We start from the raw sequence: 72,089 nt of genomic DNA, 5'->3' as shown, positions 1-72,089 counted from the left end.
CTAACAAATATAATATTTTCTCAATTAATAAGGTTAAAAAAATTACAATATTGATTGTTATATCATAGTGTAATGTAATTTCAAGTATTACAGTTACTTTTTTCACAACATAAAAAAAAGAGACTGAAAGCGTGCTAGCGTTAGCACACTAGCATTAGCGTGCTAGCAATTTTTTGTATGCATGATGATCCTGGTTTTTCCTATAAATTCATGTCTCAAATGTCTACTCTGTTTACATCGACTACTACTGATGACATGTCGGTTTTTCATGACAACTACTGATGATGTGTTTTGACACCGTTTCAAGGGAAAAGATAACCCTCGAAAAACAAGGGGTAGGGCCAAGGGGTGAAATGGGATTGGGCCTTGTTTTCACCTGAATTATGTGTCATACCTTGCTGGCCACTGGTTTTCCTAACGGTCCGGTCACCTTGGCGGCGACCTTTCCCTGACCCCCAGCACCCTTCGATTTGACAGTGACTTCCTTGTCTTTGCCAACAGTCATCTCTATGGGGACAAACAGAATGCAGAATATTTGAAAACACACCAACACTCCTGATCCAGCTGGAAAAATATGTTTTTTGATGATCAAATTATTCAGTTAGTGAGTCAGACTACTGAGGTATCATGTCAGATGTTTTACTAAAATAATTTTGACTTAGCCTGGGATACTACTTTCTACCAAGATAAATGGACTTCAATACAAACAGGAGAAAATCTATAGGTTGACATAATTCTAACTCTGTATCCCAGACAAAATAAAAAACTTTGCAACAGCAACACCATTCAGCTCGAGTTGTTAGTGTTAAACATGAAATCCTACTACATGTGAAAACTGAAATTATATGGGGTGGAGGAGCAAGAACGTTGACAGGAGAGAACGTACTGTCTCCCAGCCCTGTGATGCTGATCTTGCTGAGGTCCAGTGTTGGTGCCACACCAACATTAAAGGGGCTCTTGGGGATGTGATCTCCCCCGTAGGTCACCGCAACTCCCAGAGGACCCTGGGGCAGGAAGGGGAGCAGAGATACACACATGTAAAAACACAGATTATGAAGTAAGTAATGGTTTACAGAATAAGCATACTACCACATTTTCATGTAGACACCACTTTCAGACTAATGGATCTCGGTCCACAAAAGCTATTTGGCTCTTATCAGTTTTTTTTTCCTGCGCAATACTAACACAGCTTAACACCTATTACGTGCCCATTCACTTACACTGGACATGCACATGCGTAAACAGGAAGCATTTGGTTTTTAGTTGGAGAATTGTAGCAGATTGCTCTAATAACATCTCTTCTCCTACACATGTTATCAGTTGTAAAATTGCAGAAAAAATGTTTGTGTAAGGGGGTCATGTGATACTAGCCTAGACTATTTACATGAGTGTCTGCGCCATTGTTTCCAATCTTCTCTGTTTTAGCAGCTCTAAAACTCCATAGTGTTGTGGACATAGGTGTATCCATAGCAGAGTTGATGAGTTTTCAAACGCCAACGTAGTAATTTGGATGTAGTCTTAGAGAATGGCCATTTAACATTGGACAATGACACGAGTGGAATTGGATAATAAAAGTTTTTTCCACCAATAACAAACTTTTCCTTGAATATGTGTAGAGACACTCAGAGTGAAGCTGGAGAGAGACTCGATGCTCATCACGATGGTTGGTACCTTACCTGCTGCACAGGTGTGTATTTCACAGTTTGTGTGTTGTCGTGGTTGTTGATGATTTCAAAGTCCTTGACAGCTTCTCCCTTTGTCGGGCCGCTAAAGTTGCAGTCCAGGTTCGCCTTTCCTGCGCCTTTAGTGCTCACAGTGAAGTGAGTGGGCTTGTTTAATTCAATCCCTGAGAGAGAGAGGCCATTCATTCAGTTAGTGAGAGTCTGACCCAGCGACTCTAAATAGAAGACATGACAGCTCCCAAAAGTGAAGCCATATGCACCTTGACTGCCCCCTTGTGATTGCCTATAGAATAGATCGTGGACCAAATAAAATAAATCGAAGTTTCTATAAAATCAAATTTCCTCAAAGATTTTTTATGCCATAGATGGTTTGTTCCAGTGTTCATGCTCCTTATGAGCTAAGTTTCAATTTGTTTGTGGCTGTTCCCTGCAGGTTTAAGTGCAAAATTCTGTGCAGGCTCCAGATGATGCCACCAGCACAAAATGACAGAGCCTTTATCTGTGATATTTTCACCTTTGTACGGTGGCAGAAGGTGGTGAAGCACCGTCCATCTTTATACAAAGTCTGTGATCTGAACGCAAAATAAGGTACCAATCGCAGCATTTCTAAAATAATTTCCGCTTCTCACACTCTTCTTTGTTTTAAGAATCCAATGGCAGTAAAATAGTTTTGGTCTCACAGGAAATAAGCTCTTTTGATTTCTTTTGATTTCCTGCAGGTTTGATTACAATAAACAGAAAAACTAGGACGTGATATGAGAATGGATAAAATAAATAACTGATTCAAATAAGTATATGTCACACTCAACAACCTGGTGAACAGGTGTTCTTACCACTGCGGCTGAGTCCTGGTCCCTCTGCCTTGACTTTGCTGGCATCATGAGAAGGATCCACTTTGACCCTGATGGGTGTCATTGGTATAGCCTGGACAACAACATAACAAAAATGCTGCATTCAAACACATATTTACAGATCATTTTATTATTTTATTACAAAATAAATTCTTCAGACCTTTCACATGCACATCCAACCAGAATGCCTGATTGAAACTCACCTGGTCGGCAAACAGAACCATGATGGTGTAGCTGCCTGCTCCAGGGGGAGTATATTTGACTGTGAATGTGTCGTTGTCATTCCGAATGATGTCAAAGTCGATGTCAGCCTCTGCGGGTCCAACCACTCCGGGGGCGCACTTGATTCCTATGCTGATGTCACCTGAGGAGATGAAAGTCATTATAAAACATTCATCATTTCAGCAGATGAACTGAGCCGTACACTGCAGCCATTTTATCACTTTCGTCTAAATTTCTCTATGAGTTAAGCGGAGAACTTTTTTTTCACAAAACCCCTACACAGAGAAAAAAGGTTTCTGCTGCAGTATTTCACTTTTTGGCCACTTGGAGGCAAAGGAACCAGTTACAGCACAGAACAGAACAGATGGTGAATAAAGCTCCATATTCACTCTTCTGTCAGCTCTGCTTTAATCTCTCATTTGCTGTGAGAGGCTCTCCTCTGTAGTGTACAAATGAGTTCTCAGAAAACTGCAGCTGATCATTTCACCCTGGAAAACCAAAACTGAATAGTTGAGCTGTAACACCAGTTATTAAGGATGCTACTGTTTTATGTGGCTTTACCTTGACCAGCCTCTGCGCAGTCCACAGTGAAGTACGTGGGCTCAAAGGCCTTGAGGCCAGTCTTGGCCACACCAGGTCCTGACACCTTCACTTTGTTTGGATGACAGCCTGCTCCAATGTTCATCTGTGGTAACGAAAAACAAATAATTTAGGACAGATAAAGAAACTTTTCGGATCTTATTGATGATCTTAGTGTCAATGCAAGGAAGAACCACTGGGAGTGTGTTTGTGTGTGTGTGTGTGTTAGTGTAAGTGTAGGTGTGTGTGTGTGTGTGTGTGTGTGTGTGTGTGTGTGTGTGTGTGTCTTGTGAGGACATTTTGGCTGGTCCATGGTTGTTTGAGGATTCAGACTTTTTCGGGTTAGAATTACGTTTAGGTTAGGGGCTAGGGAATGCAATATGTCAATGAGTGTCCTCACAACTACAGAGATAAGTGTGTGTGTGTGTGTTTGCGTGCACTCACCCTGAATGGGCTGTCAGGTATGTTGACTCCACCCCAGGAGACCATGACCGTGTGTTTTACGGGCTTACGTGGGGTGTAGGTGCAGTTGTATGTGCCATTGCCATTATCTTTAACCTGGACATCCATAGGAGCACCTTCACCATCCTGTGCATGTGTGGAAAACCAACGTTAACACTGATAAAACACTTACATGGAACAGATCTATATCATCAATGTGTGTAAAATATAAAGACAGATATGTCCAAGAGGAAACAGATTATACTACACATGTAGTACATTTCTTATCATATTCTGATACACACAGAAACTACCTGAGCCACAATCTTCAGAGGAGCTTTTCCTCCCTGCTTGGCATCGACTGTGAACTCTGTGGGCTTTCCTACAGCCAAGCCAGTGCTCTGAAGGCCTGGACCAAAGGCCTTAACCTGGAATAAACACATTCATGGTGCTTTAGAAATAATCTTCTGGATTTTGAGAGCTGTAATAAAAATCATCTAAAAAGAAGAAATTTTAAAACTAATATCAGTAAAAAATTGTCTGTTCAGCAGCAGCATAATAAATATACTGCATATGTCTATGGGCATGTGCCAACCTTGTCAGGGTAGAAGTCTTTGCCTGGTGGGTTGACGATCTCAGCCATGAAGGGAGAGTGCTGGATGTCTTCGTTGTTGCAGAGCACATGCACAGCGTACTCTCCGGACTCTGTGGGCCAGTAGCGCACGTCACAGGATCCATCTCCCTTGTCGTCACATTCAATTTTGGCCTGAGACGGACCTTCCACAGAGAAACCTGCCCAGGGAAAAGAAACAAAAATGGCTTACAAGGGCCTTTCAGCAGGTTAAACACTGGATTTGTACAAATACTTGTGTGTTACCGTGTCATCTCTCCTGCGGAGATACTTACCCAGTGTTCCAACGTTGTCTCCAACAGCTTCAACGACAAAGTCGGCAGATTTGCCAACAACACCGCACTCCAGTCCTGGACCCCAGGCCCTCACCTTCTGCTGGCTGGCCTCCGTACCAATTTTGACCTCAATGGGACTAAACAGAGCAGAGAGCAATGAGCTACAATGACAGATAGACTCCACCTCTGGTATTTGTTAAACATGAGCTAGTGTGTACCTGCGGGGGATGTGCTGTCCTCCCCAGGTGATGGTGATGATGTATGTTCCAGATGTGGTGGGGTAATAATCAAATTCATACACACCATCTCCGAGATCTTTCCTTTTACATGGCTCCTCCAGACCCTCTGTAAACACAGTGATGCACATTGGTATCGCAGGGGTTAATAACTATTTGTATGTGGCTTTAACCTAGATGAAGCGATTCTTTGAAGAAACGTAAAAAGCTAAAAACACAACAATTCATCACTTATTATCTTGACCTTTAGTGTTTTTTAAGAGTTTATCCTGGTCTGAACTAAGGGTCTGCGGACACAGGATGTCATATGTGTAACGATAACAACCCTTTGAAATTCATTCATTAAATATCAGAATTAACACTAAAACCATATCTGTAAACCATGACCCTCTGTATTTGGATCATCTAGCTCATTAAAACTAATGTTTATGAAATTAAGAAGTCCACCGTTGTGTAATTTCACTGGGTCGGATACACTCCGCTTTCTAAATCCATAAAATTTAAATAAGGTAAATACATATATTTGATACCAGAAGCAATATTAAAGGATCAGTGCCAAATAAAATTGATCAGGACATAAGTAATAAACACATTGTGAAGCATAGAGAACTTTGTCTTTTCAAATAAAATGTACATTAAATGTACATTGCTGCTTATATACACATAAACAGTCTATATATGCATTTATATGGATACATATATCCTATCATCCTGTGCCATTGCACCTTATTAAGGTACATTTCTACACAAAACTATATTTCCGTAGTGAAAAATGTATATTAAGTAGATATTCTGTATTTTTATTTAATTAAATTATTTTATTGCCTTTTATTTTATTATTCTTTTTATTGTCTGTTCTGGGCGTGGGATCGATAACATTTAAGTAGTTTTTCATGTTGCCACTAAAGGTCTTTCTGTGCTCCTACATTTTCATCACTGGAGCACATTTGTAGCATTAATGGGAAATTATTAATTCTAAAGTAATTATCTCATTTCGATTTCAAATCTACTTACTGTCTTTGAGGTTTTGCGTTATGGTAAGTTACCTCAGATGGAGAAGATAAAAAAAAGGACACTGATGTGTGCTGTTTAACTCACTCGGGCCCTTGATGGTGACTTTGAGCTCCCCGGTGCCGGCTCCTTTGGTGTAAACCTTAAAGTCTGCAGTCTCCTTCACCCTCAGACCCTTCGGCTGCAGACCACGGCCCTTAGCTTTGCAGAGGCTGGGGTTACATGCTGATGAGAGAAAGGGAGAAACAGCATTACTTAAACATAATGACCACAAGAAAGTTGAGTGGTGGTTTCAGTGGGGAGTGGAGGAATGAGTTGCAGGATGAATGATATGGAACCAAAACTGTATCCATCTGAGTCCAAATGGCACATCCATCAAAGTGAAGGGTTACTGGAAAGCTTTTGGTGCTTTTCAACTGTCCTTCCCACCTTCTGCCTACCCTGCACACCCTTCTGTGCCTCTTATCCATCCATCTTAGTCTGCAGACTGAAATCGTAGACCACAGTGGAGGAAGTGAGCCTTTATCTCCACACAGGAAGTGGAGTATTCTTCTTATCTCATCAAAAGTTTATAAAATGGTAGCTGCTGAGTCACAGCTAGACACCCTGCAGGAAGCAAAGGAAGTCCCGCAGGAACACTGGCTATCCAAAGGGGCACAAGATATTTTCCAGGGAGTGGACTACTTGGCAAAAAGGAAACAATGACATTTTATTGTATTAAATCCTATTTACACATCAACAAGCTTTTGTGTAGGTCTGTATACTTGGCAAAACCTCTAAAACCAAAGTAAATGCATAACAAATTATAATAAGGATTAACTTAAAATGTTAACATGTGCTTACTAATGGTATATTTATATATTTATAATAGATTCATTCTGCATTAACCATGAATATAGGCATTAGTTGTAACTTTAAAGCCTCATTAGAAAATGATAAACTACTTTGATATCATCCATATCCCAGTGTTTCTTTTTTAAGCATTCTGTGCTTTTGTCTGGGCTTGACACACCCAATGCAACTTTCATTTTTGTTTTATCCCTCAGAAAAGCTCAGTTCAAGAAAATATGAACCATGTTGTGCCGAAAGCCATATTTTAAACAATGCTGGTCATGCAATACAAACACAATTCTTTGAGGATTGTGTCATTGTGTAAACTTAATACCACAACTGAGCTGGAAGAACTGAGGCACTTGTTTCCCCTGCAAATACAAACAGAAACAGCTTGATGTTCTTCCATCTAAATGTGAGCATATGTTGGTGAATGTCCTAGTAGATTATTTCCTCATGCTGAAATCTCCTAATAAGGAAACATAGCATGGGGATGATTGAGTCATTTTGAGTTTAGAGCTTTATAGGCAGATAACACACACATAAAAAAAGCAAGTCTACACAGGGAAACGAGTCGCAAGTAAAGACCTGCAATTTCCCCAAAACAGCCATACAGAGCAAAGGATGAGTTGGTGAAAAATCCATAGATGCACGCACGCACACACACACACACACTACACACAGTGGGTACCCAAGAGAGATCCCAGGAAACAGGAAATGACAGCAGAAGGAAGAGGCTGTTCCATAAAGAGGACAGATACCAGCAGGCCTCTATTGAAGAAAAGAAGGGAAGGAGGGAAGGAGGGAGGGGAGGAGAGAGGACACAACATCCAGTAGAGAGGCATGAAGAGAGGGCAAAGCATTAGACACAACTGAAGAAGCAGCAGAGTGAGCAAATATTCACAATCTCATGTTACATTTACCAGGAAAAAATTGAGTAATGACATTGAGTAATGACTGTATCTCTGTCCACACAAGCACAAGCATTTAGGCTCCGTATCAGTTTTAATCAACGTTCATTTTAACACACCAGTAAACGCACCTCGGTCTCAATCATTGTCACAGTCTGCCTCTCATTGACTGTCTTACACTATCGTGGCAGTGCGTAGCTTCTTATCGTTACAGTGAGCACCAGCTCTGTCAGCGGTGGCAAGAACTGATTAAACCAGTCATATTAACTTGCCAGGCCATTAACATAATGTTATGTTTTTTGTATGGTTGCCCCCATTGACTTAATATATCATTAAAAAAAAATTATCTTTCGTGTGGGGCATGTCAATGCTTTTGGGGGCCCCTGTGGCCTCTCCTGGCCACAGGGGCCCCAAGCAGCTGCTTAGTTTGCCTATGCATTGGGTCACCCTTTGGTGTCGAGTGTCTACGTAATAGTTTCCGAATAGCTCAGTTTCAGCCCTTCTAGACTAAAATACCAACCCAGAGATTTAAAACTAAAATGGGGTCAGCAGCAGAGTTAATGCATTTTCAAAGGGTGGATATAGCCTAATACTGTAAAGAATTACATCTGTAACCCTTACCCTCTCCGACATTGACTGTGAAAGGACTTTTGCTGATCTGACCACCAGCGAATGTGACATAGATGGTGTGCGGTCCCTCCTGAGTGGGTTTGTAGGTGCAGCGGTGACTACTGTTGCCCTTGTCCTCGATGGTGCAGGTCGCTGTGTTCTTCTTGCCAGCAGGGTCCATGATCACCACCTCAACCTCGCCAATACCAGCACCTGAGAGAGATGGTGTGCCAATGATTAGACGCAAGAAGAGTCAAAGGTAAATTAGATTGTATGTAAAAAAATGCTAAAAACACACCCACAAAGATGATTCCATTTCTAACCCGATGGTAGTGGAGAAACCATACCTGCCTCACATGGTCCCTGTTATTTACCTGCGGTGTAGACGTCAAAGTAGGTGGCTTTGTTGGCGATGTTTCCTGAGGGCTCTATGCCTGGTCCCTGGGCCGTAGCCTTGCTGGAGTCTCCCTGAGCCATGCCAATCTCCACCTCAAAGGGGCTCTTAGAGATGTGCTGCCCTGCAAACAGCACAGTCACCTACAAAGCAGAAAGGAGAGAGTGAAGATTCCGCTCCCACTAAAAATGTATATTGAAGGGTCTGACTTTAACCACTACAGTGCAAACAGCACAGCCCCTAAAGCCGCTGTTTATATACAGAATGTGATTATTAATGTGAGTCAGTGTGGAAATAGGCCTACACAACAAAAACAATAGTTGGCGATGGAGTTTCTATACCACAGTGTGAGCACTTCAAACCAAATTACATTGCGGTAATGTGGTTACTGTCATAGCCTTGGTGACCATTGTGATCTGATCTCAGTTCCTCGCTCTACATCCAAATTATTACGTTCTTTTGTGATCGCGAAGACCTAATGATGATTATACCAGTTTTGAGTTTATAGATGTTTCTTAGAACAATATTTGTGTTCTGTGCAAGTGGTATAGAGAAAGAGAGGGAGTGGAGTCAGGAGGGATTGAATGAAAAAAAATGAATATGTGTAGCTACGAAGAAAGAATTTATTAATTGAAGTATTATCCTTATGTGGTGATCAGTGTTGATATTGTGTCGGTGGTAACAGACAAATCAACACTGATCACAACATAAGGATAAACTTCAAGCGACACTGAGAAGCTTTAAAAGATGCTTCGTTTATTATGAAATTGAAGCAGGTCAGCGACGTCAGCCGAGTAGTTGCTCCTTCTTTTTGTCTGAGGATGCATTTATGTTCCCACACCATTTCCATAAGGGGTCTGAGTAATCAGACCTCAGGCCGCCTTTGGGTGCGTTCAGAACTGAACTTGACCACTCGTTGATGACAGTATACCATACAGATCAATCACAGTTGCTGCAGAATGCTGTTGTGATGTTTAGTTATATATCTAGGGTTCCCATTAGCCCATAGCGTTAAGTAAATAGCTATGCTGGACCTATGGTGACGATCCAACACTGATGAATAAGTGGGTCTTCAGAGTCATATGACAATCAATTAAGGTCAGTCCTAAGCATTAAATATAATCTTACCTTGTGCATGCCTGTAACTTTAGGGATGTAGTAGATGGAGTAGGTGCGGTTCTTATCACTGTTGCCTGTCACTTTAGCCTGCAGGACAAACAATGATGCCATAAGCAACAAAAAAGAAAGAGGACTGTTTCTCATGAGAACCAAACACAATGAAGCTACCAGTGTCCCACCTCCTCTCTGTGTCCAGCAGGGTCCTCCACGTAAACCAGCACCTCGCCCATTCCTGCACTGATGGTCTCCACAGTGAACACAGCTTTCTTCATCACAACGTTACCAACAGGCTCGACACCTGCAGACGTCAGAGGGGGACGGAGAGTTGGGATATTAAATTTGTCCGGTGAATATATCGTGTGTGATCCTTGACTGACACAGAAGAAGCTGTGGGTGCCTACTTCATTCATGACTTTTAACATCTATGTCAACTTAAAGTCTGAGAGTCCAGAAGAAGCCACAGTAAATGGATGAGCTGAAATTGCATATAATTGCCAGCATCCAACCGCGTGGGTTGTTCTATCATGTATATGTGTGTGTGTGTGTGTGTGTGTGTGTGTGTGTGTGTGTGTTTTTGTGTGTACCTGGACCATAGGCACGGGCCTTTTTGGGGTTGAGTTTTGGTCGGAGAGGTGCACCAGGTTTCAGTTTACCCTTGGGGAACTGGGACAGGTAGGTCATGACTGAATGCTCGTCCACATTGGGGTCAACGATCTCTTCAGGGGTTATCACCTACAAGATATGGCAAAAGAGAAATTATTTCCAGCCTTAAGGGTACTTTTTACCTTATTTGCATAATTGCAAATGAAAAAGAAGGGATGCCACAGATGCACAGTGCTTGAATAGTTGTCATGGAGACATCTACCCACAAAATCTACTGAGTTGAGTTGTGATTTAGTGATCGAACCACAAGGCAACCTCTTCCTCTGCTCAGAAAGTACCTGTGGCAAACTCATTCGCACGAAGCAGCCAGCAGCAGCTCATACAGACAAGCTCATTGTCTGATTTTCACAGCCCACATAAACAGCAGGCACAGGGACAAAGCCAGTTTCATAGCAGAAGCAGAGCTGCAGGCGGAAACAGCGGAGACCACAGACCCAACTGTCAGCACGCTATGCTGTGCCAGCTGCCAGCAATGTGCCAACCATGCCAACACAACACTGTCAAAAATTCACAGGAGCAACACAACCCACAAACCAGCACTAAACACGACGTTTGGTAAAGTCGGTTTAAATACTCCATTATCAAATGGTTAACCTTTTATTCCGAGCAAATATTACAGGGAATGGAAAGTGTTTTAGTTACAGATATTTAAATATTATATTCTCTCTACATGATATCCAAGTTAACCTTGCTTTCGGATCACTTCGTCATCTCCATTGGCAAGGCAAATCGCAGCCTACTGAATATCTCAAGTTTGCTAACACTAGTTAACATTAGCCATAAGCCGTTGGTTATAGAAGTGTAAGTAAGATTTAAGCAGCATTCCCAAGTGTGTTACCCATAACTTTAACTTTATATTTGTACAAAGAATATTATTAATTCTTATATCTAGCCCATCTGTGAAGGTATCTGTTTTACCTGTGGGATGCCCAGCCAGTCGTCGGCCTGCTGCATGGCCTCACGGGCGTTGTCTACTGGCTTGGTCTGATCCCACTGGTCCCAGTCAGGACACAGACCTGCAGGAAAGAAAAGAGCCAGGTTGGGTTCACTACAGGGAGCAGCGGGAAAACAACCTACCATTTAAGTACAATCAAAGCATGACAATATAAAGAGATTTAAAATGATAATGGGAAATTTGTGTTTGAAACTGAGAAAAAGGAAAAACATAACAAATTACAGTTCAGGCAAATCAAAATCACAGTATGATGATAATCAGTTATATTTCTAATCTTGCTTTTTGTCAGGCTAGGTAAAAATGCAGGACATTTAGTAAACGTGAACTTCACTACACACAGAAAATGAGAGGTTCTGTCTAATTATGGGCTCTGTGTTAGCACCAAGGCTGCAGCATTGAAGACCTTCAGCAGATAAAGGGAGAATTCAAAAACAGGTCTAATCTGCATTTGAAGGTGAATCTGCAGTAGTAAGTAGGTGTGAGGCCATGTCTGTGTCCCTGAGGCTCCTTAATACGTCTGCCCTTCAATTTCTCCGCTGCATGTTGTGATAGTCATTGATTATCATACAAACACTTCCTGGTGATGTGTCTGTATCAGCAGTTTAGTTTTTTTCACGAAACTGACCTAAGTGTGTGTGCTGCTACTTTTGCACACTGCAGGGAAGTCTCTGGCTAGAGAGATGTAAGTGCTTTAGTTGGGTCCTTATCTGTTGCTCAAGGCTGATGGTGATCCACAGGTATGCCAAACATCCCGAATATGTAAACAGAAACCTCCTGTTTGCCTCACTTTCCCTCACCTTCATCTCTCCTTGCCTGTCTCTTCTTCTCCTACTTTAACTGGATGGGGGGAGGGGGAGTTCAGTCCTCACCCTCCTGGTCAGCTCTACATCAGCTCTGCCCTCAGCCTTTGCTCCCACACATGAGAATTACCCTCTTATGTTTTCCCTGACCTGACCTCAGATCTGCAGCTGTCTATCACTGGTGTTTGTGGACAAAGAATGTTTTTAGCAATCAATCCTTGGCTGAGTTAAACATATTCTCCACTGAAAAACACAAAACATGTCCCAACCATCCTCTGTAAGACAGAACCACAAGGATGTTCTCTAAAAAACACACACACGCACGCATACACTTACCTGGAGCACAGCTGTCAACTAGGGCCCCCAGGGCCCGTCCAGTCTGCCAGTCTCTGTTGAAGTTGGTGATGGGAAGCTCGGGCAGTTTGTTCTGGATCCATCCCAGCAGCCTCTGCTTAGGTGTCTTCTGCCTGCCGGATTCTGTTTCCTCATCCTCATCCCACATGGGCATGGAGATGGAGTAGTGCAGGATCAAGGTCCAGATCAGACCCAGGATGAGCTTCAGGTTCCCATCCACGATGGCTTTAGAGTCTGGAGCCCAGAGGAAAAATGAGGAGGATTAGATTTATGATACCATGCTGTCTACACAGAAATCTGCCATCCAGATCATCCAGACGTTTTTTTTTTCTTTTATATGCATTTTAAAGGGGAGGTAAGATCAGTTCAAAATGAACACAAAGAAGGTAGATGGCATAGCACTGCATTAGAAACATTTCAGAGGAAGCTCTCTTGTTAGATTTTTTAGCTTCTACGTCTCTTCTCAGAGTCTCAGAAGTGAGAATCTGATGATCTACGCTTTAAACTTCACATTTCCCCCAGGAGGACCTCCGTTATCGGTTATCTAATGTAGATCTTTAAGGAGGAGGAGAATGCATACCCAGAAATCATAGACCATACTTTGGTCTGGAGAGAGAGAAAAGTAGTTTAAGTTGACGTCCAATGTGGTACTTCATGGTCTTTTGTAGAGATTTCAATCTGGATTCAAACCACTTTGTGTGTTAAAAGCTATTTGTCTAAGGCTACATCAATACAACTAAATGTTATTAGTAGTACGAAATGATTTCGGCCATTTTCGCTTCGTATCAGCTTCAATCCACGTCCATATTAAAACACCTGAAAATGCACATCACGTAGCCGCTTATTTAAACTGGGCATGTGTGTGCTGGTTACAACAGGAAGATATGTTGCTCAAATATTAGCTCTCCTACTCATGTAAGTAGAATTTAACTAACAGCTGTTAGCAAGACAAAGGATCAGCTATGCTTGTAAGGGATTATCCAATGCTGGTTCTACACTCGTAGCAAATGTTAGGATCTGTTTTCTTCTGGAGGGGGGTCATGAGATAGGAGCCCGATGAATCAGCGATGGCCACGTTGTGACGCACCCATCCTTCTCACTAATTGTGCTATGGGGAAAGAGTTTGGATAATTATTACATTTAAATAGGTTTATACAGATCTTAACACACCAGTCCATTTTGGAACAGAATGACACAATGGCACATCTAGTTATACGTCTGGTTGGTCTAAATTCCATCTGAGGCATTCGTCAGCGTACAGATAGACCCCACACACTACTGCGGAGGAGAAAGTGATGCAACCAGAAGCTAGCCTGGGCTTGAGGAAGATAAGACACCCAACCCAACATAAACACCACAGCGTGCACACACATGTTGCAATAGGATACATTTTTTATCTTCTTTATTTTTGCATACGAGTGCTGGAGCTGCGGTTGGGGGCTGGCGCTACTGAAAAGGCTGAATATTTAACTGCAGCATTAGGAGGCCCAGAAAGTTCTCTGGCCAAGAGCTGCAGCAAGAGTTTGAGGTTGGGGTCAGAAAGTATGGAGGTCTAAACCATAAAAGGGGGTGATGGAATATATGCACGATCAAGACAACAAGCCAGTCAGTAACACATGCAGTCTTTGTCTCACAACATGATCTGTTCTTTGCCTACATTCAGAAGTACATCTGCCAGTCCCTCTGAATTTGCGTTGTGCTTACATGCTGCCCACCCTGCTCTACATTATATATCAGTTGCTCCCAGTGGAAAAATACACTCTGCATAGTGATAAAATAAAGCAGGTTCAGGTCTGTTTGGATAACCCATCACCATGGGAACTTAGAGAGAACTGGGTCATCTGAATAGCGACAGAGTGGCAACTCAGTCTGTTCAGGAATGATATGGAAAGGGAAAGCAAGAAGCAGAAGATCTGATGTGGAGGAAAAATGGAAAGAAGAAGAGAGGAGGGGAGATGAACCAGAGAGAAATGTTGCCTGAAAACACAGATAAATATGACTGACGGCTATAAATTTACATTTGTACTATTAGGGGGGGAGGACTGGTGTGAACATGTGTATCACAGGTTGGTACTTGCAGCAGGAATGCAGGATCAGGAAAAGTAGGGGTGTGTCACATAGTGAAGTGAGAGCAGGACAGGACCACAACAATAACACGCGTACAGAAAAGGCCACAGTATCAAACTAATGATTACTTTATATATTGATTTGTATCTCTATATGAATATATCACTTATTTTCAAGTTTGAAACAGGACCCCGCCTCGGCCTGTAAAATCTATCGTTACTAGAGTTTGGTGAGCAGTCAGTGCCCACTGACCACAACTCGCCAGTGTGAAGCATCAATTCAGGTTTCAGGCCTTTCATCCTCATCCCGGGTGTTGCTAGGACACATTGGCACACACTGTCTGATAATGCATGCTTACGTGTTGTTCTCTGATTCATGCCTCTCGCACACAAAAGCCACTAAACATGCAAGGAATCTGCAAGCATTCCCGGCAGGCCACAGCGCATTAGCCTGACGGAGAGCCCCATATACGGACACACAATGCCGCAGACTGCCCCTTTGCTGACTCACAACTGCCCCCCTCCACCCATCTAGTGTGTGTGTGTGTGTTTGTGCGTGCTTGTGAGAGAGAGAGACCACAAATAGAGAGTGTGTGCGTGTCTGTTGATGCTCCTTTTGCCCAAAACTCCCATGACTCATCTCTTCGGCTTGCTGGTGCAGCCCCCACCAACCCTACCTCCCACCCCCAACCCCACCCCAGGCAGTGACACTGCTATGACATCATCACAACCCCTGACCCACGGCCTGACCCGGTCCCTCTGGAGGAGGGAGAGGGGGTGGGATAAACGAAGAGCGTCAACGGGAGGGGGAATGGTCCTGTTCAGTATTAAGGTTGTATTGCAACATCTGGAGCAGTTTAGTCCCATGATCTTGTCAGGCTCAGGACAAAACCACACAGCAGGTCTAGATAGAGCTCTCTCTCTTACCTGGTAATCGCTTATGGTGTCTTTATATTTATGCAACGCCTAGACCTCCTTGTTAGTCCGTCGACCATACGTTTTCATAAGGTCCATGTTCAGAACTGTAACTCTTGGTTTGCCGCTTTAGGTTTTTAAAAATGAGGATGTTGAAACTGCATTAAAACTAAAGCATATTGTCAGTTTATCAGGACGCATACATCTACACATCTGTAGTCATCCTGGAAACACTGGGCACAATCACCTGGCAAACTCCTAAGACAATAACACACACACACACGCACACAGGCATGCATGCACACGCACACAACTCCAATATCTGGAAAAGTGGCCTGAGAAAACCTAGTCAGACAGAACACAGTGAGGAAATGTTACACATTCCACTGTGCCCTTATCGCTCAAACACACACACACTCTCTTACACATGTTTAATATAGCAGCATGTACAGTGTCCACCTTACTATAATGTTCCTACTACACAAAGTGTCCCTATAGGACATGAAACATGGGTAAAATATGAAAAAACTGATCAAAGCAGTTGCTTTACAACTGTGACACGAATTCAGTTTGTATCTTCAAACTTCCAAACTATGAAAATCTTTGACCTGGAGCTCTCTTTTTCTTTTCTTTCCCTCCCTCCCTCTTTTAACTCCATGCAACAAACCACACTGGAGCTACTACACTTCCTCCTCTTCCTTTCTACTCCTTCCAGTCATCCTCCCTCCCTCCCTCCCTCAGCTGGAAAAAAAGTTCCTCCTGGTTTTTTAGCCTTAAAAGGGCAGAAGCAAACTGGATCTTGGCCTCCCTCCCATTCGCTGGGCTCTGGTTACAGACAGAGGGAGGAGGGGGTGGAGGAACAAGAAAGAGAGGAGAAGAAGGCAGGGAAAACTGCTGTGTGGGACATTTTTAAAGCCTGCACTGACATGAGAACCCGACTAGGATGGGCTGAGATATGTTCATTTGAATGACGAGACCAGAGAGGCTGAGAGAAAGTGTAGTTTGAGGGGGACAGACGTAGAAAGACAAAAATGAATAACATGAGGGGAGTGGCGAGTGGGGGCAGGCTAAGACAGAGGCTGAGGAGGTGAGAGGAGGACACGGGCACCACATAAAATGATGAACGAGGAGGTTTAATAAATACCATACGGCTGTAATCAACTGTTTGTTTCCTGGAAATATCTTAGAGCTACGATCGACCTTAAGAACAAAGACTGGGTTCCAAATAATTGATAGTTCTTGGTCTGGCAAAGACGATTCAGGTCTGGAAAAGTAGATCCCCTCGAGACGTTTTTCTGGCACTAGAGCCCCAGTCTACTTGTTGGTAAAATCTGGTAACATTATATCAAAAGCCATCTTCCAGTGCACTTCTCTTGGCTTGATACAAAAAACATTTTTATGTTGAAAAGACATTACGAGATAGTGCCATAGGCGTTTATGTGCCACTTATTTCAAAAAATAATTTTAAGATTCAGTGTGTAGAATTTAGTGACATATAGTCACTGTATCATTGCATGTTGCATCTCAACACCCCTTACCTCATCCTACCCTTCCAAACATGAAAGAGAGCCTGTGCTAACCTCCAGTTATCGTAAAAACTCAAAAAGGTGTTTAGTTTGTCTGGAAAAAACATGGCAGTATTTAAATATTTTAATATAAAGGGGTTCATTCTAGGTTAAAGAAAACAACAATTCGTACAATTTATATGAAACACACTAGTTAAAACAGCATATTCAATTGCCAGTAGATCCCTTCACCTAAATCACCTAAGATTGTTGTGAGTACATTAAGAAATTGTTTGCTTTATGGCTGCGTGTTCAGTCTCAACATGAGGCATAGGGTGCAGGGGCAAGTTTCCAACGATGTAATGCAACAACCTGAATACCACGGTGCTGAATGGAAACGTGCACTCTGCTAATCCTCAGTATCCACTTGACCAGTCCCCTTTCGCCTGCCGAACAGGAAGCTATGCTAACAATAATGAGCAAGCAGGAAGTAATCCGTTCTGACCCAACATAGTTGCTAAAGTCTCCTGTTTTCTCACTCTGTGCCCAACATTCCTCTCCGCCCTACGCCACCACAGTCACTCTCACGTCCATTCTGTTCCTGAAAGGAAAGATTACATTCGATGCTGTATGACATCCCAACACAAGCAGCCTCTTTGTAAACAAGCTGCTGTATTTAGATGTCCCAGCGGGAACACATAGGGCGCTCTCGCCTGACGATGCAGTTACTGGAGCCCAGGGAACTGCCTAAGCATTATTGCTGTGCAGTAATTACTTATAATAAAACAGTAATTTGTTTAAACCTGCATTAACTCATGTTTTTGGCACTCTAAACAGTCAACTGTGTCTCAAACTGTTTCTGTCTGCTGCAGAGAGGATTACGTACAATGTGTTTTAAAGGGGTTCTTTAGCTGAAAACAGTTGCTTGATGCTTCTAGAAATAACACTGATATGGTCTAAGTAAGGGGGGTGAACTGAAGGAATAAAGTCGTGGGCTGCGAAACCAAAAGAGAGGTTAAGGCTACATCCTTACCACTACGTTTATATGTAAAAACGGCATTTTAACTAAAACAATTTCTATCTACATGAGTGTTTTGGCTCGGAATCTGTTTAATTTCCAACATGAAAATCTTTCATTTGGGCTAAGACTTGTAGAAAGATAACATGATAAGATTGAGAAATTACAGATTTATCTACATGTCATTTTTTTTTTTTAAATCCTAACTTTGACAGTTCCATATTTCTATCAAGCTTTTTTCACGGTTCTGAACGACAAAGGTTTGGACCAATCATCGTCCTATGAGGGAGGAACTATTGACTGATACAGGCGTGTCTTAGGTGTGAGGACAGGGAGAACAACAACAAAGAGTCTCCTGAAATGGTTAGCGTAGATGCTGCTTTAGCATCAGTTACATCAGAACTGGAGAGAATTGTTTCTTGAAAGAAAGAAGAATAAAGCATGACATTGAAGATTTTTCTTAATGGAAGAGATATTCTCACCCTGACTTGTGACAAAGGATGGGTGTAATGGCCAACAACAAATATCGCAATAGTTTTAGGCTATAATGCGATACACGATATATAGCTCGATATTTTGAAATCTCCTCTAAATCACTTTATAAATTTAAATTCATAAAATTCCACCAGTTGCGTTCAGAAAGAATATGGACTAACTGTCAATCACTGTCCCTGACCATCTTAAACTAGCTGGGACTCTTCACTTTCTTTCTCTCGGTGCTCACGGAGTCTCTTCCCTCCTCCCATGATACAAAACCACGCATGCACGCAGGAGAGTTTTCTGGATGGGCGGGGGGAGAGAGCTGTCTGCTGTAAGAGGGGCATGTGAAGAGAAAAGCAAAACTCAAGGAGACTTTCTTAAAACATTCACATGACAATTTATACTCGATGGTCACGATGTAGTCATTTTATACATCTCACATGGTACAAGCTGCGATACATCGAGTAAATTCAATATATCGCCCACCCCTATGTGTGACGTGACAGATGGTTCATCCTGATGGTTCAGATGGTACTGTGGAAGACTCCATCTGCTGTATCAGGTCAGATATATTGCTATCAATGTTGGTTTGAACTAGACAGTGAGGTAACAGAAAGCCTAGAGTTTGTTTAGGCAAGTGTGCTTAAGGTAATTTAGAAACAGTGTCACCATTAGAGTTTTGTGCTGAATAAGCCGAGCGGTGACGAGAAGAAGGAGGAGGGATTTGACTATAGAATCTCATAATTGAAGTAGATCAGTGAGTTACAATGTGCCTGTTCTAAACTTTTCATACAGAAACATGGGCAACAGAAAATCGTTTCTAAGTGAAGATGACACCTTTCCGAGAGACACACTTGTATGCCACACATGTTCTTTCCAGTTATCCAAGGTATGTCAACGCAGGTCAACAAAGACAGTGAATATTCTACGCCGCCATAGACAAAACTTAAAGCTAAACTAGGTAACTTATTACAGAACAAAAAAATAATTTGTTTATCATATGAATATAAACAAAACACACACTTGCTTGAATTTACTTGCCATGCCTGATGCAAGGAGCTTAAGCAAAGCTACAGAACCCCAAAATATAAATTCCCTGTCATGTAAGAAGAAACATTCTCACATTTATAAACAACCACACACAACCTTGTACTAATAACCTTTACCATTACAATTAAATACCAATCGTAATTTTAAACCTAAACTCAAATCTAAACCCTCAATCAACCCTTTTGAAAAGTGAGGACCAACCAAAATGCCCTCACTTTCCCAAAATGTCCTCAATACTAAAGGTCTTTACTCATCGTGGTCATCACAAAGATATCTGTACACACACATGCAGTCTGGAGGAGCTAGGGCTTCCAATTAGTAGACAGCCCGCGCCACTCCTTGAGCTACAGCTGCCGTCCCAATTGACTATTTATCAAAATAGCCAGTTGTACATTTTCTGTGACTAATAAGCGGTTCATTGAAGCTCTAATAGCCACTATTGGCCAGTGTACAGCCAGAGCCAGGCTTTGTTTTATGGCTTAGAAATTCTTTTTTTTATTGTTACAGGCAAACTATATTATTTTTCCTCTAAAACATATGATAGAAAGCAATAGTTTTTCCAACAGAATAAGAAAAGCTTCTGCAGAACAGGCTCAGAATCAGAATCTCCTCTTTAGTATCAGTAATGTAGAACACATATTATTATTATGTAACAGTATAACAATGAGGAGGCTGGTTGTTACTACACAGGCGTCTGTCTCAACCTTTATGTCTCTGATCCCAGGTAAAGACAGGGGAGCAGCAAGGTACATAGTTACACCACAATTCTGTTCGTTTCCCAGCCTGCCTGTATGGATGACGGGGCAAGTGTGGCATGGTTGCCACCACCTTACTGTTACTGTTTCGACACAGCACTCAGTCAAGTAGACATAAAGAAGTGTTTTGAAGGGCTTGAAAATATGGGTGGGCTGTATTAATCAAGGAGTGAACGTCTGCACAAAGAGCACCACAACCAATTAATTAGATGGTCACTAAGTCTTGATGTGCTTTGTGAGTGTTTAAGTACGCACAGATGCACACACACGTAAGCACAGCTATCCTTATTTACTTTGTATTGACTTCTATTGATTGTGGTCAGCCTAATACAAAACATATCCTTACCCTTAACCATGACTAGTTCACAACTTAACACAGTTCACATATTACCACTTCACTCAACCAGGAACTCAGAAATGCTGTTTTGCCTTAAGAACCGAGCTTTGGTCCCCTTGAGGTCTACTGGTCCTGACAAGGTCAGTGTTTATAATGGAAAGGTTCTAAAGAGGTAATAAAAATGAGTACACCGACACACAAACACACACACACACACACACACAGAGAGAGGATGCCAGGCGAAATCATTGAGCTTGATCGAACATGAGTGTGATGAACACCGGTAATATGCACGTAAGCAATCTCTCCATGTGCACTTCAGGAAAGGCCTCAAATAACTCTATGCTAAAAGATAATTGATAAAAGAAATCATCAAGTATGCAGACACATGCAGACCACATGGTGCCTTTTAGCATTTCGTGACGGTCTACCAGGGTGCCTGGGCCTGTTAATAGGGGCTACCGTCATTGTCTCTCCCAAGGCTCACTCCACTCCCTGCTAGATGGCAGCCTCGTCACTCCTGACTGAATACATAAGAGTTCTCCTCTGGATTCATCAGCAGTCATGTGACTGGTGCCAGGTGATGCGGAGTTTGTCAGACGTGCAGAAAGTGAGATCCCCTTCTGTTACATGTTACATGTAATTTGGCTGACGCTTTTGCCCAAAGCGACTTATAATTAGTACACTCAACATTTATGAGGGGCCATTTAGGGGTTCAGTAGCCAAGATTTAAGCTGGTGGATCAGACCACAGGTAATGATGCACAGATATTTTTATTTTTTTTATTTAAATTGCATCACTGTCGGAGGATTATGACGTACAACAACAACGTTTGCCTGTGGAAAAGCTCAGAATACATTTTTTATGTTTATTATAAACTTAGTTATAATACTTTTATGTTAAAAGCAGGTTGACTGATGAAAATGTAGTAATAAACTTGTCTGCAGCAGTTTTTGTTGTAATGTGTTGCTCTTCTTCCATACTTTACCTCCAAAACTCTGAATTATCTTGTGCCACTCATAAAAAACTAAAACCAACACTACAACAGACTATCTCAAAATTGCTCTGTGAAAATACTGGTAAATATAAATCAATTAGTATTTATCATCATGATATTTTTTATAGGAATAAGGAGCATTATCACCAGAGAGAGACGACTGACATGTGCTACCCTCTCTCCTCTCCACTATTTTTTATTTCTGTCAATGCCACAAGAGCAATACATGATGGTTTATATACAGTAGCCCAGTAATGTCCAGGAGATCATAGGGCCTGGCTAACAGTTTCCCCTTGTTTCCTGTGTTTAGGCTAAGTTAACAATCTGCTCCACAAACACAAGTGGCACGGATTTTCTCATCAAACTTTTAGCAAGAAAACCAATCACCTGTTTTTTCAAAATGCTTATCTTTTAACTTTACTTATCTATTAAGCACAAATTCCAAACATTAACTTCTTCAAGCGTCTTCATTGGATTTATTTTCTTCTATAATTGTAAACTGAAACAAAATGGGTTTGGGGTTGATTGGGGTCAGGCTTTTGATATCACGTCAGGCTCTGAAAGTTTTACATTGCCTACTTTAGTATAAATTACATATTTATTAATGATTTGTATTTGGAGCCCTTGTCCTGTTCGAACCCTCCATCACCATGACCATGGTTGCTTCTTGGGTGGAACAGATTCCTAGTTAGTCTTGAGTAACTCACGATGACAGTGTTACAATAACTACTCTTGCATATCAATATATGATGTGAGTAAAAGGAGAAATGAAAGAGACAACACCCCCTGCCCCAGCTAAGTCATCAATAATATTTTTTAGTTTAAAGTTAAAGTAAAGGAGAACAGAAAAACAGACAGATCTAAAAAGCACAGAAAGAAGGCAGGAGTGTGGACATCATGCTGAGCAATGATGCCAGTTCGGTAACTTGTGGTGAGTGTTGCTGGCTGGGTGTGTCCACTTTCTGAAATGAGAGGAGGAAGTAAAAGAGGAGAGCGGACTCCTCTGTGATCTGCAGATTAAATGACTCAGAAGGAGCAGCTCGGACGAGGGTGAGTCAGCTGGATGCACAGACAGAAAGACAGACAGACAGAGATGAGTAGGGTGGCTCATGGTTCCTGGTACTGCATTCTCAATAGTACCAGCAGTGCATTTTAAACCCATCAACCAGCTGTCATCAAGATAAGAAAAATGCAGCGAACAGGAATCTTCCTCCTAATATTGAAAATAAATGTTCCTGAGGTGCACCACATTACAAACTACGACTTACAGATTTGTAACTTATATCACCAGCCACATTACTGTCTGTACTGATGATGTGATCTGTTCACAGCAACTCCACCTTCTTCTACCTCTCTGCTGAGATGCAGTTTCATTATGTCTGACCTGGTGTTCAAACGGATCAGGCGCCTCACCTGTCGGCTGCAGTAGGGAGAAGTAATGTAACTTCTCCCTACTGCTCCAGAGCGTGTGTGGAAACTGTGAAGTGAGCAATACATCCCCCAGCGGGATGATAGGAGCTTACTCACATCTGATTCACAGTCACAAACACTGTGTTAACTAAGCTTTTGTCTAAGGGAGAAACGAGTTGTTGTCTTTCTTCACACCAGGTGTGTGAGGGCAGTCATTCTCAAATAAATATTGACTTAAAAATTAAATTGAATTAATCAAGGAGCCTTGACTGTCTCTCTGAGCCACGTATCTCGCAGACACCAGAAGGCTGTACTTTCCTAGTTTTTTACTGCAGCTAAAGTACTTTCATACACCTTCATTCAGATGCATAACTGCAAAATCATCAGTGTTGTGAGCAGGCAAGCAACTGCATGTAGGCAAAGCCCGTTAAAGCCACTTTTATGTCATAGAGCGTGAGCCAAGTCCTGTGTAATGCTGTGGAGACCCAGCCCACTGCACGACATTAGCACAGACAATAGCCCTGTGTCTCTGTGTGTGTCTGTGTTGGTCTGTGTGTGTGTCTGTGTCGGTCTGTGTGTGTCTGTGTGTGTCTGTTTGTGTCTGTTTGTGTCTGTGTGTGTGCAGGATCAGCTCTCCTGTCCTACTAGGCCTGAAGCACATCCCGGCTCACACAGTTTGGCTCGGACCGGCCCAGCCCAGCTCAGGCGGCAGGGGAACAGAGAAAGCCTGGGGCCCCTCTGCACAGTCAGACCCCCTCCTCCCAAAACAACCCGCCTCAAATCTGGACAACCAGAGACAAAAGCTCAGCGGCCCTGGACACCGGGGGGAAACGCCTGCTCACACAATAATCTTACCAACAGTGGAAACTTTACTATAGAGTTCACTTACACTTCTACACAATAATTAACTGTGGAGTGTTTTTTCACCACTTTTTCTTCACAGGGTGACTGATGCATTTCTTCTCGCTTGGAAGTGGACATGCTCAACTTTCTTGGGTCACACACTGCAGGTCTGCACACATGCACGGTTCTTTAAAGTAGACACTGCAGTCCAGTTCAGCTGCTGCGTTAATTTCTCCATGAAAATGAACCATGAGTCAACACAGCCCAGCAGAGAAGCAGAGGACAGGCCACCTGAGTGGAGGTGGAGAAGCATATACACTATAGGCATCCATTCATTACAACCCAGCAGTGTGTCGGACCCACCTATGGACACCAGCTTGATGTTCTCCTTGTCCAGGAACTCCAGAGCCACCGACACGTTCTCCAGCTGCATCTGGCGGAAGGTGGGCCTCTGGTTGTACTTTCTGAACATCTTCTTCTGGGACAGCACCTCCAGGAGCCCGATGAGCCGCAGCCCGTCGCTCAGGTCCGTCTGCAGGTTGCCGAGGCGCTTGTTGACACATTTCAGATGCTCGTTGCACCAGCGGGTGAAGGTGTTCTGCTGGATCTTCTTCCACGGCGCATCCTCGGCCAGGTCCTTCTCCGTCGCGGGCATTTCTGCGTCCTTGTCCGTGGAGACAGCGTTGGGAGCGGGCGCGGCGCTCTGGTGGAGCCGGGGGTGGGAACCACTCATTTTTATCGTCTCGGCTGTCTCTCGGTTCGCTGGCTTTTTTTTCTGGGTGGAGTCTGCTCAACTTTGTTCGGCCGCTCCCTCTCTCTCTCTCCCTCTCTCTCTCTAGCTTGGGTCTGAGAGAAAAGAGAAAGAAAAGAGTTAACTTGAGAGGTTATATATAAATATATATAAAGCATGCTGTAAGCATTACAGAAACAAAATGAACGTTGTGCTTTTACTTCGAAGACAACTTGCTAAAGAGGAAGTGACACATGAATGTTGCTGCCCTAACACAAATCAGCTCCAGTGACTTGTATCGTCTGTGTCAGTCCGATATGGTGAAATAAAGCTTATCAGAATGAAGTCAGATATTATTGATGCAGGCCGCCAGTTGCCAACCACTGCTGTAATTTATCCGAGGAGCTAGAAGAAGATTCAACTCATTCCACACACAGAAGCCCACTACACTGCCCCCACTAACTGCTACAGTGTGCAGGTCACTTGCTCATCTCATGTTTTTTTAATATTGACGTTTGCAGAATTATTAGGTAGATGGTACAAGTGATGAAATCGTCCAATGAGTCAGCTACAGGGAAATGGTTCACTTTCCATGTATCTACAAGACACCCCCCACCCCTTCAGCTTCAGGCTCATTGAAAACAGACCTATTTAATTATTCTCTGACCTTGATTGTCACAGTGTGTTATAGGAAATCTCTATTTGTCTGGCAGACACAAACAAGGTCAGTAGCATTGTGAAAATATTTGATGAGCATTAGTTTTTCTTTCCGAGTCCTGATTTATCCCTTGTCACCTCGTGATGATATCTCCTTCATTCCATCATGAGTCACAGTTAATGCTGATGCCACTGGAGAAACAAACTGATACAGATTACACGAGTCTGACCTGAGCTCTCTGTGTGCTAACACCCCATTTCAAGAACAGTGGGACAGATATAAAAGGCTCACGTTCAGGGTCCCTGGGAATAAATTATGCTCATGTTCATGGGTCCCATGCAGGCATCAGTGTAATACAGTAAATATGTCAGCTGTCCACTGGGACATGCAGGTCAGTGACTCCTCACAGTGTCAGAGTTATGTTTGTTTGTGTCTGCTGACCTGCTTCTTGCAGCATCGTTCAACATCTCTTTTCTGTCAATTTCCTTGCAGCCAATGTAACATTGGGTGCATGTATTTTCAGTGTTTGCAGCCAAAATTTCTGCTCTTGACTGGGTGAACGTGTGTTTGTGTGATGTCACCGTGCTGTTTGTGAACTGCAGCCTTATCTTTAAAGGGGTTACACACAGCGAGTGTCTAGACACCAGCCGTATCCACCTCCTCTGTTTGTCTGCGCTGTACTGACCAAACAGCCAGATGAGATCACACTCCAAATATGCACTATATGATGCACTTATGACAGCCTGCATGTTTTATAGCAGCAGGCGGTTTCAGAAAATGGAAACAATGGCACTGGTGGACCGATTAATTAGGAAAAATTATTTATTTTCGCTTTAAGCTTTTATAGATAAGCTTTCTAATTGTGTACATCTCTCCCCAAGTTAGACACAGAGAATGAGAGACACAGCAAGGAGATAAGGAGGGGCTGAGGCGGCAAATATTGTAATCCAGAAGCCCTGAACATTTTCTCACTGTCATTATTCTGATGGAGGACTTAAGCAGTTACAAAACAGAGATCACAACTAGAAAGATGACAATATGACCAAATTATGATTATGCCTCACAGCTAGAAGGTTCCAGGTTAGAATCCCGGTTCAACCAAGATCTTTCTGTATGGAGTTTCCATGTATGTCTGTATGTTAACCCTTTGATACGCCGACCTGTACAGGTCCAACCTCACCTCTCGCCTAGCTGGTCTCAGCTGGGATCAGCTCCGGCTTCTCATGCGACCCTCAAAAAGGTATAGACAATGGATAGTTGGATATGATTATGTTGCCAGGCTGTTTTTCAATGGAAGCAGTAGTTTAATTTTCGTGCAGCAGCTGCTATGGTGGTTGGAGATTATCTCAGAATTTGAAAAGTGAAAGACAGGAACACACGTCATAAAAAGAAATGCAGCATGATAGAATACTGAAAACTGAGTTATAGAAGCTAATGAACCGGAGGCTGGCTGAGACATGGTGTTATAAATTTGGCTTTTTATTGAGTTGCATTATGGGATTTGTAGGTTCCTGCATTTTTCAAGCCTGACTCATGCTAGGAATGAAAAATCTGGACATCTTGACCTCTGCTGCTTCAATTTGAACATTATCTTTGTTTAACCAGGCTGAAAGTGCCACAGTGAATCAATCAAATTCAATAAAATTGCATTCACAAATTACAATTTGTCTCATAGGGAAACATCCAAGAGGATTCTTGTTTATCCTCAACAAGAGTAAGGAATAGCTTCAAAAACGTATAAACCTCAGAGAGAGACAAATATGAGGGATCCCACTCCCAGGATGGACAGAAGTGCAATGGATGATGTGTGTAGCTGAACACATCAATAAAATTAGATTATTTACAACATTGATTAGGGTTATTTTTTTTTACATAATGGAAAGGTAAAATGTCTGATAGAAATGAAGGGAGAAGTAATGACTATTGAAATGGAGGAGTTATTGCCAGTAATGGTAGAATATGTGAGCAGGCATATTGTTATTGTATATCAAGCAATCACTGGATAAAATGTACAAATCACAACAACACACATACACAATCTGACATTCTCGGATGAATTTTCTCCCTGTCTGTAACAGAGCAGCAGGGGCTGTAAACACAGAGGGAGAGATGTGACTCTGCAGCTTTTTTGACTAAATAAGGAGCTCAGTGCCAGGAGCCACAGTGTGGCCAGCAGCCATCAAGAATGCTTTGCCTCAGTGTGTGTGTGTATGTGTGTGTTTGTGTGTGTCTGGTCAAGGGAGAATCTAAAGAATGCCCTCACCCTGGAACTCCCAGCCTTAATAATGGCCCAATAAAAGAAACACACACACATACACACATATGATGTATATATCTGTATGCTTTTACGTGCACCGGGCCAATTAAAACAATAGAACAATAGATTTAGAAAGTTCCCTCTAGGTGTCTTATTTGCTCCATTCTTCAACTTTCCATTACATATAAACTTGTCACAAACAATTACAGGCTTTGGCCACAATCAAGGTATAAAACTTAAGAAGACCATGGATAAAGATTATGCAGGGCAGGAGAGCAGCGCAGATTTAATGACACCAGCAGAATTCATTGAGGGACATTGAGGCATTTAAGACAGACAGCTTTAAGCTTCAAACTGATGGACACACTGAAAGAGAAATGTCTTCAGGCCCCCTCCTCTACCTCAGCTCATGCTGAACTTCAAAAAGCAGAATGTTGCCTGGACTGAGTGAGAGCTGGTGAAACATTCACTGAGTGGAGGCCTATTGTTTCACTGGAATTCGCCAAATAAACAGGAGAAAAAACACAGGGCGGGGAGAGACAGAGTACACCAAGACACATTTACATGTCTCAGAGTCTGTAGACTTAGCAACCCCTCATTGATTTGTCATGTGCCTCCCTCTAGTTTTTATTCATGGCACTACAGTTTTCTGCTTCCCTTGCTACACATCCCCCCTAGCCTTTCCTTTTCTAAATTTGCCTACTTCTTCCTTATTTCTCCTTCAGTCTTCTTTCCTGTCTCTGTAATCTTGACTCACTCTGGACATCTTCACAATTCTTACTTAACAATTACGTTCACATATTGTGTTTTATTTATAAATCCTCTCTGACATGTTTTCACATATATTCATCAAACGTCAGTTGATGTGTATATGTTTGCATTTATTTGAGTTAAAGGGAGATTGAAACTTACTTGTCAGGATATTTCATTTCATATTGGGGACATCCTATAAACTTGTGACTAAGATTAACAATTATACATAAACTAAGCATTACGTTGATACATATATTTACATACAAAATACATCAGGAGCTTATCAATTAAGATTCAGTGGTGCACTATCAAAGCAGCAATATACTCAGTTCCTACACCGGGCCGCATCAACAATATTAAGTAATTATATATACTAAAACAACACATTATATACATTTTTGTAAACCTTTAGTGCATTTGGCTGCAAATAGCTATTTTAATGAAGGACCCTTACTATTTAGACAATGGTGTTTCAACCAGGATTTATACATTACTAAGATACATAAATGATACTTAAACCAACAAAAGTTTGTTTAATTGGGTTTAAGTCGAGCTCTCCAAAAAACACTAAATCCAGTGGTGAGATGTGTAATAATGCTTAATCCTGTTATAACTGTAATTTTACATTTTGCTTACACATTGAACCAAAGCTGACAATGAGGGCAACAGTAGCATAAACTCTCCTGGATCAACAGAATCACATAGCTCCCGAAGAGGGGGAGCTTCATGACGCTGCATTATGACAAATCAGATCACCTTAATATGAATATTGATAAATTAATATGAACATTAAAAGTGCTGACAGCCTGTGGTGTATATAAGATAATATATTAGACATGATTAGATAAGTTGAGGTGATTGTTGAGATCAATGTGAGCTTAACAGCGTCTCCTGCCAATGATGCTTCTATCATTATAGTATCACGGCTTCTCGCCATCACTCGCCACACCCAGTCAGCCGCAAGTCGAGCACAGCAGAACTCAGCAAAGGAAGTTAGGTTGATGTACGCTGCAGCCAGGCAACGCCAAAACCACATGACACACACACACACAACAGTGTCGTGTGAAGAAGAAGGCAGAAGTCAGACACACTGATTACAGCACAGTGAAGGCTTGCCCCTATTCTCTCTCACCCGCTCTGTGTGTGTGTGTGAATGTGTGTGTGTGTATTTGTGTGTGTGTGTGTGTGTGTGTGTGTGGGGCACATAGTGAGTGAAAGTAGGCCAAGACATGTCAGTTAAGGACAGGTTTGGTCTACATTGTTTCTCTCTATATGCCAACATAGCCTCCTTTTCTTTTTCTCCTCATCACCTCGTCATTATAAAGGCCAAACATACAAAGTCATTTGTAGGAGTCACTTGCAGTAACCAGCAGAACTCCTTTAATCTGAAAAAACACTTTTCTCAGCAGTGCTTTCAATGAGCAATGTTCAGGAATGTTATGACGTCAGTGTGAAATTATTGATGTTGAAAATCAAAGAGGCACATTCCAGCCTTTAAGTCTCATCACCAAAGATGTTTCAAAGAAAGGAGAAATATATTTTGACTCGGGCCAACTCTATTGCAACCATGTTCAGGACGGTGTTAAAAACTTGCACACTACTTAGACAACAGCGGTCCCATCTCAGATTAAATTCACTCAAACTGGATTTAACACAATTCTTAAAACTGCTCTTAACTCTCAAGCACACATATTCAGTTTTTTTGGGTGGGTGTGGGTTCATCTCCTGATGATGTATCGATCAAAAAAAGATTACCTCTATGCAGCCCACCTAAATATTGTACCAAAAGGGTTTAAAAACACAAATATGCAGAATTTTGAGGAACTTTCATTAGGTGAAAAATATGGATTTACAAGCTCCATGGGGTATACAAAACACTACTGTGTCAATCATTGTTTGAGTGTTTTACAACAACAACAACAAAAATGTAATATATCTATTATTAATAAAGGATATGTTCTGCTTCATCCATCTTACATACAAGCATAAGAATATGTATGTGTGCCTGTGTGTGTGTGGGCCGGATATGTTATTGGTACATAAATTACTGTCATATGCAATAATAATATGGGGATGGGTCTTCCTTATGTAAACCGTTACATTTTAAGGTGGAGACATGTTTTAAGGGTAGGATAAGGTTGAGTTGAGGTTAGGTTTAGGTTTAGCCAGGGATGGCGCTGAGGATTGCTGCTGTGACTTAAACTCTCCCACAGCTATTTTTGAGCATAGGGAGCCTTTGACCCACGGATTTCATTGCCAGCTACTGCTGTTGTGAACATGATTAATAAAGTCAAGAGAGACACGACTACCGAATCATTCATATTGACATACCTTTTTCTAGTGTTTATAATATCTTTATCCTGTTCCTTTTATTTAATTTTATATTTATATTTTTGTATCCATGCTTATGCAAAATCACATTACAGCAAATACCTTGTATGTGCTTGTCAATAACCTCTCTCTCTCTCTCTCTGGTGGTCTCTCTGCTTCCCTTTCAAATTAAGACCCTGTGATGAATATAATGAATGAGGAGCTGACTAGGTGAACTACGTGCAGACGAGAGGACCAGGTGGACTTCCTGCTCCTGTGAGACCCGCTCTCGGCGGCGGGGGGCGCAAGTGGCCACCACTGCCCCCCAGAGTAAAGATCTGCAGTCAGTGTCCGTGTATTACCTTATTTGGTTTGGAGACCCTAAATGTAAAGGAGATGCTGCTGCTGCTGTGGTGCTCATAAACCAAGTGTAGGAACAAGGTGATGCGCTCCAGGGGACGGAGACAAACAGTCACACTACATGAAAAGACGTAACAGTGTAAAGCAGGGTGGAGAAGTTAGTGGTGCTTCAACCCGGCGAGACCCTCCGGTACCTCACCCCTGTCAGTGCGCTCCCTGCGCTCCAACACACTCCAAACGCACGGCCAAACAGACAACCTCACAGCACACTCTGTCAATCTTCAGAAAGGTGAAAGACAAGTGTCCCACAGAAACAAGCATCTTCCGTGTCCCTCACAGCGGGACAGACTCTTACCTGTGTTGCAGACTGTGACCCTGGACTCTCCGCCGTCTCTCTGCTCAGTGCGCGCAGCAGCTCTCACTGGGTTGTGTTTGTGTCTGTGTGCGTGTGTGTGTGTGTGAGCTGCACTAAGGTCCCGGACCTCCCTCCCCACAAACAGTCCCAGTGGGGGGAAAAGGGTTTACTGCTTGTGCCGGGTGGCGTAAAGGAAGGAAAGAGATAGTCCCTCCGCTCTGTAGCTCTTTTCTACCTCTGCGTCTCTTCTCTCTCTGAGAGCCTTAATTGGTAAACGGCTAAAGAATCGGAGGTGCTGGGGGTGTTCCTCTCTCTGTGCCTCCTCTTTACCAAAATATGGGTGACGTGATGACCGCGCCTTAGGGATAGTAAAGGTATGATGTCACCGGCCCACGAAATGCACCTAATTATCCGATCTCCTTTAAAAAAATCATAAACTAGGGGTGGTGTCTCCCAGTGTTTGAGTGTGTTGGTGCGCGTGCGTCTGCGTGTGCGTGTGCATCTGTGTGTGTGCGTCTTTCTATAGTTTTGAGGGCCACTGTTGGTACAAGACAATCATTGTGAGGACACTTTGGCCGCTCCTCACAACTTTAAAGGTTTGTCTGAGGGTTAAGACTTGGTTTTAGGGTTATAGGGTTAAAATTTGGTTTAAGGTTAGGGTAAGGGGCTAGGGAATGTATTATGTCGATGAGTGTCCTCACAACTATAGAGAGATGTGTGTGTGCGTGTGTGTTTGTGTGTGTGGGTGTCTTTTCAGTCATGTCCCAAATGGGTTAAGACTTGAATTTATTGGGTCAGTGGTTTAGGTTAGAGTTAGGATAACGTTAGAGTAAGAAAAGGGTTAAATTAGGGTTAGTGCAAGCATGTACATAGGGGAGTAGTATGAACAAGCATCAATCAGCGATTCAAGTTTGAAACGCTGCTGACCGCATTGTGAGTGGGAAAAATCTGGGAAAGTGTTTTAGTTAGGATGGGGAGAAAGATGTTTGGAAACAAGGAGATAGGCAATCTTGCTGATTGGGTCTTTTTGGTCACGACGAACCCTCACTCGTCTGGCTTATTTCACAATACCTTCTCCCGGAAGAAAACTGCTGGCATTTGCTAACAGCCGTTGTGGAGTTAAAATGGGGGGAAATCTCACAACTCATTATTAACACACAAGAGGCCCAATGTTTAATACTGTTTTGTAAGTCTAATGTGTCTTGGTAATATAATTATGTTTATGTGAATTTTATATAACTTTATATATTCATTTTTTTATATCTAAAAAAATAACTTTTACATAGGTATATACAATTATATAAAATATAAATAAATATCTTTAAACTAGCAAGTACACATTAGACTAAAAACATAATACAGCAAACATTTGATTTTTTTAAACTATTACTAACTAATTTATGGATTGCCATAGACCCTAACCCTATGACAAGTAGAGTTATTTTAGCAAATAGCAAATTAGTTTTGATTGATTCTAAACTAACTTTCTCTTCAGTCATCTTTTCTCTCTCTCTCTCTCTCTCTCTCTCTCTCTCTCTCTCTCTCTCTCTCTCTCTCTCTCTCTCTCTCTCTCTCTCTCTCTCCCTATAACAGTTTTATTATTATTATTCATTGGCTAGTTTTCAATTCACTTTATGAGGGGGACAATTTGACCATATTTAAACATTTGAGGGGATGCCCCCCCCCCATGTCTATTAAACCTAAACCCTGTGCCAATGAGTGTCCTCACTAACATAAACCGTGTGTGTAAATGTGTGTGTGTGTGTGTGTGTGTGTGTGTGTGTGTGTGTGTGTGTGTGTCATTCTTACTCAAGGTTAGGACGTGTTTTAATGTCAGGATAATTAATGCAATATTATGAATCCAGGCCTATGTGTCCTCAAAAATGACAACATGTGTATGTTTGTTTGTGTGAGAGACGCATGGAGAGAAAGAGGGAGAGAGAGATCTGTTTGTCCCCTCTTTCCTGTTATCTGTTATTGTTCAGGCAAACTAGTGCACAACATGGGATGTTTCTCCCTGTCAAACCCTGCTCTGACTCAACATGGTGGAGGGAGGTGCATGTGTGCGTGTGTGTGCGTGTGTGCGCGTGTGCGTGTGTATGTGCATGAGTGCTCTCCAGCTAAGCATTGGCTCAGGAAACAAGAATGTTCGGCCTCTGCTGTGCCCTTACAGTTCATCAGTCTGGTGGGAGGATGGAGGGAGGAGAGGGGAGGCAGTGGGGGAGGAGGAGGTGGAAGCAGATATGTTGGGGAGGTTTAAGTGAGAGTTGAGGAGAATTGTGAAGACATTGCAGATGGAAGAATTGAGGAGGATTTGGATTAGAATAGATTTGTTTTGAATATCTCTGAATTGACTTTCAATCAATCAATCAATCAAATTTTATTTGTATAGCCCATATTCACAAATTACAATTCAACTGTTTCCCTGTAGCACTACGGCTAAAATAACCGGTCTGTAGTTAAACACTCGCACATACCAACCCTTATTCTATCGTGCTTAATGATTCTGTGTTCTGTCTGAGCTCACCTTCGTAGCTATATAGCAGCGATGTCTTCTCTCTCTCCCTGTTGCTCTACTGCTCTCTCTTGCTCCGAGTGTCTAATGTTTACCTACTCCTCTGCCTCCCTTAACAGTAGTGGTACATGTAATAAATGTAGTGTGTTGATAGCGATGGAGGCGAGGCTTAGCGACTTAGAAGCTCGGCTCAGCAGCTTAGAAACTCCGTTAGCTGTAGTTAGCCGACTCCCGCTAGCCGCGGAGCCACCTAGCTTAGCACGTAGCTTAGCCTTAACGAGCAGTCCCCAGACTAGTCCCGTGCAGCCGGGAGCCCAGGGCAGATGGGTGACGTTCCAGAGGGGGCATAGTGCTAGACTTAGAAAGCCCACGATTAAAGAGCCACCAGCTCACGTTTCAAATAGATTCTCTCCACTCAGCGAAGCACCCGCTGATAAACAAACTCTGATTATTGGCGACTCGGTTCTGAGAAACGTCAGGTTAGCGACACCAGCGACCATAGTTAATTGTATCCCAGGGGCCAGAGCCGGCGACATCGAATCTAAACTTAAGTTAATGGCTAAATCTAAAAAAGGTAAATACAATAAAATCGTAATTCACGTCGGCAGCAACGACTCCCGGCTTCGTATGTCGGAGGTCACTAAATTGAATGTTGAGTCGGTGTGTGCTTTTGCTAAAACGATGTCAGACACAGTAGTTTTCTCTGGCCCGCTCCCTAATACAACAGGTGATGACATGTTTAGCCGCATGTTGTCTTTTAACCGCTGGCTGTCGAGGTGGTGTCCTGTAAACGGCGTGGGCTTTATAGATAATTGGCTAACTTTTTTGAGAAAACCTGGTCTTGTTAGGAGAGACGGCGTTCATCCCACTTGGGATGGAGCAGCTCTCTTATCTAGGAATATTACTAAGTCTATAACATGACAACCCATAGTTGGGACCAGGAAGCAGAGCTGCAGTGCTAAACACTTCTCTGCGCTCCCTCTGGATCAGTCACAAAACCCCATAGAGATTGTGTCTGTTCACCGTCCGATTAAATTATTGAAATTAAACAATAATAGAGCGAGAACTCCACACAAAAATTTAATACAAATTAAAACAACCTCTGAAACAATACAGGAAACCCAGACTTTTAAATGTGGTCTTTTAAACATTAGATCACTGGAAAAAAAGGCTCTTTTAGTTAATGAAATAGTCTCTGATTACAACATAGATTTATTGTCCCTCACTGAGACGTGGCTGCATCCTGATGATTATGTCAGTCTAAATGCATCTACTCCCCCCAGTCATATCAATTCACAGGTTCCTAGAGAAATTGGGCGAGGAGGTGGAGTTGCTGCTATTTTTAACTCCAGTCTATCAATTAATCCTAAACCTAAACTCAGCTACAAGTCATTTGAATGTCTGGTTCTTAGTCTTCCACGCCATCCAGGAACCACCAACAGCCAATCATATTTGCCGTAGTTTACCGTGCTCCCAGGGCTTATACTGAATTTTTAAAGGAATTCCCTGAGTTTTTATCAAACTTAGTCCTAAAGACCGATAAAATTATTATTGTTGGTGACTTTAATATTCATGTTGATAATAATAAAGATTGCCTTAGCGTAGCATTTATTTCAATACTAGACTCTATTGGTTTCAGTCAGTGTGTGCACAAACCTACTCATTGTGGTAACCACACACTTGACCTTGTATTATCGTACGGTGTCGCAATTGAAAATTTAACAGTACTTCCGCGCAATCCAGTTCTATCAGACCATAATTTAATTACCTTTGATTTTTCAATAACTGAATATATGCCACTAATAAAAAATTCATTTTCTAGATGTCTACCTGATAGTGCTGTAGCTAAATTTAAGGAAATAATCCCAATTACATTTAAACCCGTATTAGCAGTAGATATAAACAACAAATTCTTTAAAACCCTGAGCTCCATTGAGATCGACCACCTCGTCGATAGCTCTGCAGACTCATTACGATTAACATTAGACTCAATAGCGCCTCTAAAAAAGAAAAATGTCAAACATAGTAAATTAGCTCCGTGGTATAATTCCCAGACAAATGAGTTAAAACAATTATCAAGAAAACTAGAAAGGAAGTGGCGCTCCAGCAACAATGTTGAAAACCTCATAGACTGGAAGAATAGTGTTAAAGAATATAAAAAGGCTCTCCACAAAGTAAGAGCCGCCTACTATTCAAAACTAATAGAAGAGAATAAAAATAACCCCAGGTTTCTCTTCTGCACTGTAGCCAGGCTGACAGAGAGTCACACCTCCACCGAACCCAGTATTCCTCCATCCCTAAATAGCAATATCTTTATGACCTTTTTTAATGATAAAATTCAAACTATTAGAAATAAAATCAACCATCTCCTGCCCTCAATTGGCACTAATACCCTCCCAACAACAGAGATCTCAGAAACGGCTGAGAATCCTACCCATTACTTAGACAGCTTCTCTCTGATCACCCGTGATCAGTTTACCAAATTAATCTCAGGTTCTAAACCAACAACCTGTATCTTAGATCCCATTCCTACCAACTTACTTAAAGACATTCTGCCCCTAATTGATAGTTCGTTACTTAACATTATCAATCTGTCATTATCATCAGGTTATGTACCACAGTCTTTTAAAATAGCTGTCATCAAACCCCTACTCAAAAAACCCACCCTAGACCCAGAGGTTTTAGCCAATTACAGACCAATATCTAACCTCTCCTTCATTTCTAAAATCTTAGAAAAAGTGGTAGCCAATCAGCTGTGTGAGTTTCTCCAGGAAAATAATATATATGAAGACTTTCAATCGGGGTTTAGAGCCAATCACAGTACAGAGACAGCCTTGGCAAAAGTCACTAATGACCTTTTAATAGCCTCAGATCAGGGACTTGTGTCTGTCCTCGTTCTGTTAGATCTCAGTGCAGCATTCGACACAATTGACCATCAAATTTTATTACAAAGACTAAAACAGTTAATTAACATTAATGGAACCGCCCTTAACTGGTTTAAATCGTATTTTTCTGATCGCTCCCAATTTGTGCAAATTAATGATGAGTCATCTGTGCGCACCAAAGTTAATCATGGTGTTCCACAGGGCTCTGTGCTCGGCCCAATTTTATTCTCATTATATATGCTTCCACTAGGAAACATTATCAGGACACACTCGGTAAATTTCCACTGCTATGCGGATGACACCCAGTTATATTTGTCAATAAAACCTGAACAAAGTAATCAATTAACTAAACTTCGAACATGTCTCAAGGACATAAAAACCTGGATGACCCGCAATTTTCTCTTATTAAACTCAGACAAAACAGAGGTTATAATACTTGGCCCCAAACACCTTAGAGATGCATTATCTAATGATATAGCTGCGCTAGACGACATTGCCCTTGCTTCCAATGAAACAGTCAGGAACTTGGGAGTGATCTTCGATCCTGATTTATCCTTTAATAGTCACTTAAAACAAATTTCTAGGACCGCTTTTTTCCACTTGCGTAATATTTCAAAAATTAGACATGTCCTTTCACAAAAAGATGCAGAAAAACTAGTCCACGCCTTTGTTACATCGAGACTGGACTATTGTAATTCATTATTATCAGGCTCCAGCAGGAAGTCGTTAAAGACTCTACAGCTTGTCCAAAATGCTGCAGCACGTGTCCTGACGAGAACAAAGAGAAGAGAGCACATTTCTCCAATATTAGCATCGCTACACTGGCTTCCAGTTAAATCTAGAATAGAATTTAAAATTCTCCTCCTCACCTTCAAGGCCCTTAATAATATAGCGCCTGTATACCTTAAAGAGCTGTTAATACCTTATAAACCCACTAGAGCACTCCGATCCCAGAATTCAAGCCTACTTGTCGTCCCTAAATTCTCTAAAAGTAGAGTAGGAGCCAGAGCTTTTAGCCATCAAGCCCCTCGGCTGTGGAATAATCTACCACTTTCAGTTCGGGAGGCAGTCACCATCTGTTCGTTTAAAAGTAGGCTCAAAACCTTCCTTTTTGATAAAGCTTATAGTTAGAGCTAATTAGTGCGCCAGAACGTTACTTGTTCTATTTTATGACACATGACACACGGAGCTTCTCTTTCCAGCTTCTCCTTCCTCTTCTCCATCCCTATCCCCCTTCCCCGGAATCCCTTTGCTTTATCACCCGCAGATCCAGGGCCTCTGTGGCCGCACCATGGATTACGGTTTGTGGATCGCGCACCGGGGGTCGCGGTGTTGGATCCAGTGTGGCGGATTCTGAGTCATGTGGGCTGATCGTGGTGCTGGTGGCGGACCCTGTGTCGCGTTGGCATTGGGCACGGGTGGTGGACCAGGACCGCAGTGGTGGCTTGTGATGGGTCCTCCTGGTGGGCGGCGGTGGACGGTGACTGAGGACTGAAGTGGCGTCTGGTCTGGATGGTGGATCGTGGTCTAGATGGTTGCTGAGCATGGACTGTGCTTCATCAATGCTGCTAGAGACTTTGATTATTGATGATGTTCTCCTGCACGTGGCATCTATTGCACTTCTGTCCGTCCTGGGAGAGGGATCCCTCACATGTGGCTCTCTCTGAGGTTTCTACATATTTTTACCCTGTTAAAAGGGTTTTTTGTAGTTTTTCCTTACTCTTGCTGAGGGTTAAGGACAGAGGATGTCACACCCTGTTAAAGCCCTATGAGATGAATTGTAATTTGTGAATATGGGCTATACAAATAAAATTTGATTGATTGATTGATTGATCTCATAGGGCTTTAACAGGGTGTGACATTCTCTGTCCTTAACCCTCAGCAAGAGTAAGGAAAAACTACAAAAAACCCTTTTAACAGGGTAAAAATATGTAGATATGTTTATTTCAACTTTATTTTAATTGTGACTGAACCTTTCTTGTGTGTGGGATTGTAGGTCAATATAAACCTGATTACCTCAAGTGACATTGACTCCTTGGTAAAACTTAGAGGTGCTGGTAGGCAGATGTTTTAAAGGAGTCAGGTTGGCTGTCTCCCCCTGTCTCCAGTCTTAATGCTAAGCTCATCAATTACAGCATTTCATATTCAGGCACAAACATGAAATTGTATCAATCATCCAGACGACGCTCTTTTTCTAATAGAGGGAGAACTTCCACACTCATCTTTTGGGTTTTGTAGGAGGGCACTCATGAGGAAATCCAGAGTGAACTGGAATGTTTGTAAAGTAAATATTAGATTAGATTTGCACCTGTGTAGTGAAATAACTTCCCGTAAGTACTTGTTACATCATGTACCACAGGACACTGCATGGTGTTCACCATTTTGGTTTCACCAGAGCCTGTAATTTGTATGAGGGTGGAATTTAGTTATTAATGCCACCATGACCCACTAGCAGCTGCTACATAAGCTAGATTTATATTAGCTTTCAAACATTATGGTCCTTCTGCTACTCCGTTAGGTGGTTATTCACCAACCTGAGGGGACATCAACTCATCAACTTTGGTACAGACCCAACTGACTTGGAAACGCTTGTGAGATTTTCTTTATTTTGTTGAGGGTTAAGGGCAGATGACCCACCTTGTTAAGCCCTATGAGAGTAATTGTGATTTGTGAATGGGCCATGCAAATACAATTTGATTGATTGACTGTTTTAGTTTGAAAACTCCAGGACAGTGTTTTAGTCTGGACGAGCAGAACCTGAGATATTTGGTAATATAACTACAAATATGCTGATTGGTTTGCTGAAATCATTGATTCATCAGAAAACAAACTGCATTGGCCTTGGCCAATGTACGATGCAAGATGGATAATCGGTGTTGCTGACCCTGTTGTCTTTGCTAACAGCAGTTCAACTCTGTATTTTACAATCATACAACTGTTTACATGTGTAGGAGACAAGCTTTTATTTGAGCAAACTGTCACAATTCTGTAATTAACCACCAAATATGTCCCAGCAGGCACATACATGCCCTGTGTATGAAAGTGGTTACAGACGGGGACTTAAACTGATACAGAGCTAAAACACTTGTGTGGAGTGAGATCATTTTATTTCAAAAACAGTGTTGGTGTCCAGTGTCCTGTCACAATCAGCTGTACATCATTAAAAGTCCATTAGCTGAGTGCTAGCATCTTATGGGCAAAATGGTCTCAACATAAGCAAAACTAAAGCACATAGGAAGGAGACAGGCAAGAGGAACTCACGGGAGACACACATGTACGACTGGAAAGGACACAGAAACACATACAGAGCTTAGCCGAGGAACTTAAAAAGGTTATTGGACTATTTATGTTTAGTTTAATTCATGTTTTCCCAAGTGTGTGATAAATGGAAAAAAATAAATAAAGAAAATGCTGAAAAGTGAGGGGTTTTGTCTCTTCATGCTGTTGGGGAGAGGGATCCCTCACATGTGGTGCTACGTATTTTTACCCTGTCAAAAGGGTTTTTAGTAGTTTTTCCTTACTCTTGCTGAGGGTTAAGGACAGAGGATGTCACACCATGTTAAAGCTCTATGAGACAAATTATGATTTGTGAATATGGGCAATACAAATAAAATTTGATTAATTGATTGATTGGTAGACCCTGGTGGCATCATCTATTGCAACAATATCATCATTCATATGAGACATGGACCAGTATTCTTTGTTCCAAAAAAGAAAACTCTGCCTGAATTTGATAATCTGTGACAGGTCACTTGGTAATCTTTGACCCTTGGGCAGTTTTGGCTGAGGGGGTAGGGTGGTCATCCTCTAACCAGAAGGTTCTATGTCAGTCTTCCCCATCTGCTTGCCGAAGTGTCCTAGGAAAGATATTGAACCCTGAATTGCCCTGCAAAGTAAAAATGCTGCTGATGTGCTATTTATCAGTTTAAACAGACAGGTACAGACTGTATTTACCATTAACTCCTGTCTGTCAATTGCAGATCATATGCTCCCTCTCTTTAGTTAATCTTATTTACTTCAGGATTTCTTTAAATGCATATTTTCAAATTTCTAGAATTATAACGACTATACCGATTCTTTGGGACAGCTAAAACAGTTTGGGGGAAAAAACACACTAACCCTATTGTAAAAGTCTTCTTAACTAGATTTTGAAATAAACAGACTGAGGCTTAGGTGTCCCACATGTCCCTGATTACCTGAATTCACCCTATATTCAAGTACAATTACAGTTTTTTTTCGATTGCATAGACACTACAATCAAAAGTATTACACAATTATCAAAACCTGACACTCAAGGAGCAAAACATGGGCCCAGATCTGCACCACTATAAGCATATGTCAACTTCACACTTTTTGCAAAACAATACACACAGTGATCTGCAAAACACTAAACACACTTGTATACATTAGACACAGAAGTGTATAAAAATTTCACTTCCTTGCAATTCCTAAGCACTGCCTGTCAAATGACCACCCCTATGAGCTAATTGGTTAAACACAGCCATCAGGTGTTCAAAGACATGATTGCTTAATTTTAGACACACCAATCAAGTTTAAGCACTAATGCATCAGTTGAGTTCACCTGACTTCAACCTAAATGGAGCTCGTGGTCAAAAAAGAAGAAGAGTGAAGGTGAGAGGGGGAATCCATGGAGGAGGAGAAGGCTGCGGCTGCGGCATTAGCATGTGGAGGTGTGCATTGTTCACTTTAGCACTGTGATGTCGCATACTGCACACGTAACCTTTATAATGTAAATGTACTGTATACCAGACCTATGCTGAACTACACAATCTGGTCTTTCACTGTATTTCTGAGAGTTTTACAGATGGATGAGGAAATCTTGCATCAAATCATATCCATAGATGAGGCAAGGTTCAACCTGAAAAAAAAGAAGGAGGCAGAAATATCATTAGCCACGGGGCTATAATCAATGTCCCAGGGCAACGTGGGGGTAACATCACCCTTTGCGCTGCCACTACACAGAATTGAGTCCTCCTCCTTCACGCCAATATGGGCCCTTACAACACACCTCAAATTCTCACATTTTTGTGCCGATTGCACAACATCGTCACAGCAGTAAATCACATGCACCAGATGCAATACACTGTCATCTGGGACAATGTGTCATTCCACCGCTCTGCTCTGCTCCAGAACTGGTTTCAACACCATCCACAGTTTACAGTACTATACCTTCCACCTCCTCTTCTTTTCTAAACCCAATCAAAGAGTTTTTCTCTGCATGGCGGTGGAGGGCTTACGATCTCCGGCCACAAGGTCAGGTACCCTTCATTGAAACCTGTACTGGATACAGAATTTTCTGCTTGTCTGATATTTGCTGAGCTTACAGTGTTATGTAGTAGCATGAAAACTGGGACATGTTTTGTTGTGATTCTCCATGATGACAAGTTGACTGATTTGGGGATGTGGAAATAAATAAATTATATTTTCATGAGTCTGCAGCATTGGTCTTGTGTAGTGTTTGGTGAATTTATTGTATATATTTGCAATTTATCTGTGTACTTTACTTACAGTACTCTAATCACTGAGAAGTAGAATTGCTAAAAGTGTTTTAGGTTAGCAACAGCAGTGTGTATCTGCATAAAAAAAAAGTTTTGAAAATCGTGCTTAAGCAATTGAGAAAAATTGTTAATGTGGCCTTTTGTCTTGTTGAAGGTGTACACATTTAGTGAGGGGGTGATGCATTTTTATGAAATCATTATAAGACATGGATTTTTCAACTTATTTTTCTACAAAGAAGCCATAAAGTCATAAAGCATTGTGTGTGTGTGTGTGTGTGTTTGTGTGTGGTTATATGTACATTTGTGTGTGTGTGAGAGAATCAGCTTGTATTAATAAGAACCAGATGTTTGCCATTGTGGTTGAGATATCGTCCAGTCGGTCAGTGACATCATCTGTATGCAGCTTGTTGGAGTTACATCACCCGAGGTTCATTTGATGGAGTAAAGACACACACACAAGTTCTTACGTTTTCATCATATGTTTTTCAAGACAGATGAAGCTGAATAATTATATATATTAATATGTCAATATTATAAGGTTGTGACCACATGCACATCCCTGTGCTCTTCTTACATTAAGCTGATGACACACATACATCTATATCCTGACACAAACCAGTGGAAATTACATTTGACACCATATGGTATCTGCAGAAATTAAATGCAAATAATGTAATTTTCTGTCTCTTTGTCAGAAAATCATAAAAGACAGAGTTTGGTGACATTGTGAAGTAAAATGGAATCATTGTAAAGTCTTTGTCTTCATCCGGTCATCAATGCTTCTCTGGGTTGGGATTCTTTTATCAGTGTTCATGGCTCAGGAGTTTTTTTCACCCGGGATCTAAATTATCCTCAGAGGTCTCCTCCTCTCCAAAGCTTCCTTTTAAAAGTCTGTGTTTCTCTCTCAGCTGCTTGCTGGACACAGGGCGTCTGGGGTTGTCAACTGAGATGCCGCTAATGTCAATCGTGTTTCTCTGATAACTTATGATCCATACGTTTGATGACAAACAATTCCTTTCGAGTTCAAGATGACCAAGATCTTAAATATGTATAGTAAAAATTTGGCTTGAAAAAGTAACTTTTGACCACTGTGGCGGACAAGCACAATGGTGACACATTCACAAGAGGGATATGAAACCACTTTCAGACTTTTTTAATTGAGTTTAATCTTTTCCAGACATGTTAATGGTGAAATGTTGCATATTAGACAATAAAGAGTTCTCCTATGTCCAATAATTTATACTGAAGAAATGACTGTGTTTGTCCCTTAAAGTAGAGTCTTGTCTCCCTCTCTGCAAATACCAGACCTGCAGCTAGAAAGCCTGAATGCTAAATAACGTAACTGTCATCTGTAACTCTACAACAGGTCAGGGTCTAAATCATGGGATTTATACGTGTTACAGTATGGTTTATTTAGCAGTGACTAATATAATGAGTTCCCATGACACTTAAAAAAAAAAATCAGTCATGCAACCATCTGCATGAAACAACTGGCCACAATGTCATTGTGGGATGCCGAGGATACAAAGGAAATATGTCCAGAATTTTTGGCCAATAAGAGAAAAATGAATGGATGGCCACAGAGGACCAAAGCGGGTAGGATTATTCCCGGTGTTGCTAATGAAGTGCGAGAACGAGGAAGAGCAAGGCAAAGAGCTGTGTCATCCTGTTCTTTTTAATGAAATTTGGTTCTAACTTCTATCAATTATTAAAGTTGTATGAAGGTGTAAGCCTAAGAAATAGAAAATCCGACTGATATACAAATAAGGTCAAATAGTGAAGGCCGAGTTTATTTCAATGTACTCGGCCTTCACGAGGGATGGGAAAGGACAACACGAGTGGTTCAGAGATAGTGCAGTAGTTAAAATCAGGGAGTCAGGTTTCGGCTGACTCACAACAATGCCTCTGTCTGTTCGTCAGTTAAGGAGCTAAAGTGATAAATTGTTTAAGTGGACGTGATGGGGGAGACTAAAATGGTTCTATTGCACTGACTTTGTGAAACTTCCGCTCTCTCTCTCTCTCTCTCTCTCTCTCTCTCTCTCTCTCTCTCTCTCTCTCTCTCTATCCCTCACACTCTCTCCCTCACACACACACACACACATACACACACACACACACACACACACATGCCTGAGCACTTAGATTAGACTGACAAACAGCAAATGAAATCCCACTGACAGGTTAATAAACCGATGTCTCTTTACTTGCATTCCTTAGCTCTCTCTCACCACCCCCCACCGGACTCGAACTTAAAGGGACTTGCAGTATACATGTGCACATAAAAGTGTCTCTCCAATGAAAAGAAAAACAAGACTAATTAAAGGGAATATAGTCCATATTTAGACATGTGGAGAGGCCTTTATGACTAGCTGAGTTAGTCAAATCAGTTCTACAGAAAAAAGCATTTAGGAGATCAAGGGGACTTAGGGATGGCCATAAAGTAGTCTACAAATAAACCATATGTCATAACTGTAACATGTCACTGTTATTGCTTACATTAATGTTTTTAAACAGATACTAACCTGTTGAAGGACCAAATTATGTGGGTAGCCAAAAATAGTCCCTTCTCAATGACTCTCAAAAGATCTAGTTTGTATTTGTAAATACAAACCTTTAATAAAGCCATAAGAGGGTATAATGATGATTTATTATAAAAGGGTAGCTAAAGATCTAGTTGTTTCAGGTTTTTACAGATTTATATAAAGCTCTAACAAAATCATCTGGAGCTACCTCAGGATCCCCAAGAAGAGCTGGAGAGAGGGTCATCTGGAATACCTTGCCTGATCTTGACAACAATTAGTATTTTAGCAAAAGTAGGTCTACAGTATTTCCACAGGAATGCTCACATAACTGTGAATGTTTTATCGTGTGTGCTTATAAATATGAACATGTCATTTTAAATACACCTTAGTGATGTGATTTCATTCTCAATAGAACAAGAATTAGCATAACAACTGGATTAAACTTAACATAAAACAGAGATCAAACTAATACAAAATGAAGTGTGCAAAGCTGAAAAGACATAGAAAACCAACTGCCTCTTCGGCACAAGCAACAACACCACACACAATTACAGCCATTGTAATACAGTCATTACAGCACAAACCAGCACTTAAACATCCCCCCACCTGCACTTACTAAACTCCTTCAACACACAATATGTGGTATAAATTCTCACCACAAGTAAACTTTACAGTGCGGATTTCAAATCTTAAAAAACAGTGAGGTCCGAGCAGAGTAATCACACTGAGTCACCGAGACTGATGTCTGCAGCAGACTGAGTCACACACAGAACTCCTGGAATAATAGGACGTTTGCAGGTGTACTGTGTGTGTGTGTGTGTGTGTGAGCGTACTTGCGTGTGTGTGAGTGTGTGTGTTGGATGTATGATAAGTACAATATGCACTTGTGGATGATGTGCACACATGCACACATACATACATATGCACAAAAACAATTTGGACCATTGGAGTTGTTACTGTTGAGTGCAGCTACACAAGGAAGAATATGTAACAATTGATGTAAACAACACCGGTTTTCAGAACTATGCAGTGTTTACATCCATATTTACTTGCTATACCAGCCTCCATCTCCACATGGCAGCGAACCTTCTCCTCCCCTGCAACTCCATTCTGTGCAAGCGAGTAGGCAAATATAACATTCCTGCGCAAATCTGCAATGTGAAACCACATGGTTTTCATCTCTGGTAAATTTTGACTGGTGACGTCACATCCAATGACAACAATGCTTGTGTGGTTGACCCCCTTTGGCTGCCATTTTCATTGTGAACCTGATATTAGCAGTGTCAAACCAGTCACTACTTGATGATGTCGTACATGAAAATTATAAACTGCATCTCATAAAATGCTCATTGAACGACCACAACCATAACCTTGACTGCCAACATTCAGTGAGCAATGATAATGATAATTCATGTTTATCGTTTGCTTGCATTTCTTTACGTGTGACAGGGCCTACATACTTAAGTTAGCATGCTAACTTGCTAGGCCGTCTTATCCTGTCACTAGAGACCCCATTATACCTCAAGAGGTGATAGTGAGTCACGGTAATTTTCAGCCTGCCCTAATTCCAAAAGGAGATAGTCATTGTTGAAGTCTGAAAGATACAAATAATAAGTTTTGTTAAGTAACACTGAATGCAAAAATGTTATTGTGCATATGACAAAGTAATGTGCCAAGGCAATTTCCTGTATGTGCAAATATACATGGCAATAAAAATAATTCTGATTCTGAAGAATTCTGATTCTGATAAAAAGGATTATCTGAATTGAGGAACTCACAATAGGAAAATGTTCCATATATTGACTGTAAATATTAAGTATAAGATATTTGTAAGGTAAAACAAATCTAAACCCCTTTAATTTGTGTTGAGGGGCTTTAATTGGCCACAGTAGATACAGTAGTTTGGGGTTGGTATTCAAAGTAAATACAACTTCTCATTGTATAAACCTTTTGCTGACGCAAAGGCCTAAATGGCAGACCCCAACCGTGTTCACTGTGTAGATTAAACAAACACTTTGAGTCAGGTCTGGTTTGGACAAGGAGGTGAGCAGTGGAGATGGATAGACTGCGGCACATTTGATCTGCTTCTGGTAACTCGGCTTCAAGGTCCAGCTCTCTCTCTTTTCACTCCTTCTCTGTCCATATAAAGAGAGAGTGAGCGAGCAAGCAAATGAGAGAGAGAGAGAAATCTGGACATATTCCCAGATCTCTAGTTCCTGTTGGGTAATGAGTACATGGGGCTGACACAGGATGAGTGTGTATGTGTGTGTGTGTGTGTTCATGTAATCAGCCCACTCTTGTGAGTGAGTTTTAGTAGAGAATAACTTTCTGTGAGGAGTCCATCTATCTGTCTGTTTGTCTGTGTGAATGCCGTGTGGATATTGAAATCGGACAGAGGTGTTCGGCATTAGGACAAACATTCGGTCTTTAAAAGGACCTGAAAGAGTTGAATGAATCAGACTACAGGAATCTATTGCTGGTAGCTACTGGGCCCATTTTGGCAAGAGACACACATACACACACACACACACACACTAGTGTCTCCATGACATCAGAGGACATTACATCTACTGACATTTATTTCCTGGTGATTTACTCATCACCAGGAGCATGACCACAAGTTGGCCAAACCTAACCCGAACCTTATCCTAAACTAAACCTAAGCTTAACCTACACAATCTTCTTACTCACTCACACATACACGCATGCGCACTTTTCCTCCAGTATCACTAAGATAAGGACTGAAAAGTGACGTAAGTCCAGCTCTGAGGAGGAGGGTGGTCTCTCTCTCTCTCTCTCTCTCTCTCTCTCTCTCTCTCTCTCTCTCAAGTTGTTTCTATATTCTGCTCTATAAAGCCTCTTAATCCCCTCCAGCCATCTGTTAATATATGTAGGAGACATTTACAACCCGGGAATGCAAATACACAAGTACATTTAAACACTCCGACGCCCTTCTACATCTACAAACACAGCCTTTTAAGGTAAGCTCTCCCTTCCTTTCTCTCTGCCTCTCTAACTTTGTCTCATCTCACTGACTCGGCTCCTGTTTCTCTCAGCCTGCCTGTGCACTCCTCACTGCAGCCCCCCCAAACCCAAACCCACCACCCACACCCCCCTCACTGTGTTTCTACTCTTATTTTTATTTTTTCTGTCTATCTGGCTCTTTCCCCAAGCAAGCACCACTGTACTCCCTCATGACCAGCAGGCCTCTCCTGGGTCTTCTGCTCTCTCAAACTCATCTAAACAGAGGTTTCATAAGAAGAGCGGCGAACAGGGCAAAAAGCCTGTGTAAGGAAGAGGGCAAGGCAAACAAACAGAGGTTTGCAGCGATGCAGAGAGATGGACCCTGGATTTCAATGTTTTTGTCTTGAGTCAGGCAGCAGAGTGGTGTTTCTGCAGCCTGGCCACATGAAGATGAAGAACCCTCAACTGTTTGTCATATGGTGGCTTCTGCATGTGTGTGTGTGTGTGTGTGTGTGTGGATTGAGAGATGGGCTCCAGTAGTTTTGTCCATATATGGGGGGAGGAATGTGGAGAGAGAGCTGCCATGAATGACCGATCAACCTCTCACACTCCCCTCCCTCCTCTCTTCTGCTAAATCGTCCAGACTTCTGTTGTTGCCTTCATGTGTGCACACAAAATATACATGATTGCAAATGTTTGTTAAGTGTGCATATGGGTACACACACACATACTGTACACAGGGTCATTCTTCTACAACACACATACACATCCTACTCAGGCAGAGTAGTGTTTCATGTCGGATCCCAATGACATCATCCTGACCCATACTGGCTCACTGACTTGTTAGTTACATGGGAATGACTATGTGTCTGTGTTGGTGAGAGACACCTCTTGCTCATACAGGTGACAATGTGTGAATTATGTGCATAACGTCACCGCGGTAGGGAAACACAGGCTCCGCACACACGGATGAGCAAGTCACACCTGTGTTGCTCGACTGTGCGTGTGTTTGCCTGTATTTCATCATCCGTTCTGGCTCACTGCATGAACACATGATGAAATATAAGGTGGCAGCCGTCCTCTTCACCTGCATCGGGCCTGGATTCAATGGAAACAGATGTTAAAGGAAACAAATAATGATGTCATCCTACGGCTCAGAGTATTTGCAAGTGATGTGTTCCTTGTGTGTGTCAGCACGACTGTCTATGACTGCATTTGTGTAAGTGAAAAATGGAGACATGAATGTGTATGTGTGTGTGAGTATGGGTGAGTGGGGGACTGGAATCAGATACTGTTTCTAAAAAGGTAAAAAGAAAAAATTATTTTCTGGTGGTCCTTATGTTTTGTATCTTTGGCTCTAACACTTCACCAAACCCTAATTGTCTTGTCTAAACATCCCCTCAGTTATTTCCTCTGTTCTTTCAGCCTCTCCTCCTTCGAATTTGTAGCCTTGCCTGCAGCATATCTCTACTTTAGGGGACCGCAATGTAAGAACATAATCAAAAACTAATAAAATAAAATAATTTAAAATACACCTGGAATTTGTTACAGACTGTTGCCCAATACTAAGTGAACTGCTTCACTGCAGTCAAATTGTGATATGCAGTCAGAAACAAATAGAGCCACTGATGTATCTCTTTGTCCTATAGTTTGTGCAGCATTAAAGGGATAGTACACCGAAAAAAGAAAATGTACACATTATCTACTCACCATTATGCAGATAGAGGGATGGGTGACGTGTTTGAGTCCACAAAACCCTTTTGGAGTTTCAGGGGTAAACTATTGCAGCCATAAATTGAAGTAAATGGCGACCACTTCTTCAAACAGAAAAAAAACATAAAATGCGTCCATACTGCCTCTGTGGTGTCATCCAACTCTCCGTAATCTCAGACATTCCAATTCGACTCGAAACTGTATCATTTACACCATGTTCTAAGCCTAAATGTCCGCTGCGACAGAAAGTTAGGCTATAAACATGGTGTAAATTAAGCTGTTTTAAGTCACGTTTAAAGGTCCAGTATGTAAGATTTAGGTGAAATTGATCCATTAACAGTAATCCAATAAAAAATAATCCCAGGGAGGTTTTCACAAGTGTGTTTAATCTAAATTATACAAATTGTTATAATATTTACCCTAGAATGGGCGTTTATATTGAAATACTTCATATTTATATCAGGGGGGGTCGTCTCTATGGAGCCAGCCATGTTTCTTGTAGTAGCTCGACTGGACAAACTAAACACCCTTTGAGTGTTTATGAAAATTGAAGCTTACCACAGGTTCTCTCTCATGTTTGGAAGGGGAGCATGAGGTGAGGATTATTCAGCTGCAATATGCAACTTCACCACTAGATGTAACTAAATTCTACACACTGCAACTTTAATTGTCCAGAGAGCAGATCGGAGGGTGTAGGATGTATTTTTACAGCTTAGCATGATCTTGCTAGCTGTTTTCAGGATTACCACTCTAGCTTTAAGGAGAAGAACTAGTGACACATATTTTGATTCATGTCATTCATTCATCATCATCATCATTCGTCATTAAGAGCTGTTTAGACATTCATGCTCCTCTCATAAGCTGTGTCCATTAACTTGTTTTCTAGCACCAGCAGCAGGTCAGAATTTCAGTTTGTGGTTAGTTTAAAATCACCTTAGCAAATGTTAGCATATGTACTCGCTAAACGAAGATGGTGAAAATGTTTTACAATAGAGCTCATAGAAAGTGAGGGATTTAAAATATGGTAAATGATATCCCAATACAACTTTTTCACTGCATACATTTCACATTAATTAATGTTTATCAAAATAGGGCACAACATTAATGAATGTGATTAGTAACATATGTGTTGACCTACTATTTCATGACAAAATGGCTGCTGTGAAAAGGGTCGATTATAGAATACAATATTATTGAAAATATTTGGTTTATGAATTAACACTGTTTCTTGTTGTTTTATACTGTGTATTAAACCTGGATTTCTACACACTGTGTCTCTGTCGCTCTCTCTCAAACACAAGGACATACACACATAGACACACAATCATACACACACACACACACACACACACACACACACACACACCAGGATTCAACGGAGGCCTGCTCCCACGTGAACTGCATGACATCATATGATCTCATTACCGAAGCAGTTGAGCCTGACGCACAGACCTGCAGAGACATGACCTGCAGAGAAACACTGACATAAAGACAGTGAGAAACACATATAAAAGTGGGCTGCTGCACTATTATTTCACTACATGATCACATATAATACATATGTATTATATTACATTGTAAGGGGTTCAAGTGTCTTTGCCGATACTCTCATTTTATGCTCTTTTCTTGCGTTTGCTTTGGCAACACATGAAAGTGAAGTGGGGTCCAACACATCTCAACAGTATTCAGGAGAAATGGTTTCTTCAATAAATTTAATATATACAAGCTTTATATCTATAGTTATACCTGATATACCATATATTCTGGAGCATTTAATACCTTTTGGGATCAGAAGATATCCTTTTCTTGAGCATTAGATATATTTTTGTGCAGCAGTAAATGTCCTTTTCTGAGGCATTAGATCTCCTGTTCTGGAGCATTCAATATCATTTTCAGAGGTATGAGATATCATTTTCTGCAGCATTGGAAATCCTCTTACTATGACATTAGATAGAATTTTCCAGGAGCATTACGTTTCTTTTTCTGGAGCACTCAAACTGGGTTGTCTCCATGATGATGAAGTGATGTGTGGGAATCTCAATGGATAAAGAAGACAGAAAAGAAAATATGATGAAAGAAAAATATGGAATGGGTCAGAATCAATTGTACATGTGGCTTTGGTGTCCTTGGCAACAATTCAGTTTCACTTCCAGATAAACAGTGTCTACTTGGCAAATAATTCCTTGTGTTGCAAAATCCGACATATTCAACAGCTCCAGCAATGAGAGTTGAATGCCATCCTTCATCAGTCTTCCTCTGATTTATTCAATACAACAAATAATTGTTTATTATTACAGAATGAAATCATCCATTTCTCACTTTTTCAGGAGCGTTAGATATCAAGTGTGTTTGTTATCTAACATACGTGTGTGTGTGTGTGTGTGTGTGTATGTATGTGTGTGTGGGCGCGTGTGTGTGCGTGTGTGTGAGAGGGAGAGATAGACACACCGTCTTAAACAAGTGTGAATTTATGTATGTAACTGAATTATGTTTTGTTTGCAACATGGTATAATATACTGGATCTACATTACATATGGTGGCATGTACAAACTTCCTCGAGCTAATCTGTTCAGATAAGGGTTGGGTGGAGTTTATCATGTAATACATAATGAATGCTACAATAATTGAAATACTTATAAATGGATTTATGATTTATAATATCTCCATGACTGATAGCTTAACTGACACTATCTGAAGTGTGTGACTAGTGTTTTACAACCCCACCCATCACTTCAGTATCCTGAGCTCTATTTTTCACACTTGTCCAAAGTCACTGTGCTCTCATGTGAATGTTGCTACAGCTCCTGTAGTTAAAAAATGTCCTCAAACCCTCGAATATGAACTTGAATAACACTTGAATGTACACACAATCACACACACACATTGACGCTGCCTGGACACACTTGCAAAGACAATACTTCCGTTTTCAGGGTAACACACAGGGTGTTAGCCGTCACACCCTCATCAGTCATGCTGTTCAGTGGAGGGAAGTGTGTGTGTTTGAGGGTGCGGTGGGCAGTATGAGCAATTCAATGTTAACACTTCTATCCGCAGCGACACATTTATCTGCATGTTATCAGGCATTTATTTGATGGTCTTAAACTCGGAAGACCACGTTGAGTTTGGTGTCTTATCTTACCGATTTTGTGTCTTTCTTAAAATTACTTTATGACTTGATATGAATCAGCTTGGTATTGAATTAAATCAGATAGCTTGGCATTGTCCTAAGGTAAATCATCCATCTAGAAGCACCTGAGCTTAACTTTTAATGCAAGTTTTAGAGAGTCTTTTAGTTAATCAAACAACAAGTCAAATAGCCCATTGGAAAATCTGCTGTTTCCATTTTTTCGAAATTATTCTAGTAGGAGGACTTTATATATCTGGAGGGAGTCGGGCCAGTTAGTTGGTGTTAACAGTATTAACGCTAAGCTAAGTGTCCTGTTCTAGATTAGTATTTCGTCTGAAAATATTAAGCGGTATCAGTCCATTGCTTTAACCCTTAGTATCAATGAATAAGCATTTCCCTTCTTATGTGCTTTAGTTTGCAGCCTAAGATCTAAATGGAAATCCTGAGCAATAGGCTATGTCTGTCATGAGTGTCTTTGAGTGTGTGTTTGTGTGTGTGTGTGTGTGTGTGTGTGTGTGTGTCATTGGCCACCAGTACAGGAACAGACTGTAGGACCATTTTTGGTGCTTGGTTTCTTTCCATCGTCACACCATCATGCTTGCCCCTCAGTGAGGTTTAGCTCAGACACAGGAACAGTCTGGAGGAGGTTCAGACAGAACAGGAGGACCAGACAAGATAGAGGCTACTCTGTGCTGATAGCTGACCTTCACATTAGGCTGTGCAGGGATCCCAGTCAGAGTTCACCCTCTTTCCTGACGGACATATCCGCTATGTGTTTTTGTCACTCAGCAAGGAGGGGCAGTGCACTTCCTAATCCAGGCTGGGCTGAAAAAATGTTTAAAAAAAGGTTAAAGTTAACAACACCATCTTCTTTACGCAAACTGAATTCAAAGAGGTGTGTTGACAGCACTTACATGATGTACGGACTCAATGACCTTAGCATATGTCTTAAGGGCATGAGGATGTTTAACAGTCCTTATTATGTTGAGGGATGTTTTAGCAGCTCTCATTAAACAGAGCCAGGACGAGGTAGGAATTCCTCACATTCCCTGGCTACAGAGCATTTGTTCTGCATTAACAAGAGTTTAGATATGAGCTCATTGTTCCTTTTTAAGAATTGGTGAAGTAGGGCGCAGATGAGTCGAGAATTTACAAATTGATGATGCTATAGTGTCCCCTAATGGCCATTTTGTGGAGTGCATTGAAATCTCAAAGGAAAACCTCCAGACCAAACCTCCAGAACCAGACTCAGTGTGGGCAGTCATCTGGTTGGTATGATAGGAGAGATGTGGGGGAGAGGGGAGAGATGGGTAGGGGAGACCAGGAACAGTTGTGATGTCAAGTGCGACTTAAACCAGCCTCTTTCTGTTGCTTTAATCCTCAGTGATGAATTCTATATCCTGACCGAAAGTCTTCTAACAAACAATTGTGGAAGTAATCACACAGCTGGTTAGAAATTATAAATCTGGTGCTACAGTGGGTTTTATGGTTTCTGCAGTGGACCGTGAATCTGTGCATTTGAGAGGGAATCGTATCCCTTATTGTTACAATTCAGAGAGCTTCCTTATAATATATCAGACTATCTTTCCAGGCTAGGTGAAAATCGTCTTTATTGGTGTAAAATCACTCTCTAGGTCATGTGCATTCCGTGATGTATTTGAGAAGTAAACCATGGAGTTAATCTCTGATTCGTTTTCTTCTTTTTCAGAGGGGAGACAGTGTCCATGGTTGTTGGCCATGAGGGGATTGTACTAAATCATCACCATGTAAAGAAGTAAAGCTGGGGAAGCCTGTGTCCAACATGCGATGTTGTTGAGCAAATAAAGGAATTCTTTCCTTTGTTATGTTTACTGTATTATTAAACATAGACTATAATAGAATTTCTTTCCAAAATCTGTGTAATTGATAATAGTAGATTCAAATATAATTAAAATGATCATTTAAAGGACAGTTCTTCCACAAAATGAAACAGGATGAAAATAACAATAGGCAGATTTATAATGTACTTTTCCACTATTGACTCCTCAAAGCATTTTTCGCTACCATAATGGTAAATGGTCTGTCCTGATATAGTCTTTTGGTCGTCTTGATGACCTTCCAAAGAACTTGACTTTCACACATACATTCATACAGTGCATCTATGTGGATCCCTTTCATGTTGACACATCATTGACACACTGTTGGCACAGCCATCTGGGCCAATTTGGGGTTCAGTGTCTTGCCCAAGAACACATCGGCATGGGGATGGGGCTCAAACCGCCAAGTCTTACTCCACCTCACACATTGAAACAGTGCTTGTTGTATACACAGAGCCTTTCTGTAAGACACAAACACACATTTTATGCCATTTGGCCTGTTTCACAGAACACATTTAGTTATAAAAAAAATAAGAATATGCAATTTCCCCCTGGGATCAATTACATATTTCTGATTCTTAATTCTGAATAGCAGAGCAAATATGGCTGAATTCCATTTGGTTGCTTCATCTTCGGGGTGCTTTTTTAACATAAGGCCACTTGAATAGAAAGAGTAGTAAGAGTAGGTAATGGTGTTAGTAACATTGAACATTACACAATTTCAGGATTCCCAATTTTACTGAAGTTACATGTGTATTCATCAATATATACTGTTCCTAATATACCAAAACTAATCATTATTGATCCCCAAGGGATATTATTTTATTATTGGATCAATATCATCCAATATCTATGGTCTGATGTTAAGAGTGGGTGAAGAAGGAAAAAAACCTTCAGCCATAATGACACTTCAGGATGTAAGGGTTATACATATTTAATATTCCCTCAATACATTATTATTATTAATATTATTTTATTATTATTATCAGCAGAAGCTTGTCCACATGCTGAATGAATCAAACAGCACACTTAAGGCATGGATAGGGTTGATGTTGCCCTGCAGTCTTGGATCATCATATAGAACTACATTTCCCAGCATTCACCTGAAGCTTGAACAATGAAACTGCGATCAAATAATTTGTATAATGATACAATTGTAATCAATATTATGTATCAATGGCTTCATATAGGAAAAATACACACATAAGCAAAAAATAGTTCGTTTGTAAAAATAAAATATATTTTCCTCGTCCATATGACGAAGCGGAAGTGTTCTCTACTTCCTTTCCTCCATTAGGTGAGTGCGTGGTAGGAGCGCGGCTTCTCCTTCTCTCCGTTGAACAGACAGATTTAACGTTTTTTACTCGGATTCTTAGTCACGAATTAGCACGAATAACGCTATTGTTTGTTAATTTACAGATCGCAGCCATGGGCCGCCGACCAGCCCGATGGTGAGTCCTCTGCGCCGTCGTTAGAAAGCAGGGCCAGATGAGAGCAGCTCGGAGGAAAATGGCAGCTGCTCCGGGTCGCACCATGTGCCCGGTGCTGACGTGCCGGCAGGCCTCCTGTCTGACCGCCTGGTTACTGTCTTGTCATTACACGGTGTTCTCTGTGTTAGCCGCATGTGTTAACTTAGTGAGTGCCTGTCCTTATAGAGACTCAAGTCGTTGTTGCAAGAAATGGCTAGTTTATGGAGCTAAAAGCAGCTAGCGGCTAATGCTAACACTCCATTCCCAGACATCTTCTGTGTAAATATGACGTACTTCGTATCCGAGTTAAATCTCGGTGTGAGTACTACTGGTGGTTTTAGATAACAACCGTTATGCCTTGAAGCGGTGGAAGACTGGTTACAGGTTAAAACAGCGTGGTCTGTAACATTAGTGGATATATAAATATATATGAATCTGTCAGGATATGTTGCTCTTGAGAACCATAGACTCACAAGTTTCTACCATAATGAGCTGCATTAGAAATATAAGGCTCCTGGATGCTCATTGTTACTCTGGATATAACTACAGAGCACAATTGTTACAGTAGGAGGCTGATGATCAATATATTGTTATCACCAGCATATCCTACATGAAGGCTAAATCCATGCCAAAGATATCGCCTGTTACATCCATTACACTGAGTGTGACCTGTTCTGATTCAGTTTGACTCAGACTTACATACACCATCCTGTTTTTAGTGTTGATGATATATATTATTCCTAAATTATAGCGGTTTCCATTTCATACCCTTGTTAGTACTAACCTGCTGTGGGAATTTACTGAGGCGGGAACTTTGACAGGTTTAGATCTTAGTAGGACCTAATAGGGTTTGGGCTTAAGACAGGGAAAGTCTGGTAGTTATCAACTTAAATTGGGAATTATTGACACCACCAAAAAATGTGCATCCTTCAGAAATTATCACAATAGCTGAAAAAATGACACTAGCTTGGGTAAATGGTTGACGTTTGAATTTGTCTTTCACAGCTACCGTTACTGCAAAAACAAGCCCTACCCCAAGTCCCGTTTCTGCAGGGGTGTGCCTGGTAAGATATCTGCTCTTCACTTGAATTGTGTTGTCCTAAAAACAAAGTTTCACACACTTAAACCCTATTGCTCTAATGGGAAGCATTAAGACAAATTTAATTAACATTTATCAGTTGGCACAAAACTAAAAAACATGTCAAGTCGTCTGTATCTGCATTTTGTTCAGACAGATGTGACCAAAATTTGATTAACTTCAGAATCAGCAGTTTTCATATTATAGTAGAAGTTGTTTGCACTGATTTTTTTTTTTTTTTCTTCCCTGCATCCAATCGATTGGTTGAAGGTGTGATTTCAGTCTGCTACAATTTTCAGTTTGTCTAATTTTTGAACTTGCATGATCTGCTATTGATAATTCTGAATCTTAAGCCGACCAGTCCTCCCCATGTGTCTCTGGTGGGCAAATGTAAGGCAGCATTATTATTTAACAGTTCAAATATTGTGACGTGAAACACTTGGAGGACAGAAGTGGAAAGAGTTATCATGCATCCCCTAAAACTGCAGTTTATTAAGCCGACTGGTCTTGCTGCAGTGCAGTTCCAGTGTGCAAAGGCTGCAGACAGTGACTCAGTGGTTGTGTATGTTCTCAGCTGGGAGGTGCTGAGTGCTTTAAGGGACCACTGAGACAAACCTGAGACGGTTAATCCTTCTCATAAACTCTCACATGTTGAGTGTATGATTTCAGACACAGGTGTTCTCTGTATCAAGTTATCAGTATTGAGTATAGATCTTTGGTAATTTGTCTTGACCTGTTCTCTCATCTTCCTCTTTTCCTTGTATGAAGATCCCAAGATCAGGATCTTTGACTTGGGAAGGAAGAAGGCCAAGGTAGATGAGTTCCCCCTGTGCGGCCACATGGTCTCTGATGAGTACGAGCAGCTGTCCTCAGAAGGTGAGTAGTTCAATAAGCTATGACCAAACATGTTGATGGTCATGTCATTGAAGTGTTTATTTTAACTGAGGTAAGTCCAACTTGAACACTGTCACTACAAGGTCTTGATTTTCAATGTGAGCGTGGGCGGGAATTTAACTCTTATTTACCCCCAAATGCATGGAGCTGTTATTTATATTCCTTGGAGTTTCCAATAGTCAATATCGCTAAATGTGCATCACACCCCTACAGCAGAGTTGACAGTAACTAGCAGCTCAACGTGGGAAGTCCGGACGGCAGCCTGTTCTGTCGAGGGCTTCTTACCTTAACCTATGGATGTGGATTTTACCAGTAAATTGGACAGCGTAGGTCCCTGTGCGACAGATGCACGTTCAGAGTTATTAAGCATTAACATTGGATGCACAATGAGTAAATTCCCTCGAATGCATGATTAGTCGTGAAATTGTTTTACAGGATTAGAAAATACAGGTTTAGATGTAAGAATCTTAGTTTTTTTAACTTATTGGGCATGTACTAGATGATATAGGAACAGTTAACAAATGTGATTTAAAACTGGCAACACTTTGTCATATTATGATATCTTTACAGGTTTTTAAACAAACAGGCCACAAATTCAATGGAAGAATAAAAAAAAGGATCCCATGAATCATGTTACATACTTAAAATGTATTCTGCCCAACTGAAGTTTAGGCACTGATTTTTATCCACCCTCCTCACCCCTTCTGTGTAGCTCTCGAGGCTGCTCGTATCTGTGCCAACAAGTACATGGTGAAGACCTGTGGTAAGGATGGTTTCCACATCCGCATGCGCCTGCATCCCTTCCATGTCATCCGCATCAACAAAATGTTGTCCTGCGCTGGAGCTGATAGGTGAGAATCTGTTGTCCATGTAATGAGTGTTGGGTTACATTCAGGTGGGCTTCAATATTTAGAGACCAGTGATCAGAAATGGATTGTGGTTATTCTAAATTCCTAATGGCTGTTTAAAACCCATTTTCCAAGCTTAGTCTTACTATTGGTTTGAAATGACTGCATTGTTATGTATTCCTTAAAGAAAGTTGCTCAAAATCTGTCAATCTTCTGGTTCCCAGACTCCAGACTGGAATGCGAGGTGCTTTTGGAAAACCCCTGGGCACTGTGGCCCGTGTGAGGATTGGTCAGGTGATCATGTCCGTGCGCACCAAGGCTGGGAACAAAGAGCATGTGATAGAGGCTCTGCGCAGAGCCAAGTTTAAGTTCCCTGGACGCCAGAAGGTAAGGCAGCACATACTAAACACTCATACCTTGTGGTTATGTCTTTAATTTAAAGATAAAATATTGTGACGTGAAACACTTGGAGGACAGAAGTGGAAAGAGTTATCATGCATCCCCTAAAACTGCAGCTTATTAAGCCGACTGGTCTTGCTGCAGTGCAGTTCCAGTGTGCAAAGGCTGCAGACAGTGACTCAGTGGTTGTGTATGTTCTTAGCTGGGAGGTGCTGGGTGCTTTAAGGGACCACTGAGACAAAGTTTTTCCTCAAGGCTTTTACTCAAAGGGAATTGTACTTCTTGTTCTGTCATTTACCTTAACTTACTCCTGTCATCGTTCTCACCCTCAGATCCATATCTCCAAGAAGTTTGGCTTCACCAAGTTCAACCCCGATGTATTTGAAGAGATGATGGCTACAAAGCGTCTGATCTCAGATGGCTGTGGGGTGAAGTACATCCCCAGCAGAGGCCCTCTGTCCCGCTGGAAGGCTATTCATGCTGTGTAGACGTTCTCAGAGGCAACCAATAAAAGTGGGTTTGATTACAAAAGTGACGGCTTTTACTTTATTTCACGAGTCCAATCACACTGAGACGAAGAGAGTGAGGGGGAGGCAGAGCGAGATTTAAAGGAGAAGCCTCAGTTCTGTTCTCTCTATTCTCATTTTCCGCCAATGATTCATTGACGGAAAAACCTGTCCATGACCTGAATATCTTTAATATCTGATTGGCCAAATATATTGACATGCAGATCGTAAACTTCATGTGACCACAGGCCCAGGCTAGGACCGGATTTCATTAAAGTTTTACTGTGTACTGACCCTTTCAAAATGACTCAAACCAACTAAAGGCCCAAAGATCTATAATGACATGAGTTAAAGCTAGACTGAGATATTTACACACTTTAATCTAAATAGCATTAGAGAATTATGTAGCCAGCACTGTGGCCTGTGTAAACATTGGTCAGGTGATCATGTCCGTGCGCACCAAGGCCGAGAATAAAGAGCATGTGATGGAGGCTCTGCGCATAGCCAAGTTTAAGTTCCGTGGATTCCAGAAGGTAAGGCAGCACATGGTTGATCTCAACACTCAAACCTTGTGGTGATGTCTTTATTATTTAACCATTCAAATATTGTGACGTGAAACACTTGGAGGACAGAGTTATCATGCATCCCCTAAAACTGCAGCTTATTAAGCCGACTGGTCTTGCTGCAGTGCAGTTCCAGTGTGCAAAGGCTGCAGACAGTGACTCAGTGGTTGTGTATGTTCTCAGCTGGGAGGTGCTGAGTGCTTTAAGGGACCACTGAGACAAAGTTTTCCTCAAGGCTCTTACTCAAAGGGTATTGTACTTGTTCGGATCGTTCTCACCCTCAGATCCATATCTCCAAGAAGTTTGGCTTCACCAAGTTCAACCCCGAAGAATTTGATGAGATGATGACTACGAAGCGTCTGATCTCAGATGGCTGTGGGGTGAAGTATATCCCCAGCAGAGGCCCTCTGTCCCGCTGGAAGCTCTTCATGTTGTGTAGACTAAGAGGCAACCAATAAAAGTGGGTTTGATTACAAAAGTGACGACTTTTACTTTATTTCCATGAAGTTCTATTAATGAAATTTATCCAGACTCAGCCAGTGGTAGGGAATTTTCGAAGCAAGTAGAAATGCATGGTCTTGACGGTTATTAGGGCTGAACAATATAAGGAAAACATGCAATGTCTACAACGATGACATTTTTTTTTTTTATCTGTCAAGCCAAACAACGTCTACATTTACTAACTATACAATACTGTTTTGACCATGTCTGAGTTTACACGGTTCCAATCACAGACTGAAGGGGGGAGGCACAGCAAGACTTGATGCAGCTGCCTCAGTTCTGTTCTCTCTATTCTCACTTTCAGCCAACGATTCATTGATGGAAAACCTGTCCATGACCATAATATCTGATTAGCAAAATATATTGACATGCAGAGCGTAAATGTCATGTGACCCCAGACCCATGCAAGGACCAGATTTCATTAAAGTTTTACAGTGTACTGACCCAAGCCAACTGAAGGCCCAAATATCTATAATGACACATGAGTAAAAGAGACTGAGATATTTACAAACTTTAACCAATATATATATATATATATATATAAACTAGTTTGGTGCATTCATGAAATTATAGAGCGAGAATAAAATCTCATTTTATTGCTATTTTTACCCGTTACAACAAAGGGAAACACCAAACTTTTATGAAGAGAACAAAATACACTGGCATGTGTAGCCCTCTTTGAAATAAAACATAGCTGCAAACTTATTTTTGGGGATTTATCCATGGTTAGCCTACCGGGATCGGGGGTCAAAAACTCAAGATTAGTAATAGGATGTGACGCATATTTTAGTTGACAAAACAAAAATTGAGTGCAGGTCAGACTTGAGGCGGACACAGAAACTGAAGCCCGCAAACAGTGTTGCCAACTTGGCGACTTATTTTTGTCCAAATATTTTCTGGTGTTTTGGAGACTCTGACGTGAAAGCACGTATAGTTCTGCAGTGACTGCCTTCATCGAGCAGCGGATGCTGCCGTTAGCCCCTTCGCCGTCCCAAAGCACTCACAGGCAGCCAGTAGCCTTGCGCAGCAGTCAGAGCAGAGATGAGAGCCACACTCTGCGTCCTCCAGCTGTCGCTGATCCCGCCCTGGCTTACAGAGCGGGATGTCAATGTTGTCAAGTTATAGCCGTCTATACAATGTATGTTATGTCAAAACACTTTTTTACTGTGACTTTTTGTAGGCTCCTAGGTGGAGCATAATGTTAGAAACTAAAAAAAAAAGTAAGAAAACCCCCAAAAAATTAAAAAAACTAAACAAAGTAAATCTGCCAGAGTGTCTCTTTTGGATCACTTTGCCGGTCCGAAGCCCGGATAAAGGATTATGGTTTGACGTAGAGCTAGCAATTTCACCCCATAGCCTTTTTATTAAGTTTTAAATTCTAACATTTAACAATACAGGACAAAATCGATTTATGTTGGACATCCAGGGAAGGGACATAATCAGTGACCTCATATGTACCCGGGTGTTCACCTGAACAATAACCGGAACTGGACCGATCATGCCAGTGCACTCTTTAAGAAGGGCCAGAGCAGACTGTATCTGCTTCGGAGACTGAGGTCTTTTGGAAAGCAGGGGGCGCTCCTGAAGAATTTTTATGACTCTGAAGATGGGATCTGCCATCTTCTTTAGAATAGTTTGCTGGGGCAGCAGCATTTCAACCGCTGACAGGAAGAGACTGGACTGACTGAAACAACTGGACCAAAACAACTTAACCACTGTCATTTTAACGTTCTGAGGCCCCATTATCAGTAGCAGAGTTTTCTTTCCCTAATCTTCAAATTATTTATGGTCCCCTTTATGGTGTTCTTGTATGATGCTTGTTTGTAAGCATTTCAATTCCAAGATCCACTCTTTGCTGACCTAATGTTTGGACATGTACAGTATCTCGTTGTGGCTGGACCACATGTCAGTTGTTAGGGCCAAATATTCCACCTAACCCTGCACTGCAGATACGTTTGATCTGATGTTGAACAATTTTGGGATTTTGGAGCGATGTTTCCGGCCTTGCAGCTCATCCTGCTTGTCAAATGTCTGCAGCTTGGCTGTTCTGATGATATGTCTGTTTGTATTTAGTTCTAATGATGATCTTGTGAACTATAAGTTCAATATGCTTCTTCACTCGTGACTGGACAAATCTGACTGAGAACAAGTCCGGAGCTCAGACAAATACATTTTCATTATTTCAGGATCATGACAGGAGAATAAAACTCTTTGAAATACCTTTAAAATTTGTATTTAGTACTCAAGATGATTTTGTGAGCTATAAATTGAGCATGCTTGATTGGACAGATTTTGGGGAAGAAATCAGGAGCTCAGATGAATGTGAGTATTGACATCAGTTCTGGATCATTACATGATTACTTGCTCTGTTTACTTTATTTTTAGGCTCATGATATTTATACTGCTGCTGCAATTATATATAGGATGACAATTTCTCCTTTCCTTTCACAAAGGATGGTCGGGTGTTTCCTATACTAGAGACCAGTTAGAATGAAGCCTCTTTCCCTATCATTTAGTGAAATCAAACAGCTCTTATTATGGCAGTTACTGAAATACTTCCAGGTCATTTCACTCAGTTGGGAACCTTCCATAGCTAAATGGTTAGGCTACTCAAACGTACCCATGGTCCAGTGTTTCCTGTGCTAATAGAGATCAGTTACAGAGCATTAAAGCTCCTTGCCTTATCATTTGTAGAATTCAAAAAGCTCTTATTATTATGGCGGCTGAAATACTTCCAGGTTATTTCACTCAGTTAGGAAGGTTCCTGGGCAAAAGGACTGTTCGAATGCGCTCCATATTTCAGAAGCTGCTGTTTGAATTCTCTACACGATGATTCATAGTATTTTCTGTTACTTAGCTGTACGGATGAACTGGATGTTTTCTTAACTGGAGTCTGGGGAACAAAATAGGCTTTTTCACTACAGCATCAAGCAACTGAGGGCTTTAACAAACAGTGTAGGAGCCATTTAGCATTTTTATTCTATATGTATGTTAATAGCAGTGTGTATTTGTTTGTAAACAAACATTTTGACCACTTGATGGTAGTATGCACTTGATTATGAAGTAAGACTGCTCAGGTGATGTTGGTCAGGTGTTTAAAGGTCATAGTTGTCTGCAGCACAACTGAGCATATTGTTGTATTGTTGTTAGAACAAACTTGTTTATAGTGCAATGGTAGATGTGGTGGGAAGGAATGACTAGGTAAGTTGAGTACCCTATACACTCACGTAGTTAATTTGTTGTTTAGAAACACAGTCAGTTTGGTTGTTACCACCCTTGCCAATCAGCTTAGGCTTTCAGCGAGCATATTTGAGTGGCATGCAGCTGATTTAGCTATGTTGCGAGAAGCAACATGTCAAGAACCACCAGGGTCAACTCCTATTGGTCACTCTGGTCCAAGACCTGCGAGGTCACCGGGGCCAATATAAGGAGAGGTCTCCTCAAGCTCTCTCTCTTTCTTCAATCCTCCCGAGGGCGGAAGGCTGCTACAGCCTCTCTTCTTCCATCTCTCCGAGGGCGGAAGGCTGCTCAAGCCCTGATCCAGCTTCCTTCTCTATCCAACCCACAACCGGAGGTCAGAGGTGCAGCTCCCCTGCCCACCCTTCTCAAGAAAATCTCCTCGCCCTTCAAGCTCTACAAAACTCCTCGTAGCGACGCGATGTCCTGCAGGAAAACTTCAACCAGCATCTGAGCACACGGCTCGACAGAATCGCGAATGCAGAACTCTACGACCACAAAGCCAGGAGACGTCACAGAACTGCAAACTGAACAGCAACTTCTTTTCCTCTTTCCCTCGGACTGGTAACATAATCTGGGCTTAATAATTATACTACGCTAAGCAAGACTGTTTATTTGATCGGTGTGTGTTTATAAGTTTGATAAGTGGTGTGATATTGGGGCAACAAGTTATTTGAAAGTAATTGTTAGTTAGGCCCTTCACAGGCCTCCTTTGTAGGTCTCTCTGACTCTTGCATTATCTGATTAACATCTACACAGACACACGCATAGTCTCCACGTAGTTAAACCTTCCCCCTCAGCCGTAAAGCAACCTCAGAAGAAGGGGGGGGGGCTCTTATCTTAGGGACCATTCTTTAAAGCATGCTAATTTACATTCACACACACACTCACACACCTCCTTGTTAGTTAGTTTCATTGTTTAGTAACTTGTGTTTTTATACTTTATGTTCATAATAAATGTTCTTCTTTCACAAATGTTCTGTCATTAATATTGCATAAGTGAATCTTGCCAACCGTTACACTGTTAAGAACTCCATAACCTTCATTGTTCATTATATAATCTTTAATGGTAAAATATTGATCAAAGTTATGATTTAATATTAATATTTTAAATATTAATGTTTTACATTTTATTTTGAAAACCAAATTTATTGAGTGCCTAAAGGCACACCATTCTATGGTAACTCTTTTTAAGCACTATTGCACAACATCTGTATACAATATTGAGTAAATAAGACACAAAACAAATAAATAAACATGTAATGTACCAGTCTGTTATTTGGGTTAAATTGTCACAGTATGTAAGAAGGGCCTCCATACCCTTTCAAATGTATCTGTAACTCCCCTCAGTGTATATTTAACCTTTTCAAGCTTCAAATAGAACATGATCTCTTTATGTTACGGTTTGTGGAAGGAGACGGACCCAGGAGCAGAGGTATTTAACAAAGAGTATTTAATATAAAAACTTAACTAGCCAAAAAAACAGGAAAGGACAGCACCATGGAACATCAAGAACAGCAACACAGCGAGAACAGCAACAACAATCCAAGAAGGACAAAGGGAAGGACAGAGGCTTATATACACAGAGGGAACGCAGGGCCAATTAAACACAGGTGAAACACATGAGGACTAAGGAAGACAATCCTGACAGGAAGTGAAGACAGAAACAAAACACAAGGAACAGAGACTACAAAATAAAGCAGGAAATAGAAACAGAGTGCAAACATGAAAACAACTCAAACAAACAGAGATCTAACAGATAAACAGAAAACACTTACAGAATTCAACCTGACAAGTACAATCTTAATTGCCAGACTGTTACACTTTAAGCCATCTTGTATGAGATGGTGGCACTGGCCTCTTCCAGTCAAGGAGGATAAGGCGCCAAGCTAGCAGAGTGGTAAAGGCGATCACCAGATGCATGCCAACTGGCCATACTGTGCCTACAGGCATCACCCCAAAGAGTGCAATAACAGGTTGAGGTTCAATCATCTCCGTCCGGAGATTAAGGAGTTTTTCCGTGTACATGCAGAATACAACCAACTAAATGACAGTGGCTGCTAGACTTTGCATTTTTAACCGATCTGACCAACATGTTGAATGACCTTAATGTAGAGCTGTAAGGAAAAGACAACCATAATCACTATGATCATCCCAGTAATGCTTGCAAACGGAAAATGCACATCTGTCCTCAAAGGTGCAGCGCCAGGATTTGGCCAACTTCCAGAACCTCGCATCTGAGCTGGAGACGCTAGGCAAGGCATGTGTGCAACTTGATAGCGCAAGCTACATAGCGCAAATTGGGAACAATCTTTCAAGATTTTGTTTTACTGGTGCCAGTAGCTACATTCATGTGCTACCCTTTTCAAGAAGATACTGAGGTTGATTCACTCGCATCAGAAATTGGAACACTTTCACCTGAACTCATCTGTAGTGGAGGATGATATTTTGACACTACAAGCTGACATTCAGCTTAAGTCCAGGGCTCATGGACAATTCTGTTGACTGCATTAATCGGCTCCACTTATTTATGCAAATCAGCCTTTTCCCACATTAAGATAATTAAGTACAAATACCGTTCCACCTCGACTGATCATTTGGAGATGTGCTTGAGGCTGGCTATCAGCAGTTACTGTCTGGACTATGCATCCCTGGCTGACTCCTGTTGTGCAAGAGTAGTAGTAGATTTGACGTTGGCTAATTATTAATAATCATGAAATATGATTATTAAAATAACAATTATTTATTAAAAATAATCAAATTATAAAGCTATTAATTAAGAATAGTAAAACAATTTATTAGAAATGATACGGTTATCCATTAATAATAGTTAAAATAATTAATGAAAACAATACAATTATCAATTAAGAATAATACAATCTGTAATCATTGCTTATTGTCGCGGGGCACCACCCTGGTTACAGGGACCAACTAGTCAAACTATAGTTATCAGTCTCAAGTGATAAAAGTTAAATTAATAATCTCAATATTTAATATTAATGATTATATCATAAACAATGAAGGGTTTTAAGTTCGAGCACAGGCTATAGTAATCCAGCTGTATTCACATACATATGCACAAATAATCACAGAAATACGAATACTTAAATTACAAAAGTATTTATTAAAAAGGGGAAATAAAGTTAATGTTATTTCAATGATTCTTCATTTAACAAACTCCAATATTTCCAGGATGGCAACAACAGCAGCAGCACTTATCACAATTGGAACCACACAGGTGATACTTAGTGTCTGTGTGTGTGTGTGTGTGGTCGTGTGTGTGTGTGTCTGCCTGTCTGTGTCTCTCTGTATGTGTGTGTGTGTGTGTGTGTGTGTGTGTGTGTGTGTGTGTAAGAAAGAAAAGGGGGAGTGGCTATGGCGTAATGACGATGTCACGTGGTGACGTCCTCTGGCCGAATTCAAGGTGATGTTACATTCACGTACTTTCAAGATGGAGGTTACCTAAGTGAAACCATGTTGCGAAAAGCAAGTTGGCTGCCGGTCAGACTTTAAACAAAGGAATTTTTCAGACAAAGAGATTTCTTATCTCGTGGTTTTGGCGCCGAATGGCGTCGAGATGTATAAAGGGTCTTTAAGTCTAGATTTCGCAATGTAACATGAAATGTATAAATGTAGGTCGGGACGTGTGTAAAAACAGGTAAAGGAGAAAAGTTACCTGAGATTGATCTTTTAATAGATGTAAATCTCCGCACAATATCTCTGACGGTAACACGTTAAAAGGAAGCGCCGGCTCGTTACCGCGCGCTTCTCAAAACAGTTGACAAAGAAACCGGATGTGACGTCTCGGTCCGCCGTGTAAAGCCTGAAACATGCTTCTGCGACTGCGTCTGCGTCTTTTCACGCCGCTGTGGCGCAAGACTTGTTTTCATTCATGCTTCCCCAACCGTTGCGCGTCTTACAAAGCAATTCCGCGCCAGAACACTAGGCGGAGTAATGCTTTTTGTCGAAGACGACCTTAGAGACGCCTTCTTTCTTCTTCGTCGATTGTTTATTTACATAGCCACTGCGGCTCCTCGTAGCCTTTTTCTGGCGGACAAATCCGCCAGTCAGTGACAGGTTATACAAGTGATCATACTATCGGATATCTTCTGCTAAGTGCTCTTCTATTTGGTCCATATTCGTTCTTCTAAATCTTCAGTGATTTCTGCCGGTATTATGGGGCATGAAACCGCAAATGCAGCTCCAGAAGGGATGTAGAGCAGACCAATCACAGCCTTGCGGGCTGAGTGAGCTTGCGGAGCTTTGCCGTAAATTTTAGAAAAGGGGGTCGACACCCGTCAGCACGTAAGGAGGGATACATAAGCACGTAAGGGACCCGGAAGGGCTCTTGCGCTTACGGACCCGTGAAAACGCAGAAGCATGTTTCAGGCTTTACACGGCTAAAAACAGATCAGCGATCTACAAACAAACACACTCAAATAAAATGACACGCTAAGTATTTAAACTGGTCTCTGCCCAGACAATAAAGCCTCTTACCGTGACCTCCGCGGTGTTGCTTGCGCGTTGGGCGCGGATTTTCCGGAAGTCCAGTGAATCTCTTTTTAAACCTTAGGATGCTTGCTCGAACGTGCGGATTCCTGGAAAACAAATGAGTGAAGTCCTGGCCTCGTAAGCGGTGCTCCGGTGGGTCTCGTGGTTGCAACGGAGGTCACCGCTGGGCCAAATAGAGCGAACTTCTCTTGCTCTTGGAACGGAATTCTGCCTCGTCTCTTCTGCAGGGATGATCAGCTTTGGCGCAGCTGTGGATTGTGGAAAGAAAGTCTCTGAGCTCGGCCTGCGAGCGAGTTCCTGTGCGCGGCCTTTTCAAGTTATAAACTAAAATAGTCTCTATCAAAGTAAGACGTTGACTGAATAAAGAAATAAAGAAAAAATGAAAATAAAACAAACGTCTGTAACTGCTCCCTAAAAATACCGCCGGATCAACTAACTGGAAATGTCAGCTCTATCTTCAGGGAATTGGGAATGGGCTGATAAAACTAAAAGTTAAAGTTTCCCCTTTAGAGCTGGAACATCTGGAAGACCCCGAAGGGCCCTGGTCGAAGTCCTTAGCAGGGAGAATGGCAGCGATTATTTTATGTCTCAGTGGTTTTATTCTACCTGAGAGGTCCTGCCTCCTTGAGGTGCTGGTCATAGGATGATGCTGGCTTTAAGCCAATTGAGTGTCAGAATTGGACCTCAGTGGGTGGGGCTTGGAACTCAGTGGGGGTCCTAAAGGCTCCCCAGGACATTTTCCAACCACCAGGGGGAGATTCTTAGGCCTGCTGGAGAATGTTTTCCCTCCAAAAGTTTACAACCCTTTGTCTCACCCTCAGCTCCAGTGTCTGGTGCTCAGCCTCTGGACTCTGGCCCAACACTCCATTCATGCAAATCATCAGAATAAGGTAGGTACCCTACAACTATGAGAGAGAGCCTACTGTACATAGTATTTAAGTAAGAGTTACAACAGTAGCTCGATGTTACCTTTAGTTTATTAATAAATCTCTTATTTTATATTGAAACAATGTAGGGTAACCTTAATTTGTTCTTATTTCAGTACATTTTTGTGTTGGTAGCAATGCCAATAACTTTTATTTGGTTGGTAGATCATGTTGAGCTGGTCATTTCAAAAGTAGCTCACAAGCCTATAAAGTGTGGGCACCCCTGCTCTACATCATTAGTCTTTTCATCTACACCTCAGCCGCTTTACACCAGATTTGTTTCTGTCATTTAAGTTAATATGTTGTATAGTCCAAGAATATTTACTTGTTTGATTAAAATATGTATTAACTGTGTACTTTTAGGGATGAGTGCCAACAGTCTGAACTTTCAGATATATCTCCTGGAAGGGCTTCGAAGATGGAGCCAGGACCCTGGGGTTGCTGCTATGTCCACTGGACCATCTTTTTTGCGGAGCTACTCGGGTGACCTGATTCACTGTGTCAACAACAGTTATGAGAAGCTGTTTGGCAGGAAGGTGGTACCAGAGTTCTGTCCACCCTCACGGTACACTGGTGAGCATTTGTGTAATTAGTAATTTAGATCAGTTTTTAAACCCTTTATTAACTGTATCAACTTTAGTAAACAATTCAATTTGCTTCTGTTGTTTCAGGAGGGCTCATAGGGATGCAGTATCGGTTCCGGCAGACTGTTCAGGCACTGCAGGATATGCAACCTGATTCAGAGGAAGCTACAAAACTAATTGAAGAGCATGACATGGAGGACCACATTGAGGAAGATGAGAGGTTTGCGGATATAACAGAAGATCCATTAGTGTTGAACCTGGGGGTTCTTCAGGCTTCAGCCTCTTAGATTCCTGATCCCTCCGCCATTTCATCTGGTCTTCTGTCCCTGGCTCCTGGCACATCCACCCTGGCTCCTGGTGCTTCCACCCTGAGTATGGTGACACCACCCGTCACCATACTCAACAGCACAATGTGACTGTTATGGAGACCTTCAGATTTTAGGGATCCACAATCTCCCAGGACCTAAAGTGGGCCTCCAACATCGGCACCATCCCCAAAAAGGCCCAGCAGAGCATGTACTTCCTGGGCCCGCTCAGGAAATTCAACCTGCCTCAGGAGCTGTTGATTCAGTTCTACACTGCTATCATCCAGGCTGTTCTTTGAGCATGCATCTCTCCCTGTTTGGATCGGCCACCAAACAGGATAGGAACAGACTACAGAGGACAGTCAGGTCTGCAGAAAAAATCATTGGTGCCAGCCTGCCCTCCAACAAGGAGTTGTCAATCTCCAGAGTCAGGAAAAGGGCAGGAAAGATCACTGCTGACCTATCACACCCTGTACTCAACCAGGTCCAACTCCTCCCCTCATGTAGGCGCTACAGAGCACTGAAGGCCTAGACTCCCAGTTACCAGAACTGCTTCTTTACTCTGTCCGTCACTCTGATGAACACTTAATCCATCATACAGTGTCGGGAACAATCTGGTGACATCAATACATTTACGAGTATCTGCCCATACTCATTTCACTGCTTTCAAAAGGTCTTGTTCTCAGTGGTACAGCCAGGGTACCACACTTTGTGATCTTGGCCCTAATGGCACACTTGAAGAAATTAACCAGCAAATATGGACAGCACAGTCGTGTGGCTGGACCACGCCATATTCTGGCTGATGTGTACTTCCAGGTATTTAAGATCGTCCGGGGGAAATGTTGAGGAATATCTGACCTGATAGCCAATTACATTCTTCCCGTCGCTCAAACATTTCAAACATTTGACCAATCACAAAGCTGAAATGTTTGAAATGTTCAAGACAGCTGCTTTGGGCGGGGCTGCCTCCAGAGTCATTCATTCGAAACTGCTAAGTTACACATCAAAATGGTAAGAATTTAAACATTTAATAGAGTTGCATGACCAACCCTTAAGTATAGCAGTCCTTCTACCTGTCTTGTCATATCCATGTATTTAGCTAAATACGTTAAATAAACTCTGTTATCTGACGGCGATTCTGGTCATTGACGGAAATTTGTTAATGTTATTTATTTAAGTTGGCTCTAGTGTTTACGAAGTAACATAGAAGTAATTTCCCCTGTTGTCGTTTATTTAGTTTTCCACGTTATAAACTGGCTTTCTTTTTCTTGTGTTGACCGAGGGCTGGGGGTGGGGGTGGGGTGGTTATGCTTGGGTTGGGGGGTTACGGTATGAATACAGCTTACTCTCAGCACTTACACATTTAATACAGGGGTATGACATAACTATACATATAAGAGTAATTTCTCCTGTCACCTAATGTTGTCATATACATTTATTTAATTTTCTTACAAAAACTTTCACCATTATTTCACTTTTTATCTGCTGGCGTTGTTTGCTATTGTAATAGGAGATATATATATATATATATATATATACAGTATGATGACTGTGTCCAGTTAGAGAGGCACACTCTCAGCCCGGCCTACTTGTCTTCAGGGTCACGCCATGCCTGGTCAGATCACTTGACCAGACCAGGGTGAGCCTTTTTAAAGCTAAGAATCTTTATACTGTGGGTGGCTAGATACTGATAGCACTAATATATATATATATTAGTGCTATCAGTAAAACGCGTTATTAGCTGACGTCAATTTTTTTATCGCGAGATTAACGCAGAGCTGCCAACTCTCACGCTTTCGCCGT

At 41.5% G+C, this 72,089-nt stretch overlaps 2 protein-coding genes and 3 non-coding genes across 7 annotated transcripts in view; 4 read left to right on the top strand and 1 right to left on the bottom strand.

Annotated features, from left to right (window-relative positions):
• Positions 1 to 31,603, bottom strand: part of flna (filamin A, alpha (actin binding protein 280)) — a 46,930-nt gene extending 15,327 nt beyond the window's left edge. For all 3 annotated transcript variants that reach the window (XM_062391145.1, XM_062391148.1, XM_062391147.1), the window contains exons 1-21: positions 31,364 to 31,603; positions 24,304 to 24,786; positions 12,547 to 12,798; positions 11,374 to 11,471; positions 10,377 to 10,524; positions 9,972 to 10,090; positions 9,802 to 9,879; positions 8,654 to 8,816; positions 8,292 to 8,492; positions 6,016 to 6,153; positions 4,900 to 5,026; positions 4,682 to 4,818; positions 4,371 to 4,567; positions 4,090 to 4,203; positions 3,779 to 3,922; positions 3,317 to 3,440; positions 2,737 to 2,897; positions 2,516 to 2,606; positions 1,677 to 1,846; positions 887 to 1,004; positions 395 to 507 (exon numbers count right to left, since the gene is read on the bottom strand). In XM_062391145.1, coding sequence (XP_062247129.1) covers positions 395 to 507; positions 887 to 1,004; positions 1,677 to 1,846; positions 2,516 to 2,606; positions 2,737 to 2,897; positions 3,317 to 3,440; positions 3,779 to 3,922; positions 4,090 to 4,203; positions 4,371 to 4,567; positions 4,682 to 4,818; positions 4,900 to 5,026; positions 6,016 to 6,153; positions 8,292 to 8,492; positions 8,654 to 8,816; positions 9,802 to 9,879; positions 9,972 to 10,090; positions 10,377 to 10,524; positions 11,374 to 11,471; positions 12,547 to 12,798; positions 24,304 to 24,673 — 3,063 coding nt within the window. In that variant the 5' untranslated portion in view covers positions 24,674 to 24,786; positions 31,364 to 31,603. The remainder of the gene's footprint in view (positions 1 to 394; positions 508 to 886; positions 1,005 to 1,676; positions 1,847 to 2,515; positions 2,607 to 2,736; positions 2,898 to 3,316; positions 3,441 to 3,778; positions 3,923 to 4,089; positions 4,204 to 4,370; positions 4,568 to 4,681; positions 4,819 to 4,899; positions 5,027 to 6,015; positions 6,154 to 8,291; positions 8,493 to 8,653; positions 8,817 to 9,801; positions 9,880 to 9,971; positions 10,091 to 10,376; positions 10,525 to 11,373; positions 11,472 to 12,546; positions 12,799 to 24,303; positions 24,787 to 31,363) is intronic.
• Positions 31,604 to 55,758: 24,155 nt separating this feature from the next.
• Positions 55,759 to 59,683, top strand: rpl10 (ribosomal protein L10). Its single transcript, XM_062391890.1, has 6 exons — positions 55,759 to 55,915; positions 56,939 to 56,997; positions 57,780 to 57,887; positions 58,618 to 58,756; positions 58,978 to 59,140; positions 59,485 to 59,683. Exons 1-6 carry the CDS (start codon positions 55,893 to 55,895, stop codon positions 59,638 to 59,640), a joined length of 648 nt encoding a protein of 215 aa, XP_062247874.1. The 5' UTR covers positions 55,759 to 55,892; the 3' UTR covers positions 59,641 to 59,683.
• Positions 57,494 to 57,626, top strand: LOC133957889 (small nucleolar RNA SNORA70). Its single transcript, XR_009921653.1, has one exon. It is a non-coding gene; the product is annotated as a small nucleolar RNA SNORA70 (small nucleolar RNA).
• On the top strand, positions 59,263 to 59,395 carry LOC133957891 (small nucleolar RNA SNORA70). The gene has a single exon (XR_009921655.1). It is a non-coding gene; the product is annotated as a small nucleolar RNA SNORA70 (small nucleolar RNA).
• A 629-nt stretch (positions 59,684 to 60,312) lies between the features above and the next one.
• Positions 60,313 to 60,445, top strand: LOC133957890 (small nucleolar RNA SNORA70). Its single transcript, XR_009921654.1, has one exon. It is a non-coding gene; the product is annotated as a small nucleolar RNA SNORA70 (small nucleolar RNA).
• The last annotated feature ends 11,644 nt before the right edge of the window (positions 60,446 to 72,089 follow it).

Source organism: Platichthys flesus, chromosome 7 (genome assembly GCF_949316205.1).
Source record: "Platichthys flesus chromosome 7, fPlaFle2.1, whole genome shotgun sequence".
NCBI lineage: Eukaryota > Metazoa > Chordata > Actinopteri > Pleuronectiformes > Pleuronectidae > Platichthys > Platichthys flesus.
The sequence above is the reverse complement of the archived record's forward strand: the minus strand, read 5'-3'. Positions and strand labels throughout refer to the sequence as shown.

Bases quoted from the DNA above. Each gene is read 5' to 3' on its own strand.
- rpl10 (XM_062391890.1), top strand. From the start codon at position 55,893: ATGGGCCGCCGACCAGCCCGATG. The intron at 56,998-57,779 runs GTAAGATATCTG...CCTTGTATGAAG, and splicing joins TTTCTGCAGGGGTGTGCCTG to ATCCCAAGATCAGGATCTTT. The intron at 59,141-59,484 runs GTAAGGCAGCAC...TCTCACCCTCAG, and splicing joins AGTTCCCTGGACGCCAGAAG to ATCCATATCTCCAAGAAGTT.